The sequence below is a fragment of the Strix uralensis genome, chromosome 3 (assembly GCF_047716275.1).
Source record: "Strix uralensis isolate ZFMK-TIS-50842 chromosome 3, bStrUra1, whole genome shotgun sequence".
NCBI classification, from domain to species: Eukaryota; Metazoa; Chordata; class Aves; order Strigiformes; family Strigidae; genus Strix; species Strix uralensis.
Window position 1 is genome coordinate 99891104 of NC_133974.1, and position 61640 is coordinate 99952743.

The window sequence follows — 61640 nt, forward strand, 5'->3', positions numbered from 1 at the left end:
TTGTTTATTTACTCACCATTCTGGCCAGTACTTTAACATTTATGCCTCTAAACCCACTTGTTAAACATGAAAAATTAAGGTGATGCAGAAACAGTACTGAGATATGCTAGGAATCTTAGCAAACTCTGATTAGATGCTTAAAAAGGAGCAAAAGATCCAAAGGCATTGTTGATGGGAGATGCTGGTTCTGGAGCCATGTTGTGGAGATTGAGGGGGTCTGTTAAGTTGCAGTTTCTTAGCACTGAAAGAATTAAAAGTATCTAATTGTGACCATGAAAGCAAAATAATGCCAACAAAATTTGCAATGCAAAATAACTGTTTTATTCAATGACAAAATAAACATCAACAGTTTTATAATGAATTATATAAATTGGCAACAGCACTTCTATAAATTATGGATCTGAACTGCTTTCTAAATATTCCTTTAAAAAAATGATGAGCTATCATAGGCATTACAGTTGTGTGTGTATATATATATGTAATCTATTCGTGCAGATACCTCTACATATACATATTAATATGAACACACATATATATATGCTTTGTAAAGCTCGTCAGTTCTTAAAAGGGTTAAGCGGTTTTAAAATTACCTCAACCCACTGCTTAAACATTGTTGCCTTAATTAATAGCTGCTAACATATGAAGGGCTTGTCTTGGCTCTCAGAGTATAAAAAAAAAAAGCAGCATGTCACAGAGCTCCATGTACACTGTTTCTTGTCTACTGCCATTAAAATTAATCATTGTGGCTAAAACCTGAAAGGTTTATTATTTCTGGTACAAGTGGACATACCAACACCTGCAATTTCTTACCCATAGAGTCTCCTTGCATAGTGTACTGTCTGGGATTTTTTTTTTTTTTAAGAAAAGAATTTCATGTTGTTTTTTTTTTTTTTTAATTAAAGTGGATGCCTATTGACACTTGTTACTTATTTAGCATTCCTGAATGCATTTTGCAATGAACAAATATGGGGTGAAACTTTCAACAGCTACTCATTAATTTAGCTTAGCCATAGTGAAAGCTAGTCCTTTCCAAATGACGAGTTAAAAGTATTTTGGAGGACTGCCACTACCCACGAGCCAATATGCAAAGCAGCATTTCTGTAATCCATTTTCCAATGCTAAAAAAGTTTGTCCCTTTTGCCAAGTGGAGAGACTGCATAAACTTGGAGTGGAGGTTGAGGAAGAACTTCCCACCTCTCCCTGTATTAAATACTTTTAAGTAATAAAGACAAATTTTTCTTACGTGTTTCTTTACAGATAAGACATCATCTCTGGTACATAGAGGTGGTGTAACACCACAGAGTTCTGTTGCCCACAGAGTACTTTATAGAACCCATGTAACCAACACAGATTTGATTCTGAATTTGGTGCATTTTTCTGACAAATATCATTGCTGCTTGTACTTGATGTTCCCATTCCTAAATCTGATGTGTGTGCAGACTGGAACCCCACAGCCTGTTGCAGTTAGGTGATGGACCGGGCAGTTCCAACAGCGGTTGGGCAAAAAACAACTTGCAACTGATGAAACGTGGTGCCATTGCAAAACCAGTTTTGCACTGGCTTGGTTGCCTGCAGTAGCAGGGACCGTGACTTACATCTGAGGGGATCTTTTCCGAACCCGGCCAGGGAGGGCACGGGAGAGCAAAGACAGAGGTGGGCGAATCCTCGGGACTGGCGGGCAGTGCTCTGCTCAACTGGCACATCTGCCTTGCCCCAGTGCTGGAGCCCGTGACAAACTAACTGTTGTCGCGTGTGGAATGGACGGTGTGACGAGTTTTTTGCGCAGCGTCTTGCTTGTGATCTTTAGTCTCTGTGTTGAGGTTGTTGCAGACTGCTGTAACTTTGGTTATGCTGATACTGGGAGTGCAGGCAGGAGGGCACACTGAGCTGCTGCTGACACCGGGGAGTCTAAGGAAAAGGAGCGGCTACTCTGAAAGTTGGAAAGCAAAGCGGTGCTGAAATTAAATGATGATATTTAGCCTTGGATAGAACTCGCGGTAAGATTTCTGTTCCCTCACTAACTGCTTGTTTTTGCAGCAGCAGCAGCTCCGCTGCGGAAGTGTGAAACCTTTTCCGCGCGAAACTAACACGAAGCAGGACATGAACGTAGAGGCCAAAACATACAGTGTGACCTTCGCTGGCTGAGAGGTGCATAATTCCCCCTAACCTTGTACTATTTTTCAACTCCTGGTAGCACGAGTGGGGCAGGTTGTGTGTCATCCACCCACTCTTCCCTGTGCTCCTCTCTGTACACAGCCCCACGGCATGCTATTGTTAGGCATGAGTGCTAATTGCTGGTATTTCAAGGCTCCTATCTTCTTATTGCTAAAGCCCGTAACAATAATCACAGCCTATATTCCCCATCTCTAGGCATCAAGGAAACAAGATATGATCATAGGCAGCGTGCTAATGTAATTGTAGTATATGGAATATGAGCTTTTTCTGTGTAAACACAGGCCTGGCCGCATCCTATGATAGCTCTTCCTACACTCCATACGATGGCTGTTCCTAGGCTCACCGCTCAAGTCCCCATTATGTATACATCTACCCCTGTCATAACACCACCTCTGAAACACTCACACCGTTTGGTCCTGCCGCATAATGCTAAGAGGGTGGAATTTTAAATTGAAAAAGGCTGTTTAAGTAATGTCAGCAGCCTGACTAATTTCACAAAAGGAAGGAAATTCAAAGTTAAGGCTATGGTATATTCTTATCTAGATGCCTGAAGATTTCTGTGCATGACAATATGCCCCTAAAATTCAGAGCTGTCCCTTATGTCTTTAATTTCTCCCATTGTGTGTCTCCTTTTTTTATTAAACATCAAAGTGAATTCACAACAAAGAGTCAGCCTAGAATTTAATCCTCTAAATACCTTGAAAATAGAGGTTTAGACTAGAAGTACCAATATATACCCTTAAAACTTCAGTGTAATATAAAAGAGATTCTAATCACAACAGATCATTACAAAGAAGAGTAAACCACTTTAAAAAATTAAGTGTCTTAAATATAATAAAAAGGAATAATTAAGAATCAAACAGGAAGCTGCTATTCTGACAATTTAATGATGCTGAATTGGACTGAAAGAATTGGCTTTGCCGTTAAAAGGCAATGAAAATCTGATAATTTCAAAATGGCACTAGGATCAGATCAAGTGGTTTTTTTCAACATCAATTGCAGCAGAACCAGAGAGAAAGTGGTAGAATTCACCTTAGAAGAACCTTGGATTGTTTTGGATTCCTACTGCTGCCTGGGGCTGCCTGGGTTACTTTATCAGACCTGCTTAACATAACCTTAGACTAGGGTCTTCCTGGGAATTTATTAACACGTGGAGCCTGTGGAAAATTATGTGGCAGTCCTAATTGCCAAATAGAATAATAAAATATTGATGTTCTTTCATTCTTATTTCTTTAAAAAAGAAGGGGGGGTGTGTAGATTTACATAACAGTATCTGGGGCATTGTAGCTGGTTACACTAGGATTTTTCCACAGCGTGCAACATATAAATGAAAGTAGAGTAGATGATGTGATTTGGGTCTCTGTATATAAGCACAGAGATATGCATCCAAACATTTAAAATCAAAAAACCTAATCTTATAAAACACTCACAACAACTGTACACCTAATTTTCACATGCACTTACCATGACTGTGTGTGAATTACAGCAATTTATTTACTGTTACACATTTTCTGAGCATTTGTGTCTTACGGCTGAGCATAACTAGGCGCACAATTACAAGCATTTCATAGATTGCATCATTAGATTTTTAACTACTGAAGGGGCAGGTTGGTATTTCTACCTGAGAATCTTAGAAACCAAACTTGGCAAATTGCTATGATTTGTATTGCTATGGAGAAAGGTGTGATTATTAACAATCTTTATACTGTAAAAATAAATCCAAGAAGGTGAGATAATTTGATCTGTTACCAAAAAAAAAAAAAAAAAAAATCTATACAGCGAGTAAATATCCATTTTGGGCACTAACAGAATTTAACTGGAACACAAAGGCAAAGCCTTAAAACACATAAGCAATTAGAAACAACAGGGAATACTTAACAGTTGTGTTTTCCGTCCTTGCATGTTCTCGTGAAGCATCAGTAAAACCTTATGTTGCTTGCCTCTACACTGTTCTTACAAGTGCCGACTGTTCTGCATGCCCCAGAAAGCGGGGGTTGCTGTGTGCTGATCCTGTTCTCTTACAGCTCTCCCGGTTCACTACGTGGTCACTGTACGGTCAAACATTATGGACTCACACATCAGCTCTGACAAGGTGGGATGGGTACTTTTAAATCGGTGGCCCATAGCTCACAGTATTTCAAGCTGTTGTCAAGTCGTGATCGTCTCGTCGCCTATAAAAACCGTATGTCAAACAAACAACACCCCGCGCCCCCCCCCCCAATAAATAAAAAAAATAAAAAGCCGGCCCCACGACCCGAGCCCAGGCCGCAGTCCCTGTTCGCGGAGGAGCGCCGCTCGCCGCCCGACTCCTGGGCTTCTGCTGCCACCCTGTGGCCACCCGCGCTGGCGTCACCCCCGCGCTGCCGTGGCGTCACCCCCGCGCTGCCGTGGCGTCACCCCGGGCGGCGGCGGGGGTGCCCCAGGCTGGGCTTTCCTGGTTTCTTGCGAGGGACGCTGTAAGCTGCTGCCTCCTCCGCGCGGTTCCTTGTTACCAGTCTTGGTGTGATTTCTGCTTGATGAACCTCAGCGATAAGTAGTATAAAAGCAGGAAGCTGCACACGATGGCGGCGAGGACGAGGTAGCTGACGTAGAGAGGGTGGGAGTCCAGGTCCAGAGCCTGCGTGACCTGTAACCGCCAGTAACGCAGAATTAGGAAGGGACACAAAACTCCGTGGTGGGTCTGTGAGGTGCCTTGTACGTGTGAGCGCCCCTGGCCCCGGCACCTTCCCCGGGGTTCCGGCTGGACGTGACCTCCCGCGTGGGCCGATGGTGGGTTACACGCCACGTCTAAGGGCAGCGGCGGGATCCCTGAGGAGCTACGGCTCAGCTGATGACAATTTCAGCAAGCGCCTAGCTGGGGCTTGTGTAGAAAATAGTTGCCCTTTGTTCTGTTCTGTTTTTTTTTCTTTTTTCCACTAAAAAGAAAGGTATAAAAGGAGCGACTGCTGTAGGGACATTTGGAGGGACAAATTTAAAATGCACCAACTGTAAGGTGACTTCACATACTGATTTAGCGCTTGCCAAATCTGAGGCCTACAACATCTACTTAATTATGACAGATGTATAAATAACTTGCTAATTGCTTATCCAATGTTTGTAACAATTTTCATCAGTGACTTACAAGTTTCCCTGGTATTTGAAAAGTAGTATTTCCAACAGTCATTTCGTATGTGAGGTCAGTGAACTGGATTTGCATCATGCCTTGGAAATTCCATCTGAGAAAAGAGATCTTAGAAACCCAAAATGGAACTGGGGAAAAAATGGCAGAAAGAAAGAAAGAAAGAAATCGATACATAAAAAAACTGCTGTGTTGCTGTCAAATACTTGCCAACAATTTCTTGACAATTAGAGGGTGTAAACATGTAACAGTTTATTATTGTTACAAAATGGTAGATATACTTTATATTGTTACATGGAGATGGACAGTTAGGAGTGCATCAACATCCCCAGCCGTCAAACTCCCACTAAGTCTCACCGGAGCTCAATCTTCATCTACTGACTGTAATTCTTTTTACTGAAAAAATTTAGCAACGATGTAAGAATCGAGCCTTTCACTAGCGCTCTTCTGACCAAACTTATCGCTACTTCATTTTCAGGTGGAGAAACTGATGTAAAATGAACGATCCAGTCACCACCCAAGATGATAACTGCAAAGGTAGGAACAAAGCTGAGTTTTCCTGCACAGGTCTCACTTAGCCTCACAACAGCCAGTTGCTGATGAAAGCCATTGATGTTTCAGTTCAGAGGGATGGTGGGAGCTTTGTCTTACCTGTCCAGAGGTTTTCCAGGCTTATCACAAAACCACCACTCAGGTAGAACGATGTGAAGAAGACATTGCCGAAGAAGGCTGAGAGCTGTAAGGTCGGCAGCAGTGCGGCCACCCAAAGTGCCATGGCGCGGGCGCTGTATACAGCCAGCCACACCGAGAGGAAGTTCAGCAGGAAATGTTCTGGTTCAGGAATGAGGTTTGCCAGCCAGTAGATGGGAACCCCGTAAATTATAACAAAAGCGCAGTGCTCTGGGAGCTCCCCCAAAATCTGTTCAGGAATAAAAAAAAGAAGAGGGAGAAAAAAATAAGTTGAATGATAAACGCAAAACCTCCTGAGATGCACCTCAACGTACTTACAGACTGTTTATAAAAGCTACAGGAAATACTCCCTTAGAATGCAATCACCTCCCTGTTAGGTGTTGTCAGTGACATGCAAAAACAATCCACAACAAAAATTGAAATCCTCACTGATTTTTTTTCTCCAGTTGTGACAATTCCTATAACTAATTGTTAAATTGAGAGGATTCTTGTTACAGATTAGATGTCTTGTTTTGTAACAGTTTTGGCAGCTTCTAAGAATTTAAGACGCTTTCCCTGAGAACTCCTGTACTTGATAACAGTAATACTATTACTGACTCGTTGCAACTGTATGTTTTGTCCAAATTTGGTTGAACCTAGTGTGAGATTAAATTTGAGACAAATTTGGCTGTTGGTCAGTCCCTCGCTTTGTCCCAAAGTCAGTCCAGTTAGTAACTACTCAACTTGTTGTAAAACAAAAACACGCTTAGGATTTTCTCAAATATCTAAAGATATGTATACGGAGTATTATGATTATTTCTTCCAAAGAGGGCTGCTACTATCCTCTAGTACTAAGGTTGTAACAAATTACATCGATTTCTCTATGAATAATGTGCACTCTTTGTGACACAACGCAAAGAATATTTTTCTCTGGCAACCACTAATAAGCATTTAAAATCTTGTGCAGAAATGGAAACCTAAATTACAGATGCCATGGCAGGCAGAACTCATCTAACAGTGGCAACATCACAAAGAAGGGATTATTCTAAACCCTTGCGAAAAAGAATGTAATTTTTAAAAAGTCCTAAATTTCTTTCCAGAAACTCTGTCTCTTTATGCACTTAATACCATTGTTTGAGCAGTACAGACCCGAACAGCTACTGGCAATGTCACAGTTAGCATTTTGTCATTTCTGTTTTACCTTTGCTTTAGCATTTAATATGAATATTTTGTTTTACAGATCAAGACACCTAATCAAACTTTCAGAGATGCTTCAGCAAATTAAATATGCATGTATGTAAAACTGTCTAAACTCTCAAATTTGCGCTTGAGATTTCTCGAGTTTTGGCCAAACAACACAGTGAAAGATTCTTCTTTGGCTTTTCTGGGGTGGGATCTCAGCCATGACTTACAGCAACAGATCTGAAGTAGTGTGAGGTTTAGTCCATTCATGCCAAGGAAGCACGAACGATGTAGCCTTAGCTGGCAGACGCAAAAGAACAAAGTCTGATACGAATGTGATCATTTATACGACAAGGCTTTGGTTGGTTTGTGTTTTTTAATGTTAAAGCCAGGTGCTTGTATTTCCTGGCAACAAGACCAATTACCTTAGCAAAGAAGTATGGGCTAACAGAGTACATTCCATCTTCCAAGTCATGATAAAGCATAGCTCTTTCCGAATGACCTGCAGGGTTGGAACAAACAGGTTGATTTCATCCTAGGGTTGCATTAGTAAGTATAATTTTTTTCATTGATTTAGGAATTTTCTGATTTTGATTGCTTATAACATTTACAAGAAAACTGACACTTACATTTGGCAATAACATCCAAAATCACTGTGAATGGGATTAGTGCACCTATCATGTACAACAGTGCTGTTGTGTCACGAATTGAGAGTCCGGTTTTCTCATGGCCATAGTACAAAAATCCAATTAATAATGACATGAGAAGGGCCTCAAATCCATGGATTAATAACGTTGAAAGGTCTCTGAAGTCATTGGAGACTTGACGACTAGGAAAACAGCAACATTGACCATAAGGTATAGTATTTACTAATGCCGGTCATATTCAGATATGTTGCCCCACACGCTCTGCTAAAATCAATTCGTGGAACTTGCTGACTTTGAGTAGGACAGGATTTGGGCTGTCAGTTTCTGTAAAGGATTTTACCTAATCAAAGCGATTGAGTGTCTGTAGCCACCTAGTATTTCAGGTCTGAAATGCTGAAAGCTTGAAGGAAGGCAATGGGAGTGGAACAGTCAGATTTTGGAGACGCAGAAGCGATCACTTCATTTATAGAAGTCTCTCTGTTAAGGACCTGTAACGTATGCTAATGACAGCTGATACTAGTAGTGATGTTCTACATGAATTAAAATAGTTTCTTTTGAGGACATAAGCACGAGACCCAACTCCGATACTCATCTATGCTGGCTATAATCAGTGAAGCCTCCTGGCTTCAAACCTGAGGCAGAGGTGTGAGGATGGCAATGCCTGAGCCTACCACGTGGCTGCCTGGGCTTGCTGAGGGTTGAGTCACCATGCTGCGGCGTGGAGACCAGGATGGCAGTACCCAAATGTGGGCCACACGTTCCTGAGCCTGGAGGCTCCTGCTGCTGCTTAAAGCCGCAGGCTCCCGCCGATGTAAGTGGGAGGTGACTGTGTCTGGAAGGAGCTCTGGAAGGGGCAGAAAGGGGGGGCTGTACATCTGGCTGCTGTCCTGCTCGGGGAGGCTGGGGTGAGCTGGTATAGCAACACCTCTGCTCTACGGCTTGCTCAAGCCTAGCGCTAGCTCTGCATTTTCAGCATGCACTCATTCTCATTTCGTGCTTCTTCCTTCTGCTTTAAGATACAAATGGGCGTGATATGCATCTGTTTAAGCTGGAGATAAGGTTACCTTAATAATATAGTGAACTGCTTTAAGGCTCCTGGTAACTGATTACTTGAATGGTGAGGCATGTTGATAGCCTCTTCTGAATTTAAATGGGAGCTGCCCAAAAGAAAAGAGAAAAAAAATTTGAAATTAACACAGGCTGTAGCTGTTATTCCAGATCTGCTGTAAAACACTATTTTTTTTACCTTTGCTTGCTGAATGTGGTTGCAACATTGTCTCCTTCAGTAACCTTCCATAAGAAATCATCAAAATCTTTGACTTTCTCTAGGAACAAGTTGGCAAGAGTATTTGCTCTTTTTCGGCTTTCCATCTCCTTTTCTGCAGTCTGCTTATCGATACTGGTCAAATCAACTGCAAGATATTATTTGACATGAGTCCATATGCTACAGGTGGCGTAACTTTATGATGTATTTAAAATCAGAGATTTCATTGTCAACAGACAGTATGACCTGTGTGCGTGCATTAAGCTACAATAGTTAAAACTTTATCAGTTACTTTAGGTAATTAGAGAAGAACAGATTGTCAATATGTATTTTGTCTTGGGAGATGTTTCTTATCTAGTCATTCAATCAGTCACAGAGAGATTTAATAATTGATTATTATAATATTGTAAACTACTATTTCAGATTTTTCTAAATTTAATAGTGGCTTGAGAGGGGTGCTGAGAATAAACAGTTTCCTTCCTGGCATGTAGTCACTTACAATCTGTTATGTGACTTTGACTTAAATCACATGGTTTTTCTCCATGTGCAAAATGATAATTATAATCTTCTTTTGTATCTTACAGAGGTGCCATAAACTTCACCCCATACTGAGAGAGCCCCAGAAGAATATTATCCAAGGACAACATAGTAGCAGCAAAAATTGTTGACTTACCATTATTTTTTTATTTAACAAAATTATTTTTTTAAATCTAAACCTTTAATAGTAGTTTTCAGTGGTGACCTTCTAGTGTAGAGTGACAATACCTGATCTTTTGCAGATGCTTTTTGACAAAACTATCACTACACATTTCATAACTCCTAACATTGGGCTGATCATCTTGGTTCAGCCACTCTTCAGCGGGAGTTCATCAGAAATGAGCTGCAATCTGCCCTACCTCTTTGCTTCTGCCATGGTCTCCTGTCTCTCTATCTGACACGCAGCCAGCATCTGTGCATCAGGTGCTCCTTCTTGCTGTGGCATCCTCTACCATCCTGTCCCATTTCCACTTTCCTGCTGCCCATATTCTTTTCTGTTCCTACAGGTACCGCTAAATGACCTCCCTTTCTCATCCCTCCCCACCTCCATGTTGCAGGGGTTTGTCTCTGTAACCACAGGTTGTGGCTGCAGGTTTCCCCCGGACTGCCTCATAGTCTCCATTCCCATACGGGGGTGCTGCAGGCCTTTCTTGAGGCTGTGCTTGGCTGAGAAGGACCGCTGTGAACCCTGGTGCTGCCAAAGGTCCTTTTGCAGGGCTTGACATGGAGGTTAACTTCTGTTTAACTCTGCACAGCTGACACCAGCTGACACTGCCTGCCACATAGGCACAACTGAGAGCATTGCAGTCGGTGTCTGTACAAGGTTTCCTCGCCAACTTGAGTGCAAAGACCTCAGGGCTGGAACTGAACCAACCTCTGTGGTAAGAGACTGCTGCCATTAGATTAACAGGGCCAGACTCCCTTTGCGTGTTGCAAAAACAGAAGAGGAATGGATTTGGAACCACGTAGTTAAATTTCTTTGAGAAGAAGAATAAAAGGGTTGCTGTTCTGGGTTTGGTTTTTCTCCCTTCCAGTGTGCTCTGTTGGGCAGCACTCCTCTTCCCCATTTACTGTTCCAGGTATGTATTATTCCTCGCCCTGGGAAACTAGCTTCCCACATTTCTTGATTCAGAAGTCAGAGAACTGGCTACAGAAAGCAATTGAACAGTTCATCCATGTCTTTCTCAGTGAGGGTAAAAGTTTCAACCAGCTAAAACATGGGAATGAGTGTGCTAAACATGGGGAAGAGTTGCCTCACCTGGCAGGGTTACAAGGATTATTTGAAGTTGATTTTGTTCATAGCTCTTGTTTTTGTTACATTTCCTGTACTGACAAGTAAGGATCTTATTAAAACCTGAACTTGCTACAGTATTGATTTGAGTCAGTTATAAAGCATTTCTAAGACAGTTATGGTCAATAAAAATCAATGTTAGCTGATATACTTAGGAAAGCGAATGACTTCCAGTGACCTTTTTTTATGACAGTGTTTGATACTAACCATAGAAGTCTGCAGGATTGCTGTACCTTGGGCAGGGATAGCCTAGTTCTGTGAAGTATGGGACCATGTCTCTAGCTGTTCCAGAATAGACAGTGACTCCAGAAGTCATCAGAAGAACTAAATCAAACAGTTGGAAGATATCTGACCGGGGCTGATGAAGTGAAAGAAGAACTAATCTGTTTCCTCTGGCCAGTCTGGATAATGTTATCACAAGGTTATGTGCAGTAAAACTGTCCAGTCCAGATGTGGGTTCATCCAGTATGAGTATTCCTGCCAAAGACAATAAGTTTAGATGTGGAAAGCAGCATGTTTGATTTCAAAAATATGTTTTAAGTGAAATGGTGCTAGTGCATGAAATCTCACTGATATATTCCTTTTTTAAAAAAGTGCACAGTATATTTCATACCAGCATCACAGAATATTCAACAATGGCAATTTCTTCCCCTATCTTACTGAACATGATGACCAAGAGAAATTATTTTAAACCTTATCTTGCTCCCACTGGAAACAAGATTTTTTTTTACTTTTCGTTGGGATGCAGATTTAGGTTCTTTCTTAAATTTACATTCTTCCCTGCAGTTTTGCACTGCCTGTACAGATATCAGGTACACAAATATTAATACAATAGTACTAGTTTTGTATACTGCCTACTGAAATATTTTAACCTAAATGTTTGATATTTAAACCTCTTGTATTATTCATGTGTAAATACACAGTATTAATTTAGATGGCCCCTCCTCCTCCCAACCGGCGCTCTATGTTGCACCTATTTGCACATATATACGAAGAGACATGCATATGTTTGGATTTTTTGTTTGTTTTGCAATTTGTTGTTACAAACCTGAAAGTGTTGTATTACTGTGCAGCGTTTGTGTTGTTATAGAACTTAATGGCCTCAATTAGTGCACGACAATGTCTACATAGGCATGGTTTCTGTGCTGAGGGGTATGACACATGTTGGAAATGTAAAGAAAGCGTTACTTATTTTTGCTGGAACTAATTATTTTTTTACTTCAGTACCAGAACATTTATTCCTTAACATCACTTTTTACAAAAAAAAGACTCCTACTTGCCCCATAATTACAAAAGTATAACTTTATACAAGCAAAAAATTCTCATATCCATTTCCCAGTGGAAGAGCTGATGGGAAATTTTGCTTAACAAGAGGCTCAGCCAAGATTAGTTGTGCTGTTGATATATCTAAGAGCAGATAGGGGATTCAATCCTGCAAAATCAACTGTGAATTTAGTTTCATGTTTTGCTTCTACTGAAGATGATGGAAGTTTCTAGTTCACCTGCGGCACGAGCCAGCCACGTCAATGAGTTGCGCAAGACACCAATAACTGACTATACAGCCAAGAAAGTGACCTTCTCTGTTAACATTGCACATGTAAATAGGCTGGATTGGAGGAAAGGAAAACAATCTCAATGTTATAATTGGCCAGCAGCCTTCCAAAGTAACTTGGGGCATGCGGTCAGATACAAAACAAACCTCATACTGCTATGCACAAACCACAGTACTGCTGTGACAGTGACTGCAGGCAACTTTCAGTAGCCTGTGATGGTGGGTCTAGAGAGCGGTGGGTGAAGGCTCCCAAGGGGGGTCTGCCTGGCTCTGTCACCGCTTTTCCGTTGACAAAGGTGACAGAAGTGAGTTGGCTGCTGAAACGCTCCATTTACGGAAGTATTGTTGTAATCATTACAGCATTACCTGTGATCAGCACTGATTTCAATTTAAGCAAATGGACCAGCACCCAGACACTGTGGCTAACTTTGCCATGGAGAGGTAACCTCTGGCAGAGGGTGGGGACCTGTTACGTGTCCTGAGTATAAACTCCTCAAGCTGCCCCAGGGGCAACTGTGTGTATGAGGCTTCCCTGAAAGCTCCTATCTTCATTTACTGCCCCATTTCCCCCAGTGGTGTCAGGAAGGTGTCAGGGTTTTGCTCACCCGGGTTCCAGAGCAGCTGCACACCAATGCTCACTCTCCGCCTCTCACCTCCCGAAACGCCACGGAGGTACTCGTTCCCTACCCTGGTGTTTGCACACTGACGCAGGCGTAGTTCTGCTATAACGTCTTCTACCTGGGGGGATCCAAAGGGTAACAGAGGTAAAGCAAAAGTTTATTTGCACATTCATGCATAGATAAAACTGAAAATACGATTAATGTGGTTAAAATTCATCTAGATGTTTCAGTGCTATCTAATCAAGAGACACTTGAAAACAAATCTTGATTTTAGAGATAACATGAAAAAAGACTCAGCGATCAGCAATTTAGTAGTTCTTTCAGCCTCTCTAATGCTTTCTCTAGATTGTCATTTTTTTATGAGCTTTGGAACAATTGCTGGTTTCTATCTTGAAAGAAGAAAAAGGTTTATAATTCATAATCTACATAAAAAAATGCCAGATTAGCTGTTCTGACTGCAAACACACAGGATTTCTTGGATAATTCCTGTCAGACACATTTTTGACAACTTTATTTTTTTTCCAACAGCTTAATTACCCTTTTTTTCCTCTGTGAGTCTGAAAAAAACTTTGGAAGGCGCAGTTTGGCGACGAACAATAGTGTTTCTCTGACAGTCAGGTGGGGGAGCAGTCGGTCATCCTGCCGCACATGTGCTATGCATTTCTTAACAAGCTGGGGAGTGCTGGGTTTGTTATTGATCATGATTTGACCAGACTTGATTTTGCCTCCATGATCCCGGCAGGTTATCACGTCAAGCAAGGATGTCTTTCCACCAGCTAGAAAAAATCAAAATTGAAAATTAATTTTCAAGGGATCATTTTGAAAAGTGGTTTAGTCACAGAAAGAGGATAGAAGTTTCTGTTCTTTAACATCTTTTCCCCAACCCTTCCTGAAGCTTTTCCAAAGCCACAGAGTCAGAATGATCTTGAAAGAAAATCCTGACTATAAGCTCATGTTCAGGAAATCTCCTCTGGAATGGAGTACGTGGCTTTCATCTTTGTCATTTCTCAGCAGAATTGGGTAGTTGGGCATTGAGGATGGCTCCATAAACTCAAGAAGCAAGATCTCTTTGTCCTCTCGTTACCTCTCTTTCACTTTTGAAACATAGGTGAAAGGAGGTGTCCTGCGCTGGCTGCAGGGCTGGGACCTAAATGTTCCACAAGAGCTTGCTGTGTGGAGGGACCTGTAAATTCAGAAACAGCAGCTGGAACAGCTGAATGAGTAAGGTGCTGAAGGATTATGCAGACAATAAGAATCTTAATCATGACTGAAACAAAAATTATTATGACTTAAATAAGACAAAAAGTCATTTAAATAATTAAGAAAAGCTGGCTCATACTCAGAGGTAAGAAAAGTAAAGCAATGAAAACAACACCTGATTTGGAATTAAATAGCAAATTAATTTTTCCTTTTTGCTGTATGATACTGTATGTAAACACACAGAGCTTTCTTGTGATTAGATGTCATTTATTTCTAGTCTCCCTCTTGAAAGATTAACTCCACACTTGTTTCTTAATATATACATTTTAAAAAAGAAACCCATCCATCTGTAAACCACATATTGCTCTATTTAAGAGTGACATATTGATTGCCATTGACAGTGTGAAACCCATCAGCAGTTTAATCCATTTTACTAAGACATTTGATGAAATAGATGATAAACAGCTTTTAAAAATAGTTTGACTAGTTTGCTGAAAGGGGTTTGTGCTCAGTGTACGTTACCTTACAAAGGTGCTATATCTATAACTCAATATGTTACTTCATCACAAGCTTTTCCTTTTATTATCAGGAGAATCTCTAAGGTACAATTCCAATTACATTAAGGATATATGCTAAGAAAAAATTCCCGTGGCAATGGGGGAGAAAAACCTCTTTTGTAGAAATAAAGTTAAAACTTTATTTGGCAAATAAGCCTTGCCTTTGAGAGAGAGCATCTTCACTGAATCACTGAGCTCACCTGATGTAAGAGTCTAGTGGAGTCACAGCATGGGGGTTTTTACCTCCAAAGTATGGGTACTTTTTACTTCAGTTTAACAGGTCATGTGTCTACTTCTTATCCCCCTAAATGAGCTTGGACTCATCTAACCACATGGGGTAAAGGCCATCTCTCCATTACTCAGCCTCACCCTGGAGAAGATTAAACCAGTCCCACCAGAAAAAGAAGGGGAAAAAAAAAATGTAAGAAAGCAGAGACTCATTTTAAAGCTGAACAGAAGAGGAACTGTCTTTTCTCTGAAAGTTTCTCTTAATTAATCCAAATGAGATATTTTATCCTGTTGAAACTGTGTCGGTCTGAAGGGAATTCCTGCTTATGGCTATGCAAGTTGCCACTGATCTTTCTTACAGGGTCTGGCCTCATTTGCCTGCTGTGTTATTGGGCAAGGTCTGCAATTGGCTTGTTTTGAATTTGAGCCATGAAGCTGATTCAGGTCCAGCAGAGCTGGGACTGCAGGCCGCAGTGATAACAATATCCCACTACACCTCAGGAAACAAATAGCAAATGTATACAAGTCATAACTAAATCAGTTTTGAAAAGAAATTTTAAACTTTTTTTTCCCCCCAGTATCATTCTTTGTTTCCTCATACATTGTAAAGAATGTATTGAAGTGACACATTTCCAGTAGTTGTTTCTCAACCAGATTTTGCCATTCAAAAGTATTGCTCTTGGCTGGGTACGCTTTATCTGAGAGTTGGTCAAATCTTGAAAATTGGTTGCTCTTACCAGTGCTTCCTATGATAGCTAGCATCTGACCACTCTGAACTTTTAAATTCAGATTCTGGATTATTGACACATAAGAACGGGGATCTGATTTCCAGGTCCAGGGCATTTTCATCTGCGCGAGGTTTTCATACCAGGGAATCTGGGATGCCATGTTAACCTAACAAAGAAAGAAACAACTCCCTTCAATTCAAACAATAAACTAGCGATAAATACCTTCAATGTTATGATGTTACAAACAGACAATATATTACAATAGTATTGTTAATCTTCAGAAATACATGGAAGAAAGTTCTTTTATAGCCAAGTATGCTTTTCATGCTTTGCTTCTTATTCTGTTGATAACTAATGCTATCTCTGTCCTCTGTTATTTTGGTAACGTTTATTGCTATTGTAAATTTTAAATGCTTAAAATTTTGAATATAATTTGAAATTACACAAAACTGAAAATTGTGAAATCTACTTCAGATGCCATGGTGGCACAAAGAGCAATGAAAAATTCCACTGGTTCCCTGAAATCCTCCTTGTTAATCCTTCTCTCTTTGTCTCCTGCATACTCATTCTTGTCAGCAAGGGCTCCCACCATCCCTAGCTGGACAGAAGGTCCCTCTACCCCAGCCCTCAGAGGAATAATTTGTCTCAAGAATGAGAATAAACAGAGCCTAGAAACAGACCTCTTTTCCTGTCTTACCCCCTAGCTTTACGAGATCTATTTACAATGGAGGGTTTAGACTGCTGTCAATATTGCAGGCATGATTCTGCTCACAGAACTTCTGTGTATTTGACCGTGCAACAGTCCTGTGAACTTTGTGTTGTGAACTTCAACTTTGGCTTTTAAAATGGCTTTCATATAGAAATAGGCATTGCTGGATATGCTCCCTGCTAGAAGGAAGTATATAAATTACAACTTTTACCTGGTAGTTGAGTTCTTTGACCTCGAGAACATTTGATTTTCCACTGTATGTGAAATACAAACTGTTATCTTCTTCAGAGCAAAAAATAGTATCCTGGGCCTCAGTCTGGAAAAGTTTTTAGGTTATTACAATAGTTAATTACAATACCTAAAGTGCTCTTAAAATTTGAGTTCAGAGAAGGCAAAGCACAAAGGGAAATATATTTTATGGAATGTAACAGTATTGCTGATGAGTTACTGTAGTGCAAAAGTCTGAATGGTTGAAGTGGGTTATCTGTTAATCAGTGTGAAACGTACTTTGTTCTGGTGGCATGTATGAGGGCCAAACATGCTGTGTTACGGTCTTCTATTTGCTTCCAGTTTAAATAGGTTCACTTTCAAAATGGAGATAGATGTCAAGCCGCTATAGAGATTGGACTCTATTTTTGGTTTTGAGGAAAAAACATACTGCTTCAGCAATGTTAGTCTACTGGATCGAAATGGTGCATATTGCAATTCATAAGTTATGGCAGCTAAAAATTAAGGTTCACTGGAAATATGTTTGTTATTGAATTTCACAGGGACTCGTTAACTTGGAGGCTTTACAAGCAAGTAGGTGTGCAACCACAAGTACAGTCTCCTTTTCTCCTCTTGTTTTTTAAATTCAGTTTGTCAACTGGAACTTAGTGTTCTGAGATATCAGTTAAAATAAAGAGTCTCTACTTGGCTTCATTAACCTTTTGCATATAGCCACAATTAAGAAGTCTTTGCTGAGGCAGATGTCTGGCTTTGGGTTTAATTCTGTGTGCATGCCTGTAGTTTTTACTCCAGACAGTGATATCTCTCCCACAGCCTTGTGCCTTTCCTACGAGTCAGACTCATATCCTAGCCAAGGCAAATGTACCTGTTCCCTGTGTAGCAGACCCTATCCATGCCTGTGGTATCTTTGGCAGATGGTGACCACAGTCTTTGTGTGCCTGTCCTACCCTCGCAGCAAATGAGGCTAATTAGTCTTTTCAGTCTAGATATGCAGCAGAAAGCAACGTGATACCAAGCAGCCTGAAAAGCCACATTAAAGCCCTCCAAGCTTCCCCTGCTGCCAAAGCACTCTCTGTTCTTGCTTACGTTGAACTAAGTTTTAAAATAAGCAGGTGGTCCCCAGCAAATGTGGGGAGCTGGTTTTACAGCCTGAAGGCATGTCCTGGGAAAGCTAGTCCAGGCCATGCTCAGGGACTTTCTGCTCCATCTGTGTATCTGAAGATCCCCTCCCTCAGCTCCACCACCGTGGCACCTGAGTGCAGCTTGCATGGCACCGGCTTCATCCCCAGTGTGCTCCTGTGGGGGTGAGGAGCTTTCTGCTCCCTGTTCCAGCGCTGGAGGAGGTAAGGGCGCTCTGCCAGGGAAAGCCCAGTCGGCAGGCTGGCCGCCCTCCTCTCCCAGCACCCTAGCAAGCGCCATAGCTGCGGGATGGCTGAACCCGTCAGGTCCCTCCCCGTAGGTCTCACTCACCGGCAAGCCCTTGCATGCCACCTGGCTCCAGCTGGCACTGTCCAGAGAGACATTTTCAGTGGTTTCCTTCATGTTGGTGGTGGAAGGTCTCACTCCCTGTGGTAGTTTGACTGTTGGCTCTTTGAAAGCTGTGGAAATCCTTCTCCTCTTGGTTTTGAGCTCAGGCCTTTCCAGGCACTTTCACCACAGCACCATTTCTTCTGGCACACTGCGTCTCTGCAGCTGGCATGATCCCATGGACAGGGAAATATTCCCCTCCTCTGGGACAGCTCGGGCTAAAGGTACATCAGATAGTGGCTTCAGCTAATTGCCTGCCAGTTGTTTTCAGGAAAAAGAAAGAACTGAGAGCCCCTCTATTTTCTTTCAGGTGCTTCCCCAGGTGGCGAGCTCCGGGGGCAGTGACCTGCTCTGACCCAGGGACAGAGGGGAGCTGCCCCTGCCCAGTGCTGGGGGAGAGATGGTGGTGGCAGCATCAGGCACCTGGCCAGTGGCGTGAGGGAGGGAGCCTGTGGGGCTCCAGCACCGGAGGATGTCAGGCCAAGTGTCTCCTGCCCTGGAGAGGAGCGGCAACGGCAGGCGGACAGGCGAGGCGAAGACCACGGCGCAGCCCTCTGACAGCATCAGTGTCCGGGATGTCTCCTACACTGTCAGGTAGGGCCAGGGAGGGTGGCGTGGCGAGCCCCTGCCCGCCAGGAGCTGCTCTGACCCCAGGGACCAAGGGGAGAGGGTCTGGGACCGGTGGGCTTCAGCCCAGTAAAGAAGGAGGGACATTGCCAGGCTGCCCGCCTCATGGCGCTGGGCTGCCCGCCACAGGGGTAGAGTACATGGCTCGAGGGAGGCAGGGCCGGCCTGTCCTCCGGAGGGTTCACCAGTTCTTCTTCACGTGTCTCTGAAGGAGATGCTTTAGAAGAGATTTCCAAAGGTCATGCCCTTTCCCACTGCCTTTCTTACTGCTGCCAGAAGGATAAAGTGAGGCCCTAAGAAAATGGTCAGGTGGATTAACGGCTGGCAAACACTGTCAACAAATGAAGCCTCAGTTCAAATTTCCCCTTTTCATTGTAGTCTGAAAGCCTCCTAGCAGTTGTTCTAAAAAATCTGTTCAGACTTCATTTTATCTTCCAGATAATGCTGAAATTAAAAAGCTAAAGCCTGGGTGTGGGGGGGAAGACTTTTAAAAAAAATTTTTTTTTCCAATATTTTAAAATCCTTGCAGGCTCCCATCCCACATGCAAGTAGCTATAAACCATTCACTTGCTTTACACAAAATTTTTAACTCTCCTCCATTTAATCTTTTTTGATGTTTGCTTTCCAAGAGAACGTGTTGGCCCGTGGTGGAATATTCCTTCATATCATAAAAAATGGACCCGGCAAATACTTAAGGATGTTTCATTTCACATAGAGAGTGGCCAGATTATGGGGATTTTAGGAAACTCTGGTAAGTTGTTCCAGTACTTTAAAAGAAATAAGATTGGAGTTAATATGGGTGACTTCCACAGTGGTATGAAAGTGACTGAGGTCTGTGTTTTAAATAATGAGATTACAGCTGGTTTTAACCTCTGCTTTGTAGAACTGTGGTGCTTGGTTTCCAGATCTTCTGATCTTTCAATCTTCTGTCATCTAACCAACAATTATAACTTCAGTAAAAGATAAGGTTACTTCTAAACCCAAATGTTTCACTATGAAGTGTAAATTTGTATGAATTAAATGCTAATTTGCACACATTCTAGGTTTCCCACTTACTTCCCCTTAACTAGCTGCATTTTCAGGACCTATTTTAATGTTATTGAGAAAAAAAAAATACTTTCTTCTTTTCGTGCGTCTCCATCCAAGTGAGGCTACTGGTCTTGAAATAAATTTCATCTCATCACGTGATTAGTTTCTTTTGTTTGAAAGGATCTGGGAAAACAACGCTTCTGGATGCAATATCAGGAAGACTGGGACATAAAGACAACTTCTTTGGTGAAGTGTACGTGAATGGGCGTCAGCTGAAGAAGGAACAGTTTAGAGATTGCTTCTCTTATGTGCCACAGGTTGATTTCTGCATTTATTTTTGTGCAGTGTGCTTCCTCTCATGTAAAGAAAGTAAAGTTTCTAGTGTAATGGAGTAATGTAATCTGACTGTGATTTTACTAGTAAATTTGGTTCAAAGCAATTAATAAATTGTATGAATGAATGAAGGTTGTGTGAGCAGGGGCAAGATCTTAATTGCTACAGGACTAACTGCTGCTTCCTCTTCACCTTTTTTCCCAGAGTGACACTTTGTTAACATTCCTCACCATACAAGAGTCTCTGACCTACACTGCTTTACTAACTCTTCAGAAATGCTCCAACGACTTCATCAAAAAGAAGGTTTGTATTTTATTGTCTTCCACCAGAAAGGCAGACATGATGTCATGTAATGCTTTCACCAGCAGCACTTTCCATCCATGGCTGTGTTTTACGTTTATAAGGTTCTGTAATCCTCATTCTGCAAATGGGGAGAAATCCTCCTGCTGAGGTGTAAGACATAAGCTCTCTGGTGCAACCTGCTTCTGCAAGGGGCTTGTGCTGACGCTCCAGGGAATCACCATTATGCTGAGACAAAACTCAGTATTTTATACTTCCCCAGAATAGATGTGTCTTTCTGCTCCCTTATTTTGGAAGCCAGACCAGCACATTATGCTTCATACCTGAACTTCTAGTCCCACCTCTGAACACTTCATCTCTTAATGTCAATTAAAGCTAAAATTCTACTCATTTCAGAATATATGAAAATAAAATTTAAAAAAAATTAATTTAAAAAATATATTAAAAATAATTAAATGGCAATGAGGCCAGATACCTTCCAACTAGAGTGCACGCAAGCAGCGTATTGGGAAAGCCATAGCTTAAAATTATGTCTTTTTTTCTTTTGTTTTTTTATTTTGCGCACAGATATCTGAGTTGGACTGTGTTTAGTGTTTCTAAATAGTAATTATTTTCCAGGTAGATGCGGTTATGGCTGAGCTGAGTCTCAGCCACATTGCTGACAAAATAATTGGAAGCCGTATTTTTGTAGGAATTTCTGGGGGTGAGAGGCGTCGTGTTTCAATTGCAGCCCAGCTATTACAAGATCCCAGTAAGTACCACTGCATGGATTTTCAAAATAAAACAAAGCAGTATCACTTCATGCTCCTACCATGGGCCTCTGTAACCATGTTAAAATACAGAAGCATTTATATTCTGTAATTCAGCAAAAGCTAGTCTAGTAAAGACAGAAAAGGATGAGCAGTAACTCAGGTCTGCCATTAATCTATTAGTTGAACTTGGAAAGTAAACATTTATAAAATCTTAGGGATTGAACATAGGTTTAGACTTGCATTTATCCATTTTAAATCTCTCTGGGCTTGCCCTTCCTGTATGCAGTGTTGGTTGTGGCACATTAATTTATAGTTTTTCAGTGCATTAGAGCCATACAAATGCAAGCATTGAGCTTTATAGTAGAGTAGCAGCCATTGAGCCACATAGGTGTGAGCACCATGTATGTTCCAAAAAAATTCCTAAGAATGAAAATCAAAGCAGAGTAACTAGAAGGATGAGCCACAGGAAACAGCACTGTAAATTTTGTCAGTTTTGAGATAGTTTCTTAAAGGTGCCAGAATCTGATGGAGTGAATATATAGCACACATTTACTGGATTCTGGAGTCCTCATAGTGGAGGACTATAGTGCTGAAACTGCATACCAGGCAGGAAGGAGCATTTAAATAGTGAAGTGAGCTATAGTACTGCTACTGGTGACTCCTGGAAAATTCATTGGGTGTAGTTATTGCTCAGTAAGGTCACTGAACGCTATAGTAAACTCTATAGTCATTCTGTGTAGATAAAGCTACAGAGAAATCTCTCCTCCCCCCTTATCCTAATCAAGATTGAACTGCCCTGTTCTGTGCTATGTCTCATGTATGTAAAAAGAATTGATTTGACTGTAACTTTTAACCTTCCATGTGCAATGAAATAATAAAGAAAACACTGTAAAACCCCCCACCCCTCTCATCTATGGAATTATATATGATGTATTTTAACAACTCTTAGTTTGTTCAACACAAATTCTGTATGTATATATAGATTTAATTCAGATTACAACTTCTAGCTAATTATGTCAGTTATATTTATATTTGTATGCATGCTGAAATTTATCATTATTGTTCTTAGAAGCAGATGTCTACATCAAATCTATTTTGGTAATTTTGGTAATTTTCAGATTTCACCTGGACTTAGAAAACTATGATTATGCTCTGATCCTGCAGCAGTTTTTTGTGTCCTTATTCCTAGTCATTGAAACTGAACCACTGAAGCTAACTAAAACTGAAAGATCATGTAATATCTATGCATACTCTGCTTTACACATGGAACTTTACATGTGATGTAATTTCTATACTATTTCTATACTATTTGCCAAATTAGCTTCAAAGGCAGAAGGTATAACATTTACTCCCCATTTACCTGAGTTTCAATGCTATTCCTTGTCATTTCACAGAGGTCATGCTACTTGATGAACCAACAACAGGGCTGGACTGCCTGACTGCAAACCAGATTGTCTCGCTTCTCTCAGAGCTTGCACACAGAGACAGGATTGTGATTATCACAATTCATCAGCCCCGCTCAGAACTCTTCAGGGTAAATGATATCTACTCACTATTTGCTTTTTTTACCAGGCTTTTTAGTACCTAGTTTATTTTCAGAATAAAAGTACAAGATCTAGTATCGTTGCCTTCAGAGGCTCTCTTTCTTCCCCCCTGCATAAATACAGGCTTGTCTTGAACTTTACAGCTCTGGCCTTCTGCCAGTCATAGGGCACTTTGGGACACGTACTGCCCTGCGAAAATAGTATGCACACTGACTGCGTACCTAACCTTTGTGTTATGCAGCTACCCAAATCAAAAACACTGGGAGAAGCCATGTAAATCCCCACTGTGTGCAGGCACTGTAAAAACTAGCACTTTGTCTTTACGTAGTTGTATTTCAGTAACACTTGCAAAGCGAGAGAGATAAAGCCATGATTTGGAATGGAAAGGAAAAGAAAATAAATCTTCTTCTTTCCTCTTTCTGTCAAGTGTTGTGGGTACACCGTGGTCATGTGGTGGGGCATGCTTGCCTTGCAGGGCTTGTGCTGGGCAGAGCATTTCTCCCTTCCCCTTACTGTTTCTCACTTTGCTCTTCTGACACATCCACCACTCACCACGTGAATGCACCGCTTCCCTGGCTGACTGAATTGAGGGGAAGTGGTCATGAAGCCAGAGGGGAGTGACAGTGCTTTTCTGGACTGAAAGCAGTCCTGGTGCCTTGGGAATATGGATTGATCATAGCTGGTGGGAACCTTGCCCTGGCAAATCTTCACCTGTAGAGCAGTGCTGTTAAAGTCCTTAAGCACTCCAGGATAATCTTCCCAATGATTTGGGGATTTTACAGACTGGGGCTATTAAGCACCAAAGGAGGTCAGTCAGTAAGTGAAGGTGCATTAGAAGTGAAGTCAGAAATCCAGAGCTCCCATTTCTGCTTATGGATTTCCTCCATACACTGCTGTCACTGACAGTTTTGCAAACCTCTACTTTTAAGAGCTTAAAGATGTGTCATCTTGCATAACCACCAAGAAGAGTGAAACAAAAGACAAACTTCCTCTGAGAGAAATATACTAAGGAAGCTTGAACGTGTCAAAACTCTTTTTTCTGTCAAAGCATTTTTGTTACCAAAACAGTAGCTGTACTCAAGAACTGCACTACTTCTCAGTGCATATTGCTAATATATTAATTTGCCCCCCACAGTTATTTGACAAAATAGCCATCATGAGCTTTGGAGAAATGGTTTTCTGTGGGAACCCTATGGAAATGATCACGTTTTTTAGTGACTGTGGCTATTCTTGTCCTGAGCAATCAAATCCTTTTGACTTCTATGGTAAGTTTGTCTAAGTTGTTTTGGTAAAAATATGGGTTTCCTTTAGGCAAACAAGTTGTTTTCTCCCTCAAATTGCAGTTTTTACAGAGATAGAAATGTGTTCGAATTCTCCCCCAACTTTGTAATTATTCTCAGCTCAGAGAAGAGAGAGGGCTGGGCCCATTGTAACCTCCACTGATTCCATAAAACAGCAAAAGGTCTGAAACACAGCAGAAGGGAGTAAACTACCAAACAAAAAGGAATCTCAGCTTCATGAAACCTGTGGATTCCTGACAGCATCTCCCTATGGCTTTCCACTGGAAGCTGGAAAATCAATTTGATCCCAAAGCTGTGGAAAGTCCCATGCTCTTACGGACTCTGACACCAAGCAACTGAAAATAGTTGTTGCCTGGAGGGAAGGATGGCGAATAAATATTGGATGACCTGAGGCATCAGTTTCCAGAGATTCTGAGTTTGAGTTTTCTGAAAGTTTGGGGAGTTGCTAATACCAGGGTGAGCTACTGGAGTTGAACGGACAAATGCATCAGGAGACGATGATAGCAAGCTGTTGGCAAAAGCTGAAGAGTGCTCTTTTACCAATTCAGAATGAAAAAAAGCATCAGCGTGAGGCTTAGGAAATGAGGCTTCGTTTTGCTGCAGGACATCTGTGTACCTGAGCCATGCAGATACACGTTTGAAGAGAATGTGTATGTGTTTGTGCATGTATGTGTACACATATACATACATGTATTATATCTCTCTTTTTAAATCTAGTATGTAGGCTGATTTCTGACAATACTAGCTGAGCATTAACCTGGGGAATTTGACCAATACAAAAAGCTGCATTCAGAGGAGGCAGTGTTTTCCTATTGTCTAGATGGCATCTTAAACTCCGGGAGAAGAGAGGATGGTTGTTGACATGAAGCTGGAATGGGATGAAGCTGAAAATACTGGTGTGACAGTGAGGATAATTTTGCCTTCATGAATTTGAATAGTCTTGAAAAGCATAGATGATTTGAGATTTAGACCCACTTTTAAAAAAGCTTGGTAAAGAGAGTACTGCATTCTTCAAATGTCAACCTTTGAATGTGACAAGAAAGGGAAAAAATACAGTTTAGAGCAAAGAATCATCAGAATATTTAGTCTTTGGAAAATTGGTAGTTTATATTTTTTGTGTGATTTAATGATGTGAAGGAAGGGACAGATTCTGATATCATTTACACCAACAGCAGAGGAAAATAGATCCTATGTATTGAGTGTGGATTATATTATTGAAATGTCACATGTTGTGTCTATTAAAAAAAAGTACAAACACATGGTAGGCATTAGCTATTTGGTCTAGGGACTAGTCAGTGTTATCTTTTTTTTTTTTTAAAACACACCTGCTTGCCATTTATTTCCTGTGTGACTTCCAGCAAGTCACAGTGGCCGAGTTTTAAGAAGTGCATCTGCATTTTGTATGTTCATATTTACAGAAGTGAAGACTTAATTTTGGATATGTTTACCATTAAAGGCAATTTTGCTGAATTCCAGCTTTCAGAACATGAGGGCAGAATTCATAAGCTTAATTCAGGTTTTGAGGACAAATTAAGAATCTTGGGTGAGGCCTCCTTTTCATTCATTCAATTTGTATTTTGAAGTTGAGCATAACCCTGTAAAACTGAAATCTAAGGATGACAGAAACCTTAGGAATAAATAACAGATATAGACATCTTATCAGGTGTAGAAAAGTAAGATAATAATCTGCAGGAACAGCTATTCCTGAGAATGACCGTCTAGTTTTTGAAACCTTAGATAATTCTTTGCTATTAGGGAAAAGGAAAATTTCTAATGCATTTTAACATTATTGCTGAATCCGTATGACTTTTACAAAGAGCACATACAAAGTTCCCATCTGCCAGTAAAAGAATTGCTGGTATCAGGAATAGGTATAGGTGGATTTATTAGAAAGGAACATTAATTCTGTGAAATATTTATCTTTTGTAAATTCCATGGCAGTAAGTAATCTTTTCAGCTTGGACTGAGCCTGTAGGGGAATTTGGCCTGCTGAACATCTGCTAACTTCACATTAAACCAGAAGTATGTCTGAGAAGGAGGTGGGTGAGACTCAGTGCAACAATGCAGTAACAGCTCAAGTAGAGAAGAGCAGCGTCTCTGCAGCGTGAGCTCAGAATAACTGAAAAATAAAGCTCCATGGTTATGGAGGAGCAGACAAGGGGGAATCAGAGAGCCGTGTCTGAGCATTTGCCTGAGAAATTGAGAAATACATAACCAGAAAGTCACCTCTTCATCCTCATCCACATTCATCCTCAGCTGGTGCTCTGTCTTGCACATGGCAGCAGTAGCACTTCACTGGTGGCGCAGCTCTGTGCTGTGCAAGGAGAATGCTCAAGGTCTGACCAGCACACCGCTCAGTCCTTGCATTTCCAGATAAAGGACTTGAACTTCAGGGTCCTACAAAGGCCACAAGACACGGAGATTTGTTGTGGCTGCACAGTTAGTCATTCATGCTGGTTCTAACAGAAGGGAGGTGTAAAAGAAACCTTGAATACTTTCAGTGGACCTTTTCTTCTTTGCAGCTTTTAAGATAGAGACAAGGAAAGGTTAGTTGCAGGGAGGGAAAAGATATGAAAGGAAAGTGATGTGTATATATAGTAAATGCTTTGTAAATTTACAGTGGATCTGACATCTGTGGACACTCGAAGCAAGGAACGTGAACTTGAAACCTACGGTAGGGTTCAGGTAATTGTATCAGCCTACAAAAACTCAGAGATCTTCAGCAAGGTACTGGCAGCCATTGAAAGAACAAAGTGCATGAAAGAACTGCCACCAATACCATTCAAAAACAAAGACTCACCTGGTGCCTTTTACAAATTATGGATTCTTTTACGGTAAGACTTCCCCCCCCCCCCCCCTTTTAAAGAAAAATCTTTTTTTCTTATCCACTAATTTTTCAGGGTTTTTCCCCCCATATATAAATACACTTTCTTGGTTATTTTGGTCTACCACTGTACTTGTCCCTGTCTTTTTTAATATATTACCTTTTGTGGACACTCTATGTAAGATTTGTTCAAAGCTAAATACCCTACCAGCATGTGGTCAGTCATAGCTAACAAGTGTACCGTTACTGTTTTGTTTCATTATCAGGAGAACAACAAGAAACTTCTCCAGAGATAAGATGGGCATCATCATGCGCCTCCTCCAGAACCTGTTATTTGGCTTGTTTATAGCATTTTTCCTTCTTAGACTAAGGAATGACCTGGTAAAAGGAGCTGTGCAGGACCGTGTGGGGCTTGTCTACCAGTGCGTGAGTGCCCCCCCCTACACAGGGATGCTCAATGCTGTTGCCCTTTGTGAGTTTCTGTCCTGTATTATGTGCAGCAGCAGGTATTGCTGCCACTATTTGGTAACAGGAAAAAGCCTTTTTTGAAGAAAGTAGTTTAAAGAATCTTCACACTTTTAGGTAATAGAACAGATACACGAGCATGAAATTAAATGTGAAGCAACAGGAAGCTTTGCACCACAGAAAAAGATTAGCCCATCAGAGGGGCTCCAGGTTCACTGCGCTTAATGAAGGAATATGCCCTGATCCCTGCCTCTCCTGTTTACAGCTGGCCTGTCTGTGGAGGCTTTATTCTGAACTGTGCAAGAGCCCTTGACTTGCCTGCATGTAGCATTATAAAGGCAGGACAAAGTCTACGTCTCTAGCTAACATCTTAAGTGAGATCAAAAGCAAAGACATGGAAAGGATGGAAGTACAAAACAGCTTTGACAACACTTAAGCATAATTAGATTTAAGAGTATTATGTGATGATTAAATTCTTCTGAGAGGATGTTTCTCTTACAACTGTCATAGTAAGACCAAGAGTAGTTTATATTTACAGCCCTAAAACCTGCTCTGCTCATATAGGGAACATACACTGCTGTCATCACCTTGAGATCGGAATATCTCAAGAAATTTTTGCAGTGATGGCAGTTTTTTCATGTCTTTAATTTGTATCTGCAAACAGACAAGGCTGTCCTGCATGCATTTAGCCTCTTTCATTAAGCTTCCCAACATTTGCAATCTTCAGGGAGCATGTTTTGCATTTAGTAGTGGGGCGAAAAGTGATCAGACTGCTTTAGTCAGAATGCTTCTGATATATTCTCAAAGTTGTCTCTGTGCTTCAGGTAATTTTTGCTAGCAAAAAGGCTTGGTCTCGTTATTCAACGGTGATTTAATTTAATTTTTATATATTTAATCCAGTCCTACCTTTACGTGCTATCAGTGACCAAGAAAGTAAAGATGGCTTGTATAAGAAGTGGCAAATGCTTTTAGCCTATATAGTACATTTCCTGCCCTTCAGTGTCATCAGCGTGGCAATTTTCAGCACCTTTATATACTGGTAAGCACTTGTACCATCTATTGGATTGTTATGTTCTTTTTGTTATCTGTTTCAATTCCCATGTCAGCAACAGGCCCCCTGGCATGGCTTCCTGCTATTGTTTCTCAGAATAATTACAGAGAAAGCTTAAGGAAAGATGACAAAATTTTAGCCCTTCTCTTTCAAGCAGTGTTAAAAAACATTCTGAGTAAGTTAACAGTTCTCTAGGTAACTTGGGAAGTTTTAATGGGCCTGGAACATTTATCATTCTTGTGTCATACCAAAAGCAGGAAGTGTCATTTTACATTACATTTAGAAAGATAGGAAATACGAGAAAAAGTGAGGAAGACAACAGTAGGTACGACTGTAACAAAGCTTTGTGTTTCCTGGGACATTTGGGGTTTAGCTACAGCATATGGAAGTGATCAGACATGGATCCCTCTCTTCCACTCTCCAGAGAAAGGCACTAAAGTGGATTTCTGATAGTGGGAGAAAGGGTTTGATTGTAATGCTTACATTTTCCCCCGCCCAGTACATTAATTTCCTCGTATCATTGTGAAGTAGTACCTCAGAATGGGGTGATGAAATATTTCATTTGTTCATTACCTTATCTATCATATAGGTCTGCTCTTCTTTGTTTCTGTTCCATTAGTTTCTCACCTTCCACTTGCTTGTTCTGAACTCAGTAGAGTCCATGGCTGCTTATGTAAGCTAATAGCAAAATAATAAGAACCAATTTCTGTCTTTCAGTCTTTTTCTGGGTTTTTTCCTTGTTTGTTTTCTTAATTATGAAAAGAAACGTGTAGTGCACTGAAGTTAATTTATGTTTTCACATGACAGTTGACAGTAAAGTTGCAAATCAGATGGCAGTCTATAGTAAAATGTGTACAAATGAATGCCAGGCTTGGTTTGTGTCCTGGCTGCATGTTCTCTGGTTAGCTGTTGAGAAATGATAACTGGATAGACCCTTGTAAAAGAAAAAAAGTGCAGGAGCTATTCTGCTGTAGCTGTGTGTGTCAGTGCTCTTATTCTGCAAGAAGATGCCCTTGGGCAGTTTGAAAATGGAGGAAGTAAAACTGCACCAAATCACTTGGACTACTGAATGAGAACTTCTGCACAGGGAGCTAGTCTGCCATGGGAATTTTGCAATAGCTGTTTTCCCAGCTAGAAAAACTTGGGAAAAAAGATCACTGTTATCTTCGTCCTCCTGGTCTGTAGTAGGTAATGTGGGGAAGTGCTCAGCATTCACCTAATTCTTTCCATTTGGGATCTCAATAACTGTCAGCTCCTAGATGAAAAGACAAAAGCCCTGAGAGGAGATTTCTGATCCTCTAGATGTGAGGACTTGCGTGCATGGGTTGTTTTTTTGTAGTTTGGTGCTGATATTAAAAGTAGCAGTTTTGTCCAAGCACAGCCCTCTTTTTCTTTGTCCCCTTAGCTACCTGGGCTTTTATTTCTGCAAGCTGTCAGTGCTGCCTGCTTCAGGCAGTGCTCCCTGAGAAGTCCTTTTTCACAGACAAGCAGAAATTACTCCTCCTCCCACTAAGCGTTTAACCAGAACCCTTCTGTTTCTACCTGCTAGTGAGCTGGTTGCCGAGAAGGCAGCCATTTGGAAAGCACCTTTTCAGGCTCAATGTGAGAAGGTTTGTGGAGCTCCTGAAGATCACGAGTCACTGTTTGTCATGCTCAGTCTTTAACAAACAGGCAATTTGTATGGGCAGAGACTTTGCCCTTGTGCTTTGGTAGCTTCAAATACAATCAACAATAAAGAGTGTGGTTCCGGTTAATGGATAATATTTGCAGATATTAGCTTCCACCTATCTTTGCTATCTTGTGGTTGGAAGCCATCAGTGATGTGTCAGAGTGATTTCATAGTGCCCTTAGACCTCTTAGGGCAAGCAGTTTCATTTTGAAGATTGTACCTGTGCAGGACTAAACTTTCCCGGGTGGACTAACTTTTGGAGAGGCTTTGATAGCCTCTGGTATGTGTTCTTACAAGCCATTTCTCTCAGAGTTTGTGTTTATAGGATCAGACCCAAACTCTTACCTGATCAGACACAAGGCAGGTCTGGCTGAGAACAAATACAGCCACTTTTGCAATCAAGTAAATGCACTCTGTTTATGCAGATTTTCCTAGCTAAAGATATTTCTGGGAATTGTTCTAACAGTTTATATCATTTTACCATTCTATTGCTGTAATATTTCCTCTTCTGAGGTCTTTTTCCTTTTTCCTTCTCTTTTAGGCTTTCTTCTCTTTCTATTCCTACCCCAAATTTACTAGCCTGTATCTACATAGCTCTGGGTACTGTATTAGAGCACCTCAGAGAAGATGGTACTTTCATGCTAGGACTTTGGAAAGCTTATTTCTTTTGCATCAATCTGTGATTAAAGGTTGTCAATAGCTGCTAGCTTGTGGAATGTTTAATACTTAAAGAGTCAATGTTCAGCCATATATTTATAATAGAGATTATTTTGGTGTTATGAAAAATGCTACAGAAAAGCAAAACTTCTATTTTAAGATCATGTTCAAACATCGTGGATTAAAAAAAGGACATAGGGCCTTGCATTGCACAATGAAAAAGAAAATAAAATGTTAAATAGCTGCTTGTTAGCTAAGCAAGGCATGCAGTCTGTACCTAGCGTGAGGCAATTTTGGTATGAGGTATTTTGGAAAAAGAGTAATATGTCACCATGTAATAAAAAGTTCTGTCATCTGTCATATACACTGTAAGCCTGAATTAACTTTGCCAAGCAATTGCTGGCCTCTCTTAACTTTTTAATCTTTAGTACAGATTGGGAGGACTTTATTCATTCGGTTAGCTAAGGAAAGGCTGGGAAGAGCATGTTGTATTAGAGTGCAGGAGTATGGAGGAAATTCCATTTGGATTAATTACATGGGTGGCGAATTCAATTAGCCTTCCATTTAACTGAGTATATCCATTTTTACATTTGCATGCACAGTATCAGAAGTGCTAAATTCCATCTGTTAATTATCTGCATAAAGACATTCTTTAAATATGTGACTTTTGTAAATAACTCTCACTGCATAGACTCTAAAAGGAGGAAGATGTTAGTTTAAGGGCCTGTAAAAGCCACAGTGGTTATCTTGAAACAACGTGGATTTCTGCTACAATTACATCTTTACACTACTGTCTTTAATCTAGATGGAGAAAACCTAATATATCTGCATTTATGGCACTATAAGAAGTGGATGTCCTTTATGTTAAGGCTCCAAACATACTAAGGGTCAAACTGTTCACTTAATGAGCTGTAATTGCAAAAAATAAACCAAAAAAAAAGCTAAGTTCCAGGTTTAGAACCCAAACGCTGTTAAAATGTTCTTTTTCTCATTTTTGTACAGGACTGCAGGGTTGTATCCTGATGCTTCCAGATTTGGAATTTTCTTTGCTGTTGTCTTAGCATCACATATAATTGGTGAACTACTAACACTTGTTATACTTGGCGTGGTTCAAAATCCAAATATAGTCCAAAGCGGAGTGGTGCTACTTAATTCGGCAGGCGTGATAGTGGGAACAGGACTAGTAAGGTAGGAAAAAGTTTTACTTCATAATAGTGTTAATGTTAAAATAATCTACCTATAGAAGAGTTTCATGAACAGTCTGTGTTGCAGAAGCACAGTAACACACAGGTGGCAATGGAAAGAGAGTGTGGCTGAGATACCCTTCAGAGGTAGAACTACCTAATCATGTTAGACCTTGTACTAAACACATAAAACAGACACTTATCAACTTTAGATATCAACAAAGTTATTAACTTTTTTTTCTTTTTGCAAATAAATTGAAGATAAAACTGAGCAATTAATATCTGTCAGCTCAGCTGAATTCTTTTACTTGTGCCAATATTATGACATGAAAGGCTGTGCTCATTAAAGGAGCCTACCAAAAAAAAGTTCCTACAACTTCTAGTAACTGCTGGAACTTATCAGACATTAAGCACTGGGAATGATGGCTTAAAAAAATAAGTTGTTCTCAACTATCTTATTAGTGTTATTCTCCAGTTTAGCCATTAAACTTTTCAGACACCTTTTATACCTGTGCAGACTGAACTACATAAAAATAATAGTGTAGTAAGTACATGGGAAAGTTATGATTCACATGCTCTATTACTGTGCAAATAAATGTTTTTGAATTGTAATTGCATGAAATTTGAACATTTTCTCCTTGTTTTTGTCAATACTGAAATTACTGGGTTTTTGAGAAACATACCAGAATAAATGTATTCTTGTCAAAAGTTTTCTTGAGATGTTGAGCAAATAGGATATGCTCACCTGAGATCCTTCCAGTGGAGATGAAGTAAGCTTAACACTAGATGATGTCAAGTTGTCCTCAAAAAAATCATGAGTCTTCACAACGTTGATGATGCTTTATCTCTTCAAAGTTGATCTCAGCTAATGCTTTCTTATTCAATAAAACTAGATAAATATCTAATTATTTGGTCCCTCCCTGATTTCAGGACTATGTATGTTTATAGTGACAAGACAGCTATTCCTTCTACCATAGTCTAATGCCTTAATGATAACTTTTAAAAAGTATTAGAGTGGTTTCCAACCTTATTTTACAGTAGAGACATTGCTAATTAATATTGTGAATCTCTTTGATTAAACTTCATAGGCAGTGAAGGATATTAAAAATAGCATTGAGATTTGGGTTGATGCTTTTTTCTGATCATTTGTTTAATTATAAAGTCTTGCAGCATTTCAGGTGCAGAAATTGCCCAGTCTTGTTGAATAATGTTATTTCAAAATTTTCATACTTTTTCTTCTCATTATTTTTGCTTCATTTTTGTTTTGTTACTATTGTTCCAGTGAATCGTTATTGAGTCTTTTTTGGTTTTGAAGATGGAGTTAGGGGGTGGTGGTTTCTTACTTTGGAAGCAGCACATTTTTGCAACTAAGGTTTATATTGGGTCTTGTCATTTTCAGTTTATCACCGCAATGTGAATAGCAAACAACTTCATAGAATTATTTGTGACTGTCCATAAACAAGTCAGGGCTGAATGTTATGACACTGTACCAAAGTCAGAGACAGCCTTCATGGTTATCTCTTACATTTAGCACTAAGACAGACTTTATGTTTGAAAACCCCACAGGTACAGCCAAGAACTGTTTCTGTAGCAGGCTACGACCAAAGCTTGTTTTAATTTGGAGTAGAATTGTCTCTTGGAGTGTAGCAAAAGCCAGTTTAACTTCTCTGTTTCTTTAAGGACCATCGAAGAAATGCCAACAGTTTTTAAAATACTCGGTTATCTTACCTTTCAAAAATACAGCAGTGAAGTTCTTATAGTCAATGAATTTTATGGCTTAAACTTCACATGTGGTAAGTGTTCAAAGAAAAAAGAAAAAAAGCAGCCTTAAGTCCATTGTAAATAATTTTAATGAGATGTCGATGCTTATTTTCCTTCCACATACAATAAAAATATCCTGATAAAGATAACTTGTGAGTTGTTAAAAAAAGCTTATTAATTGGTAAAGACTATAACACCATATCAGCAAGCTAGACAAAATTTTGGCTCTTTTTTTTCCTGACCATTTCTCATTCTTTCAGTTTTCATCTTTCTCTTCCTCATCTGTTCTTTTATCCCCCCTGTGGGGGCATTTTGGAAGGTAGACTTTGCAGCCTGTTAGGAGCTTATTGGAGCAGTGTTACACAAATAGAAGATCGATAGAATTGCACAATGTAAGAGCAAACATCAGTGCAGGGAGCACTGACAGGTAACACCTGACCAGATGTTTCCTCTAACGCTAGTGAGGCTTCAGTTCAGATACGTTACCCCGGCACATACTGAGCAGCTGGGATCTGGCAGGCTGCGCGTTGCCGGTTGTCAACATGATAATGGGCAAAACAGCAGAATGGATCAGGTAGGCAGGGTCAGTAGCTAACATCCATCAGTGGGGGTAAAACTTACAGCTTTGGACCTACCCTAAGATACTGTCTGCTTTGTAGCCAGGTGTCTGTGCTCCTCTCCAAGGCTAGATGTTCCTTATCCATTAATCTCTCCTGTCCCTCTTCAGTACAAGAGCATACATGGCAACTATTAGAAAACGAATCCATGACCTCAGTAGTAATAATAAGCATGTGCCCTTCAGACAGGCTCCATTTCTTGAATTTTGGAAGCACTCAACAAATCTGAACACTGTAAGTCTGCCACATTGGGCAACTTGCTTCTTGAAGCCCCTCCAGATAATGTGTCTGAAAAGCCATAAATAATCTTTTGTTTGGCATGAATAAAACAGAACACTCCTAGTGAACCTTTTCCCTCCCTTCAAAAAATATGGCACAGATTAACTGCAGAAACATGCGGCTTGTCTGTTCTTATTCCAAAATGATGAGAAATACTGCTGTGGGTATAGTTCATCATTAAAATAACGTCAGGGCTACATATATTAAATATATGAGTTAGATACTGAAGCCTGAATTTTCATTTTACTGATTCAGCTACTAAAGAAATTATCTTTTCTTTTGACAGGTGGAGCCAACAGTTCCACTGCAATTAATGCAGCGTGTATTTTCTCTCATGGCATTCAGTTCATTGAAAAAAACTTCCCTGGTGCAGTGTCCCGGTTCACAATCGATTTCCTAATACTCTATGCTTTTCTACCAGGACTTGCCATTATAGCAATTCTGAGCTTCAAAATAAGAGAGAGAATTACTGGCAGGCAATAAAAAAGTAGCCGTTCTAACAATGTCTGATACTACACTTTGAACTTTATTATGGTTGAAGGCTTAAATGGTTGGATTTTAGATAGAATTTAAATGATTATATATATAGAAACACAATCATCTTCTCATGTCTGTTTCTAACTGGATGTTTTTCATCTTGAAAAACAATGTTCTCTGAAGAGTCTGAATGGCTTCCTGCTATTGGTTTTCTCACCCTACTCCCAAATCAGCCGTAATCAACAGTATTACATGTTTTAAAGGACTTTTTGGAATTTAGTCAGCTGTTGCTGCCAATTTTTAACAATGTAGCAATGGTGCTCTATTTTTTTCCCTACTATTTTTTTTTTTAACCATTACCAATCAGCAGAGGAGTATGATTGCTAGTAAATCTCATTTCTAGAATTGTATTTTAAGTCCTGTGCTTTGTTTTGATACCATTTTTGGGATTTGTAGAAAGGGAACACACCAAATACTGTAAATAAAGACAGAATCAATAAATCACTCCAATTTAATCTTATGCATACTATACTACCAACAAGTACAAGATCTTTAAGCAATATAAAAGTTACATAACATGTTTTTGTCTTGTAAATGATGATAAATCAGAGAAGACAGTTATGTTATTTATAGCTGTTCCTTCTTTTCATTATCAAGTTCTAAATCTTGTTTTGGAAGCAGTTTGTGAATTACTAGAACAAATTTTTGTTTGTTAATAAAATGTCAATTTAACTAGGGAGAAAAAAATATAAAAGTTGTTTGCCAGTTCTTGAAAGCGATGTAGTTTGCATCTTTGGAAATTATTCTCATGGGCTCACTAACATCCCAAAGAGTCTAATATATCCCTTTAATAAATATAAGTACTTCTCAACACTGCCAGACACAGAAATTGAAAAGAGACACAGAATTCCTAAATTTTGTAACTTATTTTTCATGTTCAGTGAAGAAATTATTTACAGAAGGATAGATGAGATTTCTTCGAGGAGGTAAGTATATCTTGAACTTCCATAATCATATAGTTTAATTTGATAGTTTTGAGATGATGCACTTTGTAACGAAGAATTTGAAATCCTCGAGTTAATGAAAGTTCTCCACTTAAGTGTGAGGCCAAGATTTTTTTTAATAAATAGCTTTATATATAATATTCCGCAATACAAAAGTTGTATTAGAGAAAACATTTGGTAAACAAGTATGTTAAAAATAACAAATAACTTTAAAGAGCTGGAAAGATACCACTTTACTCTGTCTTTTACATTTTTATGCACATGTAGGGTTGTTCATCAGGAAACATTCTTATGATCTGGTCTGCCAAGTGACTGTGCAGACATTTACTCTCTGACAACAAGTCTTAGCTCTCAAGAGACACCTCAGGCTTTAATCTAGATGTCGTCTTGCACATTCTCAAAACACTCAGTCCATCTCATACTAGTGAGGGTGTCCACTAGCATTTCACCACCTTAGGCTGAATGGGAATCAATTATACTTCCACCACTAACTAAATATCTGTCAAATTGTTTAGACTGACCTCCTAGCATTTGAATATTTAACAGAAATGTTCGTCTTCTAAATTCTGTGCAAAGTTAGTACAACATTATACATTGCAAAAAATAATTCCTGTATTAATGTATTCAGTATATGATATTGAAACAGAGATAAAGCAAACTTCTGAATTCAGGTTAAACATGGTCTTAATTTCACTTTATTCTTCTAGTTTTTGTGAACCTATCCTATTCAAGTACGTCAAAGAACGATGCAAATATATTCTTAAGTTTTCCTTTTGAATTTTATATGCAAAGAACTAGGAAAAGATGCATAGCACACTCTACTGTGCAGTTTCATATTTTGGATGTGAAAACTTGTTTATACTTCAATACATGTTTAGGGCAGAAGCATTCGAAATTTTATAATGTGTTATAAAGTAGGTAGAACTGACTAATGCCAGTCTTCATATTCAAACCTATCTCTGAACAATCTAGAATTCTTTTCTCCCCACTTTTTAAAACTCTGTGTCAGTACCAAGATATACTTAAATTTGGACTGAATGAATAAATAGCCCTTTTTATTAAAAATACTAACAGGAATGCTTAATAAATATTAATTTTGTAGTTTGATATTGTATATTTTCAACTGCAACAGATTAAATTGCTAGTGTAATGTTAAAATGATTAAAGTAATTTTGTAAATGTTAAACTGAAGACACCGATAGCAGTTCATCAATCAGAGTCAAAATCCATTTCTTTCCAGGATTTAGACGCATTTCTTTTGTATTGTTCAAGTTCCTAAAACAGAAACAGACACACATATTAATGTAATCTCATTACTAAAAGTTGTAAGATACATACATTAGCCACTTGAACATTTAATGCATGTACAAACATTTTTCACTGCAGAAAACATGTACAATATCTATTTTTATCTGCAACAAAATTATACTGGAAGTGCTATAAATTTTGTCACATTTGCTGTTATACAGGGATCTAGATTTTATTTTAGACCTAGATACTTTCTAGGGAAGAAGAAATTTTGTGTCTTTTCAGTTAAAGAAACCAGGCTCCCTATGAACATACAGAAATATAACACTGCATGTGCTTTAAAAACAGAAACCAGAATTACCCAACAGAAGCTACTGTTTCACACACATGAATTCAGGGCCTTTCAAGAAGCAAAACTAGAAGAACAAAACCTACTTTCCTTTTTTAAGCACGGGACTAAAATGAACTTCTGTAAGCTTATACGTCACATCACCAGTGGACCTCAGAAACTCCTGCAGAACACAAGCTTGTCCAGAAAGCAGTAAGCAAAAATATATTTTAGAGAAATGCAATGGGTGTTTAGGAAATCGACATACCATATCTATTGAATCTATGGTACTGGATATTTCTGGAAATATTATTCATCATTGCTTGAGGTTTTTCAGGAATTGTATTACTCAGACAAGGCTGCCATGATTTTACTTTTGTTCTTCAATTAGTAGTTAAAATATTCTTTCAGGTGCTACTGTTTAGCAGGTTGAAAAGTTAGCATCTGCATGTAAAAATAACATGCAAACTCAATGTGGTAATTAAAATTCTGCATCTTCTAGATAGGAAATAGATTATTAAAAGCAAACAGAGGCTCAAATTGTGGAGGTACAAACAAAGCAAATTAGGTATGAAAGATGAGGCAGTGTATGTTATGCTACACTTGACATCAGCTGAGTACTAGCAAGGTAGACAGATGACCTCGTTTCAGTCAAAAGTGCTACTGGGAATTTTGAAGCCTATAATAAAAGGTTCTATCAACATTACCAAACAACAATTCTATTTTCTGAATTTTATGTAGTGGTGCATACTGTCAGGAATTATTTCTGAAGATTTTTTCAGCAAAAATTAATTTAGAGAGCACTACAATTGCTTTTTGTTCATTTAAGAATAAGGTGGCTTCCAATGTATTTGCAGGAAGATGATACTCTAATGAGGTACTGTTGGACCTAACCCTGTGCTGCTTACAATACAAAAAAAGTCATCATATCTTACTTAGATCAGAAAAAGAGGTGGACATAAACCAGTGATTAGTACAAATGTAGCAAAGACCCTCAAAACGGGGTATGTGTTCTATATGGTTGCTATTCTGATTTTAATAGAATGGACTTAACAGAGTAAGGGAGGTTTCACTGTAGGTATACAGATACAGAACTGACAAAAATAAATTCACCAGGTGTGAATTTTGTTAACAGAAATATTAATTCTCAATCCAGGGCACAGAGGGAGGAAGAAGAAAAAGGGCAGACCAACAAAGAAATCATCATCTAAAAATTGTATGGAAATAATAAATGGAATTTTCTCTCTGAGGAAATAATTTCAGCAGCTTTGTCAGCAGTGCAAAATTTTCAGAAAGCACCACAGATTTATAAGCAGTAAAAGGATTTTTAATTAATGCATATTCTTCATCATTAGCCTAGTTTTACAGTTAAGTAACTCATAGGTGACTGACACAGGACATATTGTGTCTAGTCTAAATCTAGTAAATTGCATTATTAAATACACCTCTAGTACTACTGAACTGTTCTAGCTCTAAGCCAGTCATTACTCAGTATTTTCACTCCCTCATTATCAGTATAAAGTAATTATGATCTTGGAACATACTGAACTGTTGGAAATTTGCCAACAGTTAGGCATAGAAAGAATATTGTGGTATTTTAAGAAGCACATGTAACCTGGTTTATGCTAAGTAAATAATTTCAATTCTAACAACTTTCTCAAAGGCTACAGGAAGGGGTAAAATTAGACAATGAAGTTTTACATATAATGACAATGCTGTCTGGGGGCACATCTACAGGTGTTGCCTAAATAATTAGCCTTACAGATTTATCATCTGACTAAACTGTTTCAAGAACGAGGCAGATGATAAATAATTCTAGCAGAATTTATTGTGCTATAATTTTAGCTAGCTAGAAGGCCATTCAGTGTAAAGGCAATTCAAAACAATACAGAAATGCAAAGTATCAAAACCACAGCATATATTAAAACCATATAGCTATTCCAGTACATACAGAAGTACAGAACACAGTGATAAATATTTATTTTGGAGAGGTATCTAGGTAAGACTAACACTTAAACAATCAGAAATTAAACAAAAAAGTGATTAAATGGGAGGGTATTTACAAAAAAACCCCAAACTTTAACAAATTCAGTGATTCAGGAGGAAATATACTGTCAGGAACTACACTTCTGTAGTTTTCATGTAAAATAGAAAGTAAAATAAATCCTCACAAGTCAGAAATGTAATGGAAGAATATTTCAAATACAGCTTAAAGAGCACTCCACAGACCCTTCTGAAAAAGGGTACCTTCTACTCATGAATTCCTATACTACAAACATAAGCAGAATGCTGGAATATACTGTAACTGTGCAATCAGCTAAGAGATCCTCTCTCCAAACCGAAAGAAGATCCTACAAAAGAATAGTATACCAAAACATTCATGCTAGCATTATGCTTTCTTTGTTTTCTGGGAACCAAGTGTAAGGGGCACAGATCAGATTTACAAAAAATTAAGTTGCAATTTAAATATGCTTTCAAGGTGCTGAGTGCTTTGAACATCATTAGCGCTAGCAACTTGTCCTAGATGTCTCAACACGGGCATAAAGTGGATTTTTAAACTTTTTTAACCTTAATGCTTCTGTACTTCTGTGTTTCTATAAATTCTTTATCTGACAAATGGGGAAGATCACACCTAATCTCATAAAGGGATTGGGAAGAAAGACTTAACTGATGTTTGTGAGGCACTCGGATAAGATAACATTACCACACATTCTCAGAGAAAAAAAATTAATACTTTTGTGATCATTGAAGTGTCTGAATGGCAGGTTGAGAAATAAGGTACACAAAGAATACGGATGATGAAAAGAAATACTGAACAATTGAATTGAGACATTAGCAAAATAGTATATGATCATGTAATTAAAGACAATAAAGTCTACAAACAAGGAGGAAAAATTAAGATTGTAGGAAAAGCCTTAATTGTTGCATTTCTTCAGTTCTGAGGGACTGATATGACTTAAACGTTCTTTTTCACGCAGTTTCTTACTGAAAGTGTCCTCAATCTGGAACATGGTGAAAATACCCAAGTACTGAAACAAGGATTAAAAATCTTAGGCACCTAAACTTCAGTAGGCAATTTAGTAACCGTGCTCTAATAATGCTCTTTAAGTTAGTTTCTAAAAAAATAAAATGTTTTCCACCCATTTGGACAAGCTTTCCTGTGAAAATGAGAATGCTTATTCTTGGCAGCTGCGTAAACATCCCCCACAACTTTTTCTCGACAACACGAAGACTAGCACTTCTCCTCCTCTGGAGAAAAGGAAAGATGCAACTGCTGTGGTATCCCCGTTAAGGTGCCTGTCATACTTCTCTGCCCAGTAACACTGGTCTGACCAAGGAGGTTCTTCATCGCACAATATGCAATCTTCTGTTTTGTTGAATGAGACTGAAATTGTCTCCTGAAGTTCTGCAATATGGTCATATCAGTGAAGTATGCTGAAAAAACATGGCTCTTGTTCTGCTGGCCAACAGCATCCCCATCCCAAACAGACAGCTGCAGATCTGACACATAAAGGACTTTTAGTTGTGAATGACATGATTAATTAGGTCACTCCTATTTTAGGGGAAATAGGTCTACACCTCCTTGTGAGATGTTACAGAACCTCCCCTTCTTCTGTTTATGACTTGTTAAAGTCTTAACAGTTACAGTCCTGTTCGTTGAGATCTGCTTCCATTACTTCTTGTTAGCTGACACCAAATGGCACCAAGCACTTTTTTTTTTTTTTTTTTAGTATACTTTATGGTGTTAGGCTTCAGCTAAAATTGGCACCAATCCCTAAAGTACTACCTTTGTGTAACAAGGACCAGTCAGTGTGAACTTTGGCACTGTGTGACACTGACTTCTGAAAGACCTGACTGGGAGGCTATCCAGATCTTTGAGCTCAAGGTTAGCTTTATCATTTGCTTCAATGAATGAAGCTGCAGTCAAATGCCCAGATGAAAAAGGTCCAAGCACCTATTTGGAGTATTAGCAGCACAAGTCATAACAGGATAGCTGAGACCTCAAACAAACAAAACCCTTCGAAAAGATGTTAGAGTATTAACCTCCAGCAGAGAGCATTTCTAAAGGAAACAGAGCAGACACCCTCATGTGCCATCTGGCTGCCACAAACATTTAGAAGGAACTAAGGAACAAGACTTTCAGGCTCTCATAGGTGCCTACAGATGCAGAGGGTGTATGTGCAGCTCTAATCGACAATGTTATTTTAAAAGATCTCACTCTTACTCAACTTACATGCGTACTTAAAATGAAATTAAGGTGACCTTAAAGCATCAAAAGCCAAAAAGCAAGCAGAGAAGAGAGAGAAATGGGTGACACATTCGCCATGTTGTTTATGTTTTACATGGACTGTATGAAGAGTTAACAGCAAGCTACATGTTTAAGGCCTAATAAATATGCAAAATGAATGATTTTCTTCAATCTTGAAAGCCCTGCAAAGAGCACAAAATTCCAGTAATACTCAAAGAGAATTTGCTAGTTAAGAAATGCATTAAAAATACAAATTCCAAAAAGGTCCCTAGTGCTGTATTTTCTCTCTGAGAGCTTAACACCAGAGAATGACAAAGCAGTAAACAACTGCAACAGCACTATTTGACATAAAGCTGCAGGTTGTGTCTGTGGGGTAAGAACTAGGAAAAGAATTCTGAAAAGACATAGTTGAGAAAAAGGGATGTGCTCTATCTTGAACAAAGGCACAGTGAGGAAAAGAGCAAAAAAGTCTAGAAATAGAGTGGTACACTTCATCGTTAACTCTGAAAATATTAAGGAGGCAAAATAATCTGGTCCAGAAGAAAACACTCTTGTGGCAGAATGCCGATGAGCTGGATTCTTAACTTCTACAGCCAAAAAGCATCTCAGAGAAATACTAGCTGACAGCTAGGACATGGGAGTGTGCCAGGTACTTTCTTGTTTCTGTACCTTTTTTTTTTTATATTGTTTTCTAACTTTATACTTGAGAATTTAACCTTTCACTCTGCTAGGGCATACAAACCCTAGCTGCAGACAAAACCTTCAACCAAAGTTACAAAGTTGGAATTGATTTAATTCAACTTTGTATTGCGACAGTATTATCGAGCAGTCCTGACCGAGTCAGTCAGGTACGCTAGTTCAATCAGATGTGGTGACACGGGGTATATTTTATTTCTATTGCTATGTTTTTGTGTTTATTTTTCCTTTAAAGCTTATCACTGAGATAAAAAAGCAAACTGGTTATCACCTAGAGTCCAAAGTGGCATATTAATTAACCGAAAGTAACCGAGAAAAATGATAACGTGCACTTAAATGATTTTAAACTACATGCTGTTGTCATATGAAACTTTGATTTTGCATTATGGCCCATGATTTCATCAGCAACATGTTGCATATTAAACATCTTAATATACTGTTCCTCCTACACAATAGATATCATGAGACTCTATAAAGAATGTCAGACTTACGATGCATTTAAAATGTTGCTTTAAAAATAGGATTTTTGTGCTACTTTTCATATAACTGGGACATCCAAAGACACATCAAGAATCACTGCAACTACAGAGTTCTTTTCTTTTAGATGTATACAGCTATCTTGGTCCATTTCAAACTGAATTAAATTCTTGGAGTATAAAACATTTTAATAATGTGCAAATAATCTCGTAAAAATTGAACTTCATGATAGAGAAGCTTAGGAAATAGCTGCAGATAACAAAAGTAATTTTCTCTTTAATGCTCAAATTACTTGTAGTAGTCCAACTAAAAGAAGCTACACTGGTTTGCAATGCCCTTGAACAGATTAAGATTCTAAAAGCCTGTCTCTTTGTTTAAAAACAGAAAATTAATAATTTCCTGTATGATTTAATCAACGCATACCAGTATCTTCTTTTGCAAGACATAAGTATTATCTAAAAATAACAAACCTAGTACACCATATAGTTATTTTGAGATATATAGATATACTGAGTATGAGATTACATTATGAATTCCAAAAGCAACGTGCTTTACAAATTTTAATGATTTCTAGGACCGCTCTTGATGTAACAGAAATTCAGAACTGATGCCTACATTAACAGGATATTACAGGTAATGTGCAAGTTCAAAGACTGCAGGGGATTCTTGAAATTGCTTTATTCTTTTACATTATTAATGTATTTCTTTGGATCAGGTAACTACAGGTTTACTGCCTTATGAAATCTAACTAAACTCTACAAAAACACGATGGCAGTAATAATCTAATCCTTTGGCATTCTTTTACAAGCATGCAAAAAGATGAAATTTGCCATGGTATTTTAGGGTTAGTTGAGATTAACTGCAGTGCAATTCAATAAAACTGCCTTTCATCTTAAGAGTGGGGGTCTCTAAAAGCATGCGAGATCTAGACTGGTACAATCCATCATCTTAAAGCACTGTTAGAAAAACCTCCTTTAACTGCAGTAACTTGGTCCACAAAGAAGTTAAATGGTATACAAATAACCCACGTATTAGCTGTGAGAATAGAGTGGAATGTTTCTCAGTCATTCTAGCAAAGAATTTTCTGTGTGTGAAACAAATGAATCTATAGGAAATGGAGAGTTTCCAGACTCAGTATGTGATACTTCTTCCAAACAAAGAAAAATACACACATCTTGGATTAATTTTAAGAGACCCATACCTGTGATATCGATGAAGATACATACAGTGTTTCTATTCATGTGACGTTATACACTGATATCTGTAAGGCAACGTTCCAACCTTCGTCTAGTTTGCCACAGAATTTTTCTATAAAATTCATTCACCACAAATACAGGGAAATGCAGAAAAACTTCAAAATTAACCAGAAAAAATAAAAGACCCTTTCCTCATTAAAGGTCTTTCCTGGAATTCAGGGGTTAAGCCAAACGTCACTATGTGGAATAATTCTGTTTACTGTTTAAGACAAAATATACATAGCCTGCAAACTCTAATCACAAATGTTATCATCTCAGCACCTTTCCAGCTTAAATAAAAAGTTTTGAAGGAGAAAGACAAAAATAAAAAAAAAAAGTAAACAGACCCCACCCCAAACCTTGATATGGCTTACTAGAGTTTCTGCTAGTCAATACCCAAATGAGAGAGAGTACAGGGTGCAGAAATTAAGAAATTACTGCCAAGAAAGCCTCACAGCTTTGTTCAGTATTACTTTAGTGAAATAATTCTGGAAGAGAGTTAGAGGGAAAATCTGAATCATTCACTTCTGAGTAAAATACCGAGCCAAAACTTTGAGATCTAACAACGCTCTACTGGCTTAATGTCTACCAATGGGAAAAAAACCCCACACAACTACTAAGGTGAAAACTAAAGTTGAAGCTATTTAAAGGCAAAAAGGGGATTATGAGTATATTCTACAATTAATTCAGCAATGCTGGTGGTTCTGGAATACCTGACTGTGAACAGCAACTGGAGAATGACCACACACCTGGTTTTTCTGAGCTCTCATAACATCAACTTCATACTCGGCGTATTGTAAATCCTGTGCAGGGTCCTTGGTATCTTGTAAATCACAGGAACTCTAAAAGAAGAAATTATAAAAACCCAAATTATAAAATTTATCTTCTGTTCTTTTAATAAGAAAATGCCACACTGTAGATCTGATGGAATTATTTGCTTTTAATACAAATGTGTTAAAATCTTGCATTTTGTGCTATAGGACACAGATTAGACAAAAAAAAATATCTTACATTGGTAAAATGATGAGAAAGTAATAGTGCAGTTAGATCTTAAAGGAAAGAAAATATTCTTATTTGGTAGTTGTTTATTGTTCTCTCCTCAAAATGAAAATACCCTTTCCGGCTGATGACATTTGGGCATAATTAAGGTTGCTCTTGCTAGAGCGTCTACTACTCAAGACTAGAATTCAGTTCTGGTTACCAGAAGTGTTACTTCACTAGCTGAGAAGTGATTACTATCTTTTTGCCAAATACCTGAATTTTCATTTACTAACCTTGAGGGACCTGTAACTTTAATTCCAAAGATGCAAATACACTAATAGGAAGAAACACTACCAAATAAAGAATTTTGTTTTAAATGTTGTCCAGCAGATCTCTCCTTACTCATAATAAATGGAAAGCAGCAAGAAGGCAATCATACAAATGATGGCATAAAGGAGAATTATACTTATTATTAGATGAAGCAATGCAAAAAGAAATTTTCAATGCATAAAAACAGCTTTAAAGTTTAAAGCATATTTTGGAACCAAAACAGAAGACTGGGAATCTACTTGACAAATCTTTAAATCTTCTTTAAGTGGACTGATACCTTAGAACACTGATGGAGCTTGCAAGGTGAGAAATGTATTCATTTCTCCAGCTGTTTCAGGGGGAGTTCAGGGGTTGGGGGAGGAATGTTTGTTTACTGTGTTTTAAAAGGCTATGAGGAAAAACAACGTGAAAAATAACAGTTCTGCATGGTTTCTGAAAAGTGAAGTTTAGTCTTTATCATGTTGGGGCATACTGTACTGAGAACAGCATCTTAGTGATAATTTATTCTGGTCTCAAACCACCTGAAATAATTTGTGGGCTTTGATATGCAGCAGTCAAGTGAGTGGGAAAGGGTGAATTCAGACTCCATCTCACCAAGATTGAAGATCCACAGACTGAAAACTAGAAAAAGCCCCGTTTCCGCACCATAAATTAAGGTGCGGTTTCATAGCCCTGACTGACTTCCTCGCCTGCCCAGGAAATGGACAGGGATGAAGAACTGTGATACAGGCTAGTACACAAAGAGAAAGCAGCAGCCTGTATTTGCTCAGGTCAAACAGAAAATAATTTTGATTTCCTAACAACGGCAATTACTTTTATTGAAAATAAGTACTGGGGGTTTAACTCTTGGGACCAGAAACTTCTGAAATACGTACAAGATTTATCACTACATAGGTGCCCAGGGATTCTAATTACCTTGCAAATCCAAACACTTCCCATAGCAAAATGGCAGATTTTGGCAAGGAACTCTAACACGCTTGCCTCATTCACAGCCTCACACCCTAGGAGAACAAGGATCGGCAGCTTGCTGCAGCCAGGAAGAGCTGTCCTCTTGGAACATCACAATCATTTCGTTTAGGTATTAGGGGATATGTCACCTTATAAAATCCCAAAACCATTGAGTATAGCTTGTCTCTCAACATAATGAAAGGCAATGTTATAACTTTGGAAAAAACAGTGGGTTACATCAGTACTTTCATTATTACTAAACATAGGAAGGTGACTAAAGATGTAGAAGCTAATAATCAAAGAGCCACTACATACTTTTAGAAATGCTTGTATTAGAGAGGTTGGAAGAAATAGAACTGCTAAGTGAGACTGAAATTCCCATCACTGAACTTGAAAGACAAAAATTAGTAGTGATATTACTACTATTCTATGAGAAAAGAAGCTGTGCAGCAGACATGTAAATACCTACCTTGGGAGGAAATGTTTTCTCAAATACTTTTTTCCACAGTTCCAAAGGTGTGTTTGCACACATCTTTCCAATATCACTATCAGAGGCAGGTGGTGGTCCTAAAAATTACAGCACAAAGTGATACAAATATGTTGTCATAACATAACAACAGAAATTATCAAATCATTTTGGATGATGATCCATCTAATTTAATATTTTATCTTTTACAGGGACAAGCTGCAACAAGTTTGAAAAAACATTGATCTCCTACCATGAAATGGGCTGAGTGGTATTGCACGTTATATTTTTTTCAGATCTAAGCTTGTTGGTACTTTACTATTTGAAGTAGTCCCAATACTTTATTAAACTACCTAACAAACCTGCACAAGTAATTCTCAATAATATAAATACTGAATCATAATTTTAAACTTTCTAAGCCATTTCCTTCAATAATCTATTAAAACCGATGCTGATGTGCTATAATTTTATTTGCTTAAAATTTTTTTCTCATTTTCAAGAACAATTGAGCAACAAACAAAATGAACAGAAAATGTCCTAACCTATTTGGCTCAGCGAATCCAGGCCTGCTGGTATAAATAGAGGTTTGCCGTGATCCATTGATACAGACTTGCTAAACAGAAAAAAGAAAATCAAGTGAGCATTTAGCAATCAATGAAAAATGACATTATTCTAGCCAAGACTAAACTCATACTAGGCTTTGCAAACAGATACATGTAAATAAAAATCTACTCAATTCTAGTGGTGACCATATTTCTAATCCATCAGTTTTGGGATCAGAAACAAGGACTTATCGCTGTCCTGTGCAGAGATAGGCAGCTGAGACACAGGTGTCAAAGTCCGTGAACAAGAATCTTTCAGAGACTACATATAAGAAAAAAAAATGTTTTGGTGATTAAAATATTTTTATTAAGTACTTTTAGACTCTGGGCAAGACATTTAATAGTTGGACAATAATTATGTTACCTTTTATCATAGCCAAATGCCAAGTGATTAATAAGAACACGGGCTTTCAGCAGGAGAGCCTCAGATTTACTGGTAAACTAGACGAATCAGAAAACAAAATCTACATTATGATCTTCCATCACAGAAATATTACATTATGTCATTTACACAGGGGATTTCAGATGAAGTCTGGCTAATTCCTGACCTCAATAAATTTGATATATGTTCACTGAATTTACTAGAACAAGAATCTCACCCTCCCTTTCCAAAACATGAATGTATTTGTCACTGAATATACAGATCAAGAAAGATTAAATTAAAAATAGCATAAAGATTAAAGAATAAATTTTATAATATTGATTCAAAACTTTTGAAGACTGCACATTTAGAGACACAAATATTTTGTCCAAGATTAATGAGATATTAAGATTTTAAACTACATGAAAAATTATTCAGAATACCATAAACATTTAGAAATGTAATAAATAACTATAAAATTGTTCACACATCATATAAGCAGCTTGATAGTGTCAGAACTGGTATAGATTTATAAGAAACCAACTCCCAGAATATCTTCTCAAACAGCATGCTTATTCCTGTCTAAAGGCTTTTGTATTCTAACAGATTCATGTCTTTGAGAAAGAAGTCATATCCCTACTGTGGGAAATTTTCCCCCCATCCATTTCCATGGGAATCAAGGTTTAGCAGCCAAACAGTTTTAGGCTCCTAGTTTTAAATTTTTAATTATAATGCTTAAATGCTTGAAAAGAAAAATTAAATCAAGACAGTTGTATTCTCAGTTAACAGTAGATGAACTCACAGGTCAAAGTACAAAAGCTGTACAGTTTTATATGGATGCGAAAGGCCATGTGATTATAACAATTTAAAGCAAAGATAAGTTGTTTGGTAATCAAAATAAGCCACTATTAAATATTATTTATTACATAAATGATGGTTGATACAGTTAGACCATCTTCTGACATAGAGATAGCCCAAGAGGCAGCTTTTCTGGATTGTGAACCTGAGCACGCACGTTTCTGCCTTTACTCAGAAAATGATCTGCCAAACTCAGAAGCAACTTATATACCCACATAAATACTTCATTGACCTCATAGTTGGCAGTTCCTACTCTTTACTGTAAAAGAATCCCTGCCTTTATTCTTCAATACTTTAAGTGTGGTAATCTGGTATGCTTAAACTGTTGTGAAGATGAGCCCTTGGATCCAAGCTCTTAAATCTATCAAAGCCAGGTCACGACATAAGTTCATGCTTCTACCAAAAAGGCCAGTTCTCTAAATCTATCTAGGGTGAGCAGTTTTGCCCATCCTCCTTTCTTGTACCAAAAAAAATTTGCCAGACATGCAGTGAACTCAATATGGAAACTGAGTGGACTAACAGATAACTATTTTTATTTAGTTTTTGCTGATACTGGGAATTATGTAGTTTGTTTGTTCACAAGATATATCCATCCATCCCCTGCCAATACCTGTAACTCAGCTGACAGATTAGCTCACGAAGAAAGCAACTCTAAAACCAATTAAATCCCATTTTCTCTAAGAGTTTTACATTTCTATTTTTTTAAATATTGTTTTGTGACACAAATATTGCTCATCTTCCCTATTCTTAGAAAGTGAATATACACACCACTAATGATGCTCCATAGTAATGCGAAACAAATCGAAGTGTCTTGCTTATTATTTTCCTCATTTCAGAGTCAAACTCCTGAAAAAGTTGATATTGGAACACATACATAAGAAACAAAACCCAAAATATTACAGCAAGAACTTTTCATTTTTTATATAAACTGCAATGCACTTAGGCTACAATATATGAGGCTTTCAGCTGTCAGTGTAATTATATCTTAAGACAGAATCAGTAACAGCCTACTCTGAAAAGAAATGTCACAATTTCCCTTTGTTTCTTTTTTACAGAGGGAGCCTAATTCAGGCAATATGTTAGTCCAGAAAAAGTTTCTTAATTGGGAATGTGTATTCAATTTTCAATTGGTTTTAAATTTTTAGAAGTGGAAATATTGCCTACTAGAAGAATAAGGATTTTTTTTCTTTTCATGAAAATATTTAACTTTCAGTAAACCTCTAGGTATATGCTCTCTAAACTCTAATGTCTGCAAGATTTGAAAGGTGCATAAAAGTACCTTTTCATCACCGTTTCTCTAATATAAGGTCATACAGATGGCCTCCCCTGGATAAAGTGAGTGAAAACCTGGTCCCAGTGAAGCCTGCAGGAGTCTATCCATAGACCCCAAAGGAATTAGGCTGTTATTCTGTGCTTATTACATGAGTCACTGATTTTTAAAGAGGTCATGACTCAGCATAAAGCCTTAGTATGAAAGAAGGCACAGTACCTTATTATTAAAGAATTACGGAATTCAAAGAGTCAGCCAAGTATCAGTGCACTATGTAGTCATCCAGAGAAGCACAAGCTGCCACCACGGCAGCTAAAAATCAAACATACTGTTCTAGTGTCTCATGATCAAGTGCTGCTTGAAAATTGAGTATGCATTTGTTTGGATTTTTAACGTCCTGGGAGAGAATCCAGCAGTACTATGACATTTCTTTCCTCTCCCCCATAAAAGACACAATTACTCACTTTTCTATAAAAACTTAAGAAGTACTTTATAAAAAAGTACCAGAGTAAATGATAGTTTACTGTTCGTGCTGCCACAACGACCAAAAAATCTGACCAGCTGACTTGAGAGATGCCCCCCTTTCACTGCCATAAACTTAACAGCTCCTGTCAGAAGGGATCCATGGAGCTGGATTTCTCTCATTATAAAAGAAAGTCATCAACGTTATGTTTTCTTGCTTCCCTCTTTGGTCTGCAGCAACTTACATCTCCTCATTTTCCAAGTACATTTCAAAAATCATCAGTTTGGGAGTGTTTTGTGAAGGAATGCCAGTATGCCTTCCATAATGCTGTTGGATGGAAAGATTTTCTTTTTGGTAGAAGGCAGACTGGCTGTACTTTTGTTTAAATGATTACTATTATATTACCAAGATTTTAGTACATAGAATCTTTACCGGGTATCTTTTAATTATTTTTTAAAAAAATTAAGTATTACTTACGTGAAAAATATCATATTTGCTTCCAATTATCACCAAGGGTATTGGAAAAGGGTCAACTAACTCATAATCCTGTTAAACAGATATATGACAGTTAAGCAGTGTAAACAAACTGTAGAAGATTGCCACTGTTAAAACAACTGAAAGGGGTTAACATTAATTCACAGAAGACAAACTTGTTTTTTCAAAACTTTAAGTTAGATGAATAAACTTTAATGCAATATTGTCCTGATTTCAGCTGGGAGAGAGTTAATTTTCTAGTATAGTGCTATGGTTTGGATTTAGGATGAGAATACCGTACCATGTTCTACAAGTTTCTCATTTTCTTCCTAAATGGTCAGGATATAATCCCTCTGAGCAGTCAGAACACTAACTGGCATAAAAGTGTTCTTACACTATATACTCCAGCTCCAACATTAGATGGGAAGGGAAGAGAGTAAAACCCTCATATATTCACAGAGCAACCGCCAGACTGGATTAGTAGAACTGGCTTTTTGACATACTCTCCCTCCTTGCATCATATCTAAAGTAATACAGACAAAAACTCAAGAAAGTTAAGCTGAATGATTTGCTTTTGTCACACGTTTGTCCTCCCCACATCACATTTTCCAAACTCTTAAAAAATATTTAACATGATTTTCAGATGTTTGGTATCAGCAGAAAGAGGAAACATCACCTAACAACCATGAAAATGCAAATCAATACCAATGGATGAAAACAGCTCTGGGGGTGTAGATAGCTAACTTCTGATAAAAATTTTACTAAGTAGATTTCAATAATTCTCAAGTTATCTGAAAGGTCTTCCTGTAGTCTCTATGAAATGAGACAATCCCCTCATGTGTTCATGCAACTATTTAGTCAAACTGCTTTGGTTGCAGCAGAGTGGAAAAGAGCTGTGTTGTAGCAGAGGGTCCCTTCTAAAACTGGTTATTTCACATACAGGTTAAATGACAGTCAGTATATTAGCAAGAAGCTGCACATACAGAAAATCCTCTACTTTGAGAGAAAAAAAATACGGCTTCACTCATACACTGTCAAGGGAAAAGCTTTGAGTGATATTATCATAACTTAAAACTTGGTGTAAAGAATACAGAGCTGAAAAAAATTAGTTTTAGTTTCTTAACTAAGAAAAAATTAATTCAGGATAAAATCAGAAACATTAAAACTGGCATACTGAACCCTATTTGTCTTTTGACTACAGAATTAATTTTTTACTATGGACTACTTTAGGTGCATCCATCCTTTTTAAACAAAGTCTGCAATTGATATACTCATGCTTTATCATCATAGCCAATAATTCTTTATCCAGGCCAATGGAATATATCTAATCCTTAAAAAAAAACCTCTAAGAACCTCATCAATTCCTGTTTATCATAAAAATGTTTAGCTATAAAAAGGCAAATAAAAATCTGCAAAAATTGTCATTTACTTTGACTATAAAAGATAGTATTTCCTCCCACAAAACTGACATAATTTTTTCTTGAACAATGATGAAAGTAAAAAGAGAACCAAGGAGTAACGTAACATTTTGTTTGCATCCTTTCTGGTTTTGATAATGAAGGCTGAAGAAAAATTCTAGTTTAGAAGGTATAATTGTGTACTCTACAGGGCAAGTAAAACAAGTCTCTTCTTAACAATTAATGGCATTATTCTTTTTACTCATTGAAAAAAAGTTGCAGTTTTCTGATATGTAAGCCCCCACATGTAGACTTGACACTGTGGTCGTGATTTATGGCCAAGTGTGCTTGTAGGCATTTTCTTTTTGTTAATTACCTTCTCTAAAAATAAAAACCAAACCCATAATCCAGTAGATCTCAAACCCCATACCCTAAATCTACTGAGTGTTGCATATGTTGCAACAATGTTGTTAAATTTTAAGTTACTTTTAAATTTTTGAACTACCTAAGCATTTGCTGTATTGCAGCATTTTATAGAAGTTACAGCAACTAGATTTATGTGCCACGTCTTTGAATTGTTGAATACTTATTTATGCATTATATACACACAACATTTGCAGAGGTTTAACGCACAATGACTTTTCATTTCTATTGCGCATAATCTAGTTTAGCTTTTCCAGAGATTTAGTTAGCAATTATGTTTAAAGGACTGATGTTAACATTTCTGAAACTTTATAATTTAATTAGTTGTCAGATTATCAAAAGGCATTGAGTTTGTGATAGACATTTAAATAAATGCAAAGTATATAGTCATGTTGATGGCTGTTATAACTATATTCTTTGCTTAAATTTGTACCTTCAGCTAGTCTCTTGCTAGATGACTTTTGTATGTTCTAGTTTTCATCTTCATTTTAAAAAGATGAGGGGGGAAAAAAAGCAAACTGCTACTCTAAAACTATTTCTTTTGATTGGTGTAACATGCCATAACAATCACATTAGATATCTAACAAAAAGATATAAGAAACCTTCTTTCCTTGTTTCTGCTCTTATTGAATTTTTATTAAATTGCTATAATTTTCCAGTGAACAGGTTCATCTACATCAAATGGATTTTCAGTCATGCATAAAAATCTAAAAGAGTTGTTTATGATTTTCAAAAGCATTATCTTTAACTGTATAAAGGCCTGTGACATCTGGAGAAAATATTAGAAGTAACTTACTGGATGATCCCTCTGCAGATTGTTCCGCATCCTCTGCTTAATTTCAGTAGCTACTTCAGGATTTGTCTTTTCTAGTTTGGTTAAAATTTTGTTCACATGGTTCCTGGTGACCTGCAGAAGCTTCTCCATAGTAGTCCAGAGTTCATTAGGTTTGGACAGATCCAATACAAGAACTACAGCAAATGACCTATTAAAAAGGCATTATTTGGTCGCACGAGACAATCAACATTTTCATATACAACCACACCTGTAGTACAAATGCTGACAGCAACAAATGTGAAAATACAAATGGTAAGATAGACTTAAATATGACAGCAAAGGAAGATGGCTTTTAAGGATATTCTGAGCTCTGAAGAAACCTTTCCCTTGCCTCTTGTTCAGAACTATTACTTTGGCAACTTTCCATTAGAGGTTTTGCAGGGATTGTATGTATCAAACTTTGTTTCTGGAGACTTTGTTTCAAAGTGGTAAAACATGGAAATATCCTGAGCACATTTAGCTCTGTCTTTGATATTACTGGGCACTTCTACCATCATGTATCCCTGCCATGTCATAACTCTGAAATCCCAGATGAAGCAATGTTAGCAAATGGATAGACTCTATACTTTCATTATTCTTTTGTAATAATGAAATGGAAAAAAAAAAAAAAAGGTTAAGGGCAATATTCTCTGCCATGGACTGTGCCAATTAGCTGGAACCTCAAATGGGTGTATGAGGTGGTCTTCTGAAAGACAAATGGAAGAAGTGAAAGTACTCAAGACATACTTAGCAATTACCAGGCTTTTAAAGGTGGATTATGATGAGAAATATTTTACATATAAACTCCTCTCCTTCCAAAACCCTGCCTCCCAAACCTCTAACTGTATTAAAGTGCAACTGCAAAGAACAACATTGCAAAGGCAGCCATTTGAATGGATGCAAATCACTCTTTCACGTTCCATCCTGACCTGAGAAAAGGGATTCCAGACCAGAGTGGTATTAGAAAGATTACAAAGCAAAGGGTATGTCCAATTTCACTTTAAAATGATGTGGGGAAAAAAATCTGGTGAAAAGTCTCTTGGTGAAACTAGGTAAAGTTCATGGAACATTTAAATAAGCAAATTGCTTGACCACAGACAGATCAGAAAACCAGTGAAAAGCACTTACACTTCAGTTGAAATGGTAGAATTTTTGACTAGCATGTTAAAATACTGCCTTATGAACAGAAGTGATCTTAAAGAACAATGTTGCTATCCCATCAAAGAATTTTAAAGTCATCCATATCAGAAGATTCCCTATCAGTAAAAAGGGAAGAAAAGACTGATGGCGGTGGAGCTCAGTTAGGTTCATTTAGACAATAGCTGAAAAATTATAGTTGATTTTTCTTCCCCGTCAAGCTCTTCTATAAACAAAAAGCTCTGCATGCTACAAGTGGGGTTTTCTCATTCCATCTTAGTCTCTCACTAAATAATGGCCTTATCTCAATAGCCAAAACAGTAGCAAATGTACATGATAAAAACTCTACCCCTCCTTTTTTATTTTTTCACAGAAAGCTTACTACTAAATAGAGCAATGCATAACACAAAATGTTCTCTTGATCCTTTTCTTCCCTTCCACTGAACTCCATCTCCCCTACCAGAAAAAACATAAAATGCACTCCCCAGCACCTTCTCATTTCTTCTTGCAACTCTTCATGCATTTCTTCTTCCTATGATATTTCATGACTTTTATGGACTTTTTTCTCACTACATTCTCTTAATTCTTTCTAAATTCCTGTTTCCTTTTGTCTTCAAATAATTTCAGTAGTTTTAGTCCCTCTCAGAAACATCATCTCTCTTGTATGATCTTCTTCTCATCAGATGGTCACTTCACTTCCCAAAAATCCAGATATTTTTTGTCACAATTTTTTGCCTTGGTTTTCAACCTAAAATACTGCCCCTCACAGAGACGGCATCTATGTTTGCATACAGAAGTAGGAAGCAAGATTCTATTTTTTATATGCCCCCAGGTTTCTTTTTTTGCTCTTTCACTGAGCATAAAGATACCATGTCTTCCCTTTTTCTGTATTTCTTGTTCTATCTATTTAAGGCCAACCTATTTTCTTCATGTTAACGCTTTCTCTTGTTGTTGGAGATTGCTAAGAACTTGGCTTATTAGGAGAGAACTGTGAAAAGGAAGGCCAAAGCAAAGTATCAGTGTTATTACAATGATTTTTAGAAAAAAATCATAAACGTTCTATCTTACATTTTGAAAGAGTTTTCTACAATAAAAGGTCTAGAGATATAGGAAAGCTGAAATTAACTTTGGAATTGTAATATCAATCACTTACCTTATGTTGTTGCTAGCGATTGGTATTCGAATCAGTTCCAGTAATGAGGTTCCACCACCTAGTTCCCAAAAATGAGCTATATCTTTAGGCTGTAAAATAGTTGATGTTAGAAATGTCTGCTTCCATGCAACATCAAGAGAAGACCTTCACCCGATAAATTGGCTTTTCATGCAAGTGACTCAGAACAAGAACATAGTATTATTTTACTAGTATTTTCTGAAAAAAAAAAAAAACAACAAATAAAAAGCTCCCCATGTACAAGAAATCCCATACAACACTTAGGAAAGACTCCTGGCACGCCTATGACTGTCTTGATACATGACTATGGTAAAGCTAAAAAGTCAGGAAGCAGCATGATTAATGATAAACATAATCAGGTTCTCTTCCCTTTTTGTTTATTGCAGCTCAAGACTAATGCTTTTTGAGAAGTTTGCAACTGGAAAAGTAATGAATCTCTACCTTCACATTTAGTTTTTGGGAAAAGTTTTAAGTGATATTTATTTCTCAGAGTTAGATTTTCCACTCCCTGCTTCAGTAATAGAAACAGCAATTACCTGCAGCAATAGTTATTGCTGCTGGGCAGTGTTGTGCTCTGATGGGAATGGGTTCAGTATTTCTGTTAACATAACCTGCAGTGCAAAATTTAAAGATACGGACACATGGCCCAAAGATTTAATTATGATTTAATATCCTCTACGATGACTGCTTCTCTCACAAAACTGGTTGTAAAGTATCTTCATTGGTTTGTAGTCATTTTGCATTTTAAAGACAAAGTTAAAGGCATGTGTACTATGTTACAATGGGAAACCAAAAGCACTCAAACATGACAAAGTCGTTTTTATAGATGAATCTGATTGCTTTGTGTTATACTTTGGTCTCTGATCTACTGTGTTTTAGTGAGGGGGAAAAACATATTACACATTAAAATACAAAATTAAGCTAGTTAAATAAAATTATAATAAAACCCCCCTTTTTGTTTCACAAACAATAAGCTAAAAAACCCTACAATTCTTATACATAGCAATAAAACACATGTATTATTTTTATGTGTGTATATATATATACAAAGATATGGCAAACCATACATTCTGGATACTCACTGTATTGTGTCTCCTTGCCCTTCTTCCAAAAGTATATTCCAAGGCTAATGTTGGCTTTGGAATCTCTTCCCTATGCAAGGAAAAATAACTTCATTTTGTCAAATTCTCTAAATACAGAAAGTTAATTCTACAGTTGCTAAATTATATTTATCAGTCAGTTGAGAATTTGGCTTAGAAACAGCAGTACAGAGAGGACACTTTAAGACAACAGGTCTCAGTTGCTGAAGACAGGCGAAGCAGCAGCACGAGCCTGAACAGAAGGCCATTTATGCTCTCTGATACTGGAGAAGGAGGACTGAAGGGGTCAGATAACAGGTAGTAATGAAGGGAAATAAGTTTATCCATAAGTGATCAACCGGTCACAGAATACATCTGTATACATATAATACGTATTATCACACAATATAGCTATTTATGTAAAATTCTAATCCACAGTTGAAAACTACTTTTAAAAATTTAACACATACCTCTCAAGACACCTCAGTATAATAGTGGTCTTTCCCTGGAAATTAGAAACAAAGAACAACCCTACTGTACTGCCATTAAAGCATAACAGTTGTATCGCTAAATGAAACTCACTCATTTAACATTCCCATAATAAAGTACCAAAAAAGCGTAAACTCATGTAATTGTTTGTAGCCTTATAGTGGAAACCTAAGTGCCATCTTTGTCAGAATCAAGTTACACTACCATTATTATAATTATAAACTAATCAGAGATGACAAATACAGTAATAAGAATAGTGTGCTTAAAATTAGACATTAGTGATCAACCTGGCCAACTCTGTTAAACGGTTTAACAGTTTTTAATTATTAATAATACATTTATGTAATGTTTGGTTTCCACTGGAATTATTACTGATGAGATTAAAATAAAAAGAATGCTTAAAATACAAATAAACATACCAAAAAATATGTCTTTACACTGTTGAAATTCAGACACTGAGTCTGAACGCCACACTGGAGGGGCTAACAGCTCTACTGTTTACTTGTGTCCTTTCCTATCTCAAAAATCAGTGAATTTCAGGTAAATCTGAAAAGTCATTGTATTTTCTCTGAAAAAGGTATTTAAAAATTGCTGATTAAGAAGTTGCACATATACCAATCCTTCTAAAATAAAAATTGTATTCTTAAAAATAGGACACACTTGGTCAAAAAGGCAAATATTTCCTTATTTATTATACAAATAAAAGCTAACAGAAGAAAAATATGAAATTACTAATGACCAGACTTAGGGGGCAATGAGTTAAATCAACCTTAGGCATGTGGAATCATGAGTTTGCAATCACTGATAAGGCATGTTCAAATAGATCTGACATAATACAGACACAATTCATATCAGGATGTCAAGGCCCATCCAGAACAAAACTGGTATCAATGCACTTAAATTGGATTGTTATCAGTTAAACCTTTACAAGGGGAAATTTGACACATCAAACAATTAAAGAGAGTATCATTATTTCCAGCAGGTTTTTTACAAAACTTAATGAAGCCAAAGAACCTTATCAATGATAAGTTTTGACTCTCCAAACCATAAACTTCTGAACTGTAATAATGTCTAATTGGTCCACACTGTGGAATGCACACTCTCTGCAGAATCAGAACATGACATATTTTGTCTTTAGAAGAATTAAGTGGACCTTAACATCTGAAAATATCAGATATCTCCCTGACATGAACTATGTTTGAAAAGCACAGAACTGTACAGTATTTAGAGTTACCCCATTTTTGTTTCCCACAAATAATATTGATTTTTCCCAAACTTCCAAACGCTTGCCATCGTCATCAGGGCTTTCTCTCTTCTCCACTTCAGCTATAGCAAGATCCCATAAAGTATCACTAGTTGGAAAAAACAAAGTAAGAGTGTCATTAGAGAAGAACAATGGACCCTAGACTGTAATTCCAGAAAATATCTAAATGGATAAATGAAGGGCATTGTGGTTTATTATCATTATTATTACCATCATTATTATTTCACATCACATGCCCTCTGCTTGTTGAAGTACTTCTAACAAAACTCAGGTAACCCCAACAGCCGTTTGTGGCACACACTGAGGAAACACTAGCTGTGTGGCGGGAGGCTTTGTTTTCAGTACATTTAAGAGACTTTTAAAAGGTTTTCTAACGTTTAAGGCTTTCCCCAGCACCCTGCAGCTCAGGCTGGCAGTCTCTGGAGTCGGGAGCTCCCGACGCCGGCACCGGAGGAGCCGCTCACGGGTCGGTAGGCTGGGGAGGGCTCAGGAGCTGCCCTCGGTGTCCCGGGGGAGCGACTGCTCGGGGCAACGAGGGCTTCCCCTTCTCAGGCTCCCCCACGGCCACCTGCGGGACGGTGGGTTAGGCCTCCCCGCGTTCTACGGGTCGCTAAACGGAAGCAGCCGGCTCCTCGCACCAAAGGGGGCAGCAGGGCCCAGCCCCGGCCCCGCTCGCTTTCAGGGCAGAGGCGGAAATGGCCCCTTTTAGGCCTCGCTCGCTCCCTCCCCTCCCGCCTCCAGGCTGTCCTCCCCGCCGCCGGCTCCTTCCCCACACGGCAGCGGGGGCGAACCCTCCTCGCGAGCCCGGGCAGGGCTCCCCGTTACCTGGCCTTAGGCATCTCTCCTCAGGGCTCGGGCCTGGCTCCCCGTCGCCGTGGGAACCGCGCAGGGCACGCTGGAAGCTGTAGTTCCGCGGGGTGGAAGCTGTAGTTCCGCGGGGGGGGGGGCGGGGGGGCGGAAGGGGACGGAGGCGGCTTCCCAGCGGGGCCGTGCCGCCGCCTCGCCTCGTCCCCCGCGCCTCCCGCTCCGGCGCCCGTGATGGCGGTGTTCTCGCTTCAGCCTCCCCGCTGCCCGTAGCCGGCGGCAGTGCGGAGGGCGGGAGTTGCTCCGCCGGTTGTCCGCGCCGCCCCCGGGGCTCCACAGCTGCCTCTGGTTTTCGGGTGCTGCAAATGGCGCCCCGCCTTACAACCAGAGTGAGCGGAGCTGGAGTGAGGGGTGGCCTTGGGGGACCTCGACGGTAGCCCTTGTTGTGGAGTGGCAAAATACTTCGGCTGTGAAGAGAGCCGGGGATGAATAAACAAGTCATAAATGGCAGGAGTCTTTTGTTTGACCTCAGACTTAGGCATTAGCTCCTGATAAGCTCATGGGCCCCAAGATAGCTTTGTCAACAGTGGAGGGAGTGACACAAGACCTGAGATAGTTCCCACCCCCTAATAAGTGAACTGCGGTATAAGAAAATAAGTACAGTTATTTTGTAGTTATTGGGGGATACAAATCCACTATTGTAACTAAAAGTAAGATGCTGTAACAAACAGGAGATGGGCTAGATTATTTCAAATAAAATACATTAACGAAAGATCAAATCCGAAGATGATGTTAGAGTTGGATGAGAAAGTAGGATTTAAAGGGCACAATAAAATAGCAGGATGACCCAGCATACGAAAGGGATATAGGAGGTAGGTGAACCCAACAAGTCAAAACTGTCCTATGTCAGGGAAGTGACCCAAAATCCAGGACTGCAATTACAGCTGACCACCTGTAGCTGAGTAGCTGCTTTGCATCTTGAGAGACTAGAGATAGCAAAACCTAAGTAAAATCCTCTCTTACTGTTTGATCAAAACCAGGAAAGTGCCCTCATTCACAGTGATTAACTCAGAATTAATTTTAACTGTTCCTTCTTTGTTCCCCAAAGAAGGACTATGTAGCCTTCTACAGACCCTAAGTAATACTTGCTCTTTAAATAAGAGGTTTTTCTAAGTTTAACTTGCATAATCACTCAGTTTCATTTCCAGAAGCTTTCATATGGTTATTTTAGTCTTGCTATGTTTCCATAGGGGGTTAGCAAATGCTTTAGAAGATCCATGTGAAAACCTGGAAGTAAATAAAGACAGACTGCTCAACTACTTATCACTCAGTGGATAAGGAATTGGCTGGATGGTTGGACTCAAAAAGTTGCAGTCAACAGCTCAATGTCCAAGTGGAGAGCAGTGACACGTGTCGTTCCTCAGGGGTTGGTGTTGGGATTGGTGCTGTTTAACATCTTTGGAGACACGGACAGTGGGATTGAGTGCACCCTCAGCAAGTTTGCTGACGACACCAAGCTGTGTGGTGCGGTCGACAGGCTGGAGGGAAGGGATGTGCCATCCAGAGGGACCTGGACAGGCTGGAGAGGTGGGACTGTGCAAACCTCATGAAGTTCAGCAAGGCCAAGTGCAAGGTCCTGCACATGGGTCAGGGCAATCCCAAGCACAAATACAGGCTGGGCGATGAGTGGATTGAGAGCAGCCCTGCGGAGAAGGACTTGGGGGTATTAGTGGATGGAAAACTGACTGGCCCAGAAAGCCAACTGTATCCTGGGCTGCATCAAGAGAAGTGTGGCCAGCAGGTCAAGTGAGGTGATTCTCCCCCTCTACTCCGCTCTCATGAGATCCCACCTGCAGTGCTGTGTCCAGCTCTGGGGCCCCCAACGTAAGAAAGACATGGACCTGTTGGAGCAAGTCCAAAGGAGGCCTTGAAGATGATCAGAGGACTGGAGCACCTTCCTTATGAGGACA

General features: G+C 38.7%; 3 protein-coding genes across 5 annotated transcripts; 1 reads left to right on the forward strand and 2 right to left on the reverse strand.

Annotated features, from left to right (window-relative positions):
• Window positions 1-4663: 4663 nt before the first annotated feature.
• Window positions 4664-18247, reverse strand: ABCG8 (ATP binding cassette subfamily G member 8). 2 transcript variants are annotated; one of them, XM_074864844.1, is made up of 13 exons: window positions 18176-18247; window positions 16689-16787; window positions 15778-15934; window positions 13593-13831; window positions 13041-13173; window positions 11091-11360; window positions 9038-9203; window positions 8856-8948; window positions 7774-7973; window positions 7570-7646; window positions 5945-6212; window positions 5297-5424; window positions 4664-4801 (listed from the first exon to the last, which is right to left on the reverse strand). In XM_074864844.1, the coding sequence occupies exons 1-13, from the start codon at window positions 18245-18247 to the stop codon at window positions 4664-4666; spliced, it is 2040 nt and encodes a 679-aa protein (XP_074720945.1). The 2 variants fall into 2 exon arrangements, with proteins under 2 accessions (XP_074720945.1, XP_074720944.1); XM_074864843.1 differs by having other exon boundaries at window positions 16689-16793.
• Window positions 18248-18704: 457 nt separating this feature from the next.
• ABCG5 (ATP binding cassette subfamily G member 5) lies at window positions 18705-35881 on the forward strand. The gene is made up of 13 exons (XM_074863578.1): window positions 18705-18826; window positions 19489-19610; window positions 20069-20205; window positions 20426-20524; window positions 21140-21272; window positions 22668-22807; window positions 23953-24082; window positions 26739-26952; window positions 27209-27414; window positions 28308-28446; window positions 31787-31972; window positions 33649-33767; window positions 34918-35881. The coding sequence occupies exons 1-13, from the start codon at window positions 18705-18707 to the stop codon at window positions 35106-35108; spliced, it is 1938 nt and encodes a 645-aa protein (XP_074719679.1). The 3' UTR covers window positions 35109-35881.
• DYNC2LI1 (dynein cytoplasmic 2 light intermediate chain 1) lies at window positions 35596-60099 on the reverse strand. 2 transcript variants are annotated; one of them, XM_074863579.1, is made up of 13 exons: window positions 59692-60099; window positions 58837-58954; window positions 57584-57618; window positions 57117-57186; window positions 56017-56105; window positions 53709-53895; window positions 51096-51164; window positions 49654-49731; window positions 48031-48107; window positions 47607-47677; window positions 47068-47165; window positions 45089-45181; window positions 35596-37381 (listed from the first exon to the last, which is right to left on the reverse strand). In XM_074863579.1, the coding sequence occupies exons 1-13, from the start codon at window positions 59703-59705 to the stop codon at window positions 37316-37318; spliced, it is 1065 nt and encodes a 354-aa protein (XP_074719680.1). In that variant the 5' UTR covers window positions 59706-60099; the 3' UTR covers window positions 35596-37315. The 2 variants fall into 2 exon arrangements, with proteins under 2 accessions (XP_074719680.1, XP_074719681.1); XM_074863580.1 differs by lacking the exon at window positions 57584-57618.
• Window positions 60100-61640: the final 1541 nt, after the last annotated feature.

Coding starts and splice junctions, on each gene's coding strand:
- DYNC2LI1 (XM_074863579.1), bottom strand. Junction 48,108..49,653: donor ACTATGGAGCATCATTAGTG/GTGTGTATATTC, acceptor TGATTCGTCTAG/TTTACCAGTAAATCTGAGGC. Junction 47,678..48,030: donor GCATTTGGCTATGATAAAAG/GTAACATAATTA, acceptor TTTTCTGTTTAG/CAAGTCTGTATCAATGGATC.
- ABCG8 (XM_074864843.1), bottom strand. CDS start 18,247: ATGAAGGAAACCACTGAAAATGTCTCTCTGGACAGTGCCAGCTGGAGC. Junction 7,647..7,773: donor TTTGGATGTTATTGCCAAAT/GTAAGTGTCAGT, acceptor CCAACCCTGCAG/GTCATTCGGAAAGAGCTATG. Junction 5,425..5,944: donor CCTGGAAAACCTCTGGACAG/GTAAGACAAAGC, acceptor TTTTTTCCCCAG/TTCCATTTTGGGTTTCTAAG.
- ABCG5 (XM_074863578.1), top strand. CDS start 18,705: ATGTCAGGCCAAGTGTCTCCTGCCCTGGAGAGGAGCGGCAACGGCAGG. Junction 20,206..20,425: donor GCTTCTCTTATGTGCCACAG/GTTGATTTCTGC, acceptor CTTTTTTCCCAG/AGTGACACTTTGTTAACATT. Junction 28,447..31,786: donor TTCAGCACCTTTATATACTG/GTAAGCACTTGT, acceptor ATTTTTGTACAG/GACTGCAGGGTTGTATCCTG.